The 72,089-nt window shown below is 42.0% G+C and overlaps 1 long non-coding RNA gene across 1 annotated transcript; it reads left to right on the plus strand.

Moving 5' to 3' along the window:
- The first annotated feature begins 28,892 nt into the window (after window positions 1–28,892).
- On the plus strand, window positions 28,893–50,103 carry LOC137384562 (uncharacterized). The gene is made up of 4 exons (XR_010977605.1): window positions 28,893–28,966; window positions 32,020–32,157; window positions 46,985–47,129; window positions 49,916–50,103. It is a non-coding gene; the product is annotated as an uncharacterized lncRNA (long non-coding RNA).
- Window positions 50,104–72,089: the final 21,986 nt, after the last annotated feature.

Consider the following 72,089-nt stretch of genomic DNA (forward strand, 5'->3'; position numbering starts at 1 on the left):
ATCTCTTGTCTATCTGCAAGTGCACTCCTGACTTCCCCGTGGCTTACCACTTAGACTGCCCCTTCCCTCCCACAGAATCACAGAATTATTACAGTGCAGAAAAAGGTCATTCAGCCCGTCTGTCCGCACTGGCTCTCCGAATGAGCAAGTCACCAAATGCCATTCCTCAGCCTTCTCCCCGTAACCCTGCACATTCTTACTTTCAGATAATAGTCTAGTTCCCTTTTGAAGGCCTCGATTGAACCTGATTCCTCCACGCTCTCAGGCAGTGCATTCCAGATCCTAACCACTTGCTGTGTGAAAATTTATTTCCTCATGTTGCTTTTGCTTCTTTTGCCAATCACTTTAAATCTGTGCCCTCTCGTTCTTGATCCTTTCACGAGTGGGAACCGTTTTTCCCTATCCAATCTGTCCAAACACTTCATGATTTTGAATACCTCTTATCAACTCCCCTCTCAGCCTTCTCTTCTCCAAGGAAAACAGTCCCAACTCCAATCTATCTTTATAACTGAAGTTTCTCATCCCTGGAACTATTCTTGTGCATCTTTTCTGTACTCTCCAATGCCTTCACATCTTTCCTAAAGTGTGACGCCCAGAACTGGACGCAATACTCCAGCTGAAGCCAAACTAGCTCAGCATAACCTCCTTGCTCTTGTACGCTATGCCCCTATTAATAAAGCCTAGAATATTGTATGCTTTATTATTCGCTCTCTCACCCCGTTCAGTCACCTTCAATGACTAAATACCACAACCCTCTGCTCCTGCACCCCCTTTAGAGTTGTACCCTTTATGTTATATTGTCTCTCCATGTTCTTTCTACCAAATGAATCGCTTCACATTTCTCAGCACTGAACTTCATCTGCCACTTGTCTGTCCATTCCACCAACTTGTCTTGCTCCTTTTGAAGTTGTACACTATCCTCCTCACAGTTCACAATTGTTCCAAGTTTCATATTATCCGCAAATTTTTAAATTGTGCCATTCCCACGCAGGCTTTTCTGTCTTTTTTTCCCCAAAACATACTTTATTCAGAAAATTTGTTAAAATTACATAACAGTTCAAATTTGACATTACATGAAGTGCAATACAGTTCAGTTTGTTTCAATATGGTAAATCAGGTGCCTCACTATACATGCCATTGCAGGTTATTTTTACAAAGTACATTTACATTTCATGTCGAACATTCTCTGGTGCATACATCCGGATAGGTTTTACAATGTTTCCACCTCCTCAGTATACTATTGCAGGAGGGCCAGACACAGGCTTTTCTGTCTTTGTTTTTCTACACTGCTCCTACCTATGCCAATACAAACTTTAGGAGTGACACACGATCTTTTTCCTTGACACACTGCAAACCTTTTTGACTGTCAAATGTATTTTCATTGTGTGACTAAGATAATCCTTATATATATATATATATATATATATATAAAACGTTGTTTAAAAAAAACTATTCACAAGCTATCATCCTTTAGGTGCTGCTTATGATCAGAGTTAATATACCTGAATCTTGGGGGCTGATTTTGATTTTTAGGTGGCAAATCAGTGGAATGCACCACCCAGCCATACCGACAGTGAAGAGGCTGTCTTAATTTTGAGGCCCCGTCCTCATTTAAGTTTGACAGGTGAGTTGCAGACGCCAAGCTGGGGTCCTTGGGCTGTCGAGTGTCAGCAGAGGCTCGCAGGTAGGCTCTTGTGGGGGGGAGGGGGATTGGGTATTTGGGTCGGTGGTGGCCCACAGAGTCTTTGTGGAGCCAGGAGGAGCACTCCTCCTTTCAGCTGCACAAAAAATAGTACTAAGAAAAAATCCTGCCCATTTCCTGATTGCATTGCCAGTGCAGAGGGGCAAAGCAGGCGCATTGAACGGTCAGCCCATGTGTCCCTTAAAATAGCAATCAGAGTTTTAACTACGCCATTAGGAGCCTGATTTACATGAGAAGCAGGCCTACTACTTGTTTGAGGCAGGCACTTAACCACCCAGCGGTAGGTGCCTGTGACAGTCACAGCAGCCCTTTCAGCAGGGTTAAAGGGGCGCCAAGGCTACCAACCCCATTTTTAGGCTCTTACTGATCCCTTAGTGCAGAATTTCCTCATTGAAAATTGGTTCCTTAACTTTTAACCCCTCTTTGTTGGGTTTTCTCCAAATTTGCTTTTCTCCAAATATCTAGTTCAGCCTTGCCTGAAATGTTAATCTGTCCTTTTATGTACAGATGTTGACAGATTTGGTCTGCGTTGAACAACTTTCTGTTTTTATTTCACAATACCAAGTTGTGTTTTGTTTTTGTATTTGCCAGTTTTCAGTTAAGCCCCAAGATGAAGGTGACTCAACCGAGTGATATTGTCCTTGTGCCCTGTATTAAATGCTCCTCATGAGAAATAATTGTGGACCTTGTGAAAACATCTACAGCCTCAAAAGGAGGCGACATGATGGAGAGAAACCATCTGTGAGGAACGGCAAGTAGAATTAGAGGAAAGGGGTTATTGGAAGAAGAAATAAAACAAGAAATACAAGAACACTTTAGCAGTTTTCTGTTTTGCTATAAAGGAGGTATTTGGAGTTCTGCCAATAAGTGGTAGAATAGTATCTATCTTTACATTGCAACAGTGACTGTTGCAATGAGAAGGCTGAGGAATGGCTTTGAGAGGAGATAGGGGAAGCGTTAAATGAATATTTTTCGTCAATATTTACAGTAGAGAAAGAAAATGTTGTCAAGGAGAATACTGAGATACAGACTACTAGGCTAGATGGGATTGAGGTTCACAAGGAGGAGGTGTTAGCAATTTTGGAAAGTGTGAAAATAGATAAGTCCCCTGGGCCAGATGGGATTTATCCTAGGATTCTCTGGGAAGCCAGGGAGGAGATTGCAGAGCCTTTGTCCTTGATCTTTATGTCGTCATTGTCGACAGGAATAGTGCCGGAAGACTGGAGGATAGCAAATGTTGTCCCCTTGTTCAAGAAGGGGAGTAGAGACAGCCCTGGTAATTATAGACCTGTGAGCCTTACTTCGGTGGTGGGTAAAATGTTGGAAAAGGTTATAAGAGATAGGATTTATAATCATCTTGAAAAGAATAAGTTCATTAGCAATAGTCAGCACGGTTTTGTGAAGGGTAGGTCGTGCCTCACAAACCTTATTGAGTTTTTTGAGAAGGTGACCAAACAGGTGGATGAGGGTAAAGCCGTGGATGTGGTGTATATGGATTTCAGTAAGGCGTTTGATAAGGTTCCTCACGGTAGGCTATTACAGAAAATACGGAAATATGGGATTGAAGGTGATTTAGTGCTTTGGATCAGAAATTGGCTAGCTGAAAGAAGACAGAGGGTGGTGGTTGATGGCAAATGTTCATCCTGGAGTTTAGTTACTAGTGGTGTACCGCAAGGATCTGTTTTGGGGACACTGCTGTTTGTCATTTTTATAAATGACCTGGATGAGGGTGTAGAAGGGTGGGTTAGTAAATTTGCGTATGACACGAAGGTCGGTGGAGTTGTGGATAGTGCCGAAGGATGTTGTAGGTTACAGAGGGACATAGATAGGCTGCAGAGCTGGGCTGAGAGATGGCAAATGGAGTTTAATGCGGAAAAGTGTGAGGTGATTCACTTTGGAAGGAGTAACAGGAATGCAGAGTACTGGGCTAATGGGAAGATTCTTGGTAGTGTAGATGAGCAGAGAGATCTTGGTGTCCAGGTACATAAATCCCTGAAAGTTGCCACCCACGTTAATAGGGCTGTTAAGAAGGCATATGGTATGTTAGCTTTTATTAGTAGGGGGATCGAGTTTCGGAGCCACGAGGTCATGCTGCAGCTGTACAAAACTCTGGTGAGACCGCACCTGGAGTATTGCGTGCAGTTCTGGTCACCGCATTATAGGAAGGGTGTGGAAGCTTTGGAAAGGGTGCAGAGGAGATTTACTAGGATGTTGCCTGGTATGGAGGGAAGGTCTTACGAGGAAAGGCTGAGGGACTTGAGGTTGTTTTCGTTAGAGAGAAGGAGGAGGAGAGATGACTTAATAGAGACATATAAGATAATCAGAGGGTTAGATAGAGAGTCTTTTTCCTCGGATGGTGATGGCAAACATGAGGGGACATAGCTTTAAGTTGAGGGGTGATAGATATAGGACAGATGTCAGAGGTAGTTTCTTTACTCAGAGAGTGGTAGGGGCGTGGAACGCCTTGCCTGCAACAGTAGTAGACTCGCCAACTTTAAGGGCATTTAAGTGGTTATTGGATAGACATATGGATGAAAATGGAATAGTTTAGGTCAGATGGTTTCACAGGTCGGCGCAACATCGAGGGCCGAAGGGCCTGTACTGCGCTGTAGTGTTCTATGTTCTATGTTCTATGAGACCTCCTGAGGTCATGAAAGGCACTAGAAATGCAAGTTCTTCCTTTCTTTTTGACATTAAATGAGTTTTTAAAAAAATATAGAACCTTTGATTGCCTTGCCAGTATTAGAGTCATAGAGTGATACAGCACTGAAACAGGCCCTTCAGCCCACCAAGTCTGTGCCGACCAACAATCACCCATTTATACTAATCCTACATTAATCCCATATTCCCTACCACATCCCCACCATTCTCCTACCACCTACCTACACTAGGGGCAATTTACAATGGCCAATTTACCTCTCAACCTGCAAGTCTTTGGCTGTGGGAGGAAACCGGAGCACCCGGCGGAAACCCACGCGGTCACAGGGAGAACTTGCAAACTCCACACAGGCAGTACCCAGAACCGAACCCAGGTCGCTGGAGCTGTAAGGCTGCGGTGCTAACCACTGCGCCACTGTTGTATTACACTGATCCATTTTCTGGCAATTTTGTTTTATTCGTTTGTGGGCATCACTGGCTGGGCCTGCATTTGTTTCCCATCCCTAATTGCCCTTGAACTGAGTTGCTTGCTAGGCCATTTCAGAGGGCATTTTAAGAGTCAACCACATCGCTGTGGGTCAGGAGTCACATGTAGGCCAGACCAGGTAAGGATGGCAGATTTCCTTCCCTAAAGGACATTAGTGAACCAGATGAGTTTTTACAACAATCGACAATGGTTTCACCATCTGCCGTGGTGGGATTCAAACCCATGTTCCCAGAGCATTAGCCTGGGTTCTGGATTACTAGTCCAGTAACATTACCACTACGCCAATGCCTCCCTTAAAATTGTTCAATGGGACTTCCATTTTATAGTTTCTGGACGCTCTGGGTTGAAAACATTCCACCCTTTCTGACGCACACTCCACCTACAGCAGCAAGACAAGGTTTTAGGCCAGGACAATGATTGTTCCAGTGGGACCTTGCTGAGATGGAGCCTCTGCTTGCCCCAAATAAGGCAAGTGGCATGACAGACGTTGTGGCCAGGGGGAGGGGACACCTAGGCTAGAAGGTTCCCAGGATAATGCTAATAGAGTAACAAATGGATGGCGGTGAATGTGGGGTGAGTTGAAATGGTTTTACTTTGATTCGGTCTTTTCAGAATTTAGCTGGTGCAAAGCAATATTCTTTTCCTGCATGCCTTCAGAATAAATTTAGTTCCTCCCTATAAAATATCCTTAAGTCCAAATGTTTCAGAAAATAAAAATTCAGGTGTCTAAGTTCTGGCCACTGGGCCACATACAGCCCATGAGCCTAGTACCTCAGCCCATGAATGCCAGGCAATTCCGTTTCAATTTGGGTTTATTTTTCTTACTCCTTGGCTTATCCTGTCTGAATTTCATGAAGCTGAAAATTTGGGAAAATGATGTTTCTCATTGATGGATAAATCCTAAATCAGAACACCCAGATCAATTAGTATCATCGGTTTGATCATTTAAAATAATTAATGGAAACTTCCATTTCAACTTTAAATGTGACAGATGAGAGTCCATAGTACACATCTAATGCTCCACCATGAGATTCTTATGACTAAAGGTGCTATTGGCGTAGTATTACAGTATACTCATCATAGGTCCCAAGTTTAATGTGCGCTGAATTAGTTAATCAAGGACAGCGCAGCAGTTGTGGTGCTGCAAGAGGCCCTTGTGTTCCTTTGGCCAGTGAAGGGGAAATCAGTCAAAGTTTCCAATCAATACCTAATGGTCATTGTTGGAAAGTGCAAATATGCCAGCATCAGATGACAACAGCATTCAGTTTGACTGCACTGCTCTCCAGAGTTGAATAGCCATTCAATGCTCAGAGGTCCATTTTAACCTAACCCGCCCAGAGGGAAACTGAAGTCAACAGAGCATAAAATTGGCAGCATGCAAAAAAGGCAGGCGATCTGATCTGCATCAGTTTCCCGATAGGCAGGTGAGGTTAAAATGTCTACGCTAGTACGTGAAGTTTGACCACATGCCTGAGGCATTGAAGGACTTCTATCACTGTGGAAGTGCAGTTCACCAAGACTCACATTGCTGGGTGTTTTTCCTGTCCTGAATCCAGGGACATGGAGACCAAATGAGGTTCTCCAACTGCCACCCCTTCTGGATGAGCTAACTAAAGCACAAATCAGAAAATTGGATGGGAGACCTTCCTGATCTGTGTCACTTAGCCACTCACTTACTAAACTTGCTGAGCCACTGGGGGAGTACATTAGATTTCCAAACAGGAAATCCTGCAGCACAGTATCAATTTAACAGTAACTGCACAGGGCAATGCAGTGTTTTTTTTTTAAAGTTTTGCTTGTCAGATTTCCAACCACAAACAACTGAAATTCAGGCTTTTAATGAGCTTGTTTTGAATTAGTTGTTCTCAGGATGTGGGGGGCACTGACAAGGCAGCATTTATCACCCATCCTAGAAGGTGGGGGTGGGCCTGCACCTTGAACCGCTGCAGTCCATGTGGTGCCACTTCTCCTCCTATTAGTCTTGCATGTTAGCCCACGAGGCATGGCAGGGAACCAAAAAAAGTGAATTACAACAATTTATTTGTTGCTACGTTGTCTCCTGGAAACATGTCCCACATGTATGGTTTTTGCTCACAGCCAGGCTGTTCATTATGGGTTTTTTCTTGTGCTTTATTGGGAGTTAATAAACCCGCACGCTTCCTTAAAAAAAGGCACATATGGGGAGCATTTTCCTCCTGACATTCGAGATCACAGTAGAAATGGTGGGAAAATGAGCCAGTGGAGCCGACTGTTATCTCACTATCCCAACCATGATTTCCCACCAGGGACACTGCTGCTCACTTCTTCCCTGCCCACTGCCTGCAAATGGTGTCAGGGGAGCAAGTCCTGGGAACTTCATGTCTTTCTACCTGTCTGGCTGCTACTTCCCAGAGCTGCCATGGGGGAGGTGGCAATGTGTTGCTAACTGCCCTAAGGTAGCCCTAAAGAGGGAGAAGGACTTACAGCAGCCTCTGGAAACGTTTGAGGCAATATCTGGGGTTTTTGTTATGGGTCTTCGAGCTCACTGTAGGTAGGTCTTGATTTTCATTGGGGCCCAGTATTCTTCTTAAACCTTGTTCGCTGTAGAGACTTTTCTCTCTTGGGGTTCATGTGTCTTCAGTGGATTCAGTTCCATGAGAAACAGATGGGAGCAGACAGGAGAGGAAGTCTGCTTCAGTTCAGGAGCATTCAGCTTTCTGCCGGTTCAAACACTGTCTCTACAATTTAAAACTCCCCAAGTTGCCAGCAGGGTAGTCATGTGACCAACTGGTATAACCACTTCTGGCTTTGTGTATTGTGTGTGTCAGGGAATAGCCTTTTGTCTACAAACACTATCTGTGAATATGCAAAAATGTCTTTCCAGACAGGGACCTGCAACCCGTTGTAACAGGCCTTCTCTTCTTCCCAGCAATAATTCAAAATTTAATGACCATATGGCAAAATTAATGTGCCTCATTCTTGGCAGGTGGAGGCCTGCATGACACCTTTATTCAAAAAGGGAGGGCGACAGTAAGCAGGAAACTACAGGCCAGTTAGCTTAACATCTGTCTTAGGGAAAATGTTAGAAGCTATTATCAAAGACGTTATAGCAGGGCATTTAGAAAAGTTCAAGGTAATCACGCAGAGTCAACATGGTTTTGTGAAAGGGAAATCACGTTTAACCAATTTATTGGAGTTCTTTGAGGGAGCTACATGTGTTGTGGATAAAGGGGAACTGGTGGATGTGTTATACTTAGATTTCCAGAAGGCATTTGATAAGGTGCCACATCAAAGGTTATTGCAGAAAATAAAAGCTCATGGTGTAGTGGGTAACATATTGGCATGGAGAGAAAACTGGCTAGCTACAGGAAACAGAGGGCTGAATTTTACGAATGTGCCACAGTTCACGGCAGCGCGTTCTAAAAATGGTATGCATCCCGTGCGGATGCACCGTCCCTGAACCCCCGCGATATTACGCACAGGGGCTCATTTAAAAGCAGGAGGCGGAGCGGCCGCCCCTGATGACTTAAGGGGGCAGCCGCCGCATCCCGGTAATGGAGTCCGGCAGCACTGCGCAGGTGCCGGCACCATTTTTAAAGGGCTATAAGCCCTTCAGTAGCCTTTTAAAATTTAAAGGACCTGATCTCCGGGATGTAACAATACATTATCATGTCAAATAGAAATCACTTCTTCACCCCCCCCCCCGCCGCCCCCCCCCATGGGTAAATTAAGCATTAATCGCACCCTTCCCACATCATAAACCTTTAATAGTATTCCAAACTTTCCCCCCCATATTTGTTCCCTTTGACCCTCAACCCCTTCCCACCATCCCATTAGCCAGTAAAGCTTGTTTACCCCGCTGCTCCACCCCTCCCGCCCTGAAAATTCTATTGCTCCCCCCTCCCCACCAGGTTCTCGCCCAGAACTCTGTGCGGAGTTCCGAAGGCACACGGAGCACGATCGGCAGCCGTAATATCAGTGTGGGACGGTCGCCACCTGCAGGTAAGTTTATTTGCGTCTCATTTGGTACGGTTTGCATATGGATATGAAGGGCCCGCCACCTGGAGGCGGTGGGTGGGCTGCTCCGAGGTCTGCCCGCCCCTGGTAATATGCGGCGGGCCCTTCTCGTCGTTATGGGTTGAGGTAGGCCTCTCCCCACAGGATTTTACCGTCCCCCATGCCACGACCCGTGGCGTTGAGGGGCTGGTACAATTCAGCCCAGAGAGTAGACATAAATGGGCAATTTTCTGGTTGGCAAGATGTAACGAGTGGTTTGTCACAGTGCTGGGACCACAACTTTTTATAATTTATATAAATGACTTAGATGAAGGGACCATAGGTATGGTTGCTAAATTGGCTGATGACACAAGGATAGGTAGGAAAGTAACTTGTGAAGAGGACATAAGGGGGCTACAAAGGGATATAGATAGGTTAAATAGATAGACCTGGCAAATGGAGTATAATGTGGGAAAGTGTGAAATTGTCCACTTTGGCAGGAATAATAAAAAAGAAGCATATTATCTAAATGGTGAGAGATTGCAGAGGTCTGAGATGCAGAGGGATCTGGGTGTCTTAGTGCATGAATCGCAAAAGGCTAAAATGCAGGTACAGCACGTAATTAGGAAAGCTAATAGAATGTTATCATTTATTGCGAGGGGAATTAAATACAAAAGTAGGGAGGTTATGCTTCAGCCATACAGGGTATTGGTGAGACCACATCTGGAGTACTGTGTATAGTATTGGTTCCCTTATTTAAGGAAGGATGTAAATGCGTTGGAGGCAGTACAGAGAAGGTTTACTAGACTAATACCTGGAATGGGTGGGCTTTTTAACGAGGAAAGATTGGACTGGCTAGGCTTGTATCTGCTGGAATTGAGAAGAGTAAGAGGCGACTTGATTGAAACATATAAGATCCTAAAGGGTCTTGACAGGATGGATGTGGAAAGGATGTTTCCCCTTGTGGGAGAATCTAGAACTAGGGGTCACTCTTTAAAAACAAGGGGTCGCCCATTTAAGACAGAGATGAGGAGAAATTTTTTCTCTGAGGGTCATGAGTCTTTGGAATTCTCTTCCTCAAAAGGCGGTGGAAGCAGAGTCTTTGAATATTTTTAAGGCAGAGGTAGATAGATTCTAAATAAGCAAGGAGATGAAAGGTTATCGGGGGTAGGCGGGAATGTGGAGAAATCAGTTCAGCCGTGTACTTATCGAATGGCGGAGCAGGCTCGATGGGCCGAGTGGCCTGCTCCTAATTCGTATGTTCGTATGTGCAATATATAAATGTGTACTTTTATCTTCCATTTCTAAAATAATTGTGGCATTTGTTTTTTTTTACTTCTTGATTTGATGTTCATAAAGTCAAAGGAAAGATAAGTTGGAATGACCTGAATGAATGATTTTGCCAATCTCAAACTTTCTTTAGCTGTGAAAGTAACACTCGAGTATATTCCAGGCCTCAGAGAACAAATTTATCTGGCAAGCCTCTGAGCCAGTCAAGGACTAAATCCTGGTGCTGACTTGTAAAACTAGGGCAAAATGCAAAGCCTTTATGTTTTCAAGTGAGTCATGAGTGCTGTATTCAGAGCAGGAGTTCCAGTTATAGGGAGAGAAGGGATTACCTCAGGAACAACAAACAGAAGTATACTCAGGCAAAAGTCTGCAGTGATAGTCCCACACTCTCAAAGTCGTCAGTTGTTAATTCTGTGGTTATACTGCAACCTTTAATTTGATATAAAGGAGTCTAAGTTGTGCAAGGGTGTAAAAGTGGCAGAACATTTCCAAAGCCATGTCCCAGTTTGGCTGCTACACATATTGAAGAGAAGTGATGTGAGACTTCTTCAAGAGGCAACTAGCTTTGCATCTATGTTCACGTAGAGTATGACTGCAGTCCAATGTGGGGATATTTGAAAAGTGCCTTTCTAGTCCGTTTGCCAGCTGTGTTTTATACTTTGCAGCTACCTGGCTCAAGCTGATGGTGTGGTTTAACTGTACTCAGACTGAGGTTAGCATGATGTGATTTATGTGCATGGGGCAACGGTTAAAAATTGTTTGGTTGTTTATCATGCTCAAGTAGTGTGAAGAACACTGTATTATTTAGCCACTCATGTCTGGGCTATCTATATTCAGTTTTTGCACCCTTGAAATGGTCAATTGCTGAACATCTGCCTTCAAAAAGTCAGAAAGTTGATTTACAGAAAGGTCTCCTGTGAGTTTCAGCCCCTGACTTGTATAATGCGAGCAAAATAGGTTGTTCAGAGTTTTATGTTTATGTTTAGAGATACAGCACTGAAACAGGCCCTTCGGCCCACCGAGTCTGTGCCGACCATCAACCACCCATTTATACTAATCCTACACTAATCCCATATTCCTACCACATCCCCACCTGTCCCTATATTTCCCTACCACCTACCTATACTAGGGGCAATTTATAATGGCCAATTTACCTACCAACCTGCAAGTCTTTTGGCTTGTGGGAGGAAACCCACGCAGACACAGGGAGAACTTGCAAACTCCACACAGGCAGTACCCAGAATTGAACCCGGGTCGCTGGAGCTGTGAGGCTGCGGTGCTAACCACTGCGCCACTGTGAAGAATAAGTCACATTTATAAACAAGTACAATCTTTTCTCTGAAATTCTGTGGTGAATCATCACTCATATTAATCCTCACATCTGTCCTGTGTTACCTTTGGTTGCTACTATTTTTTGTCCCTGCATTCAGTTTAGTCCTATTTTTCTTTAGGAAAGAATTCCCAACTTCTGAATGGAGCTGACCTTAACCAGAAAAAACTTTGGGTCAAACTTTTTATCTGCATTAATTTTCAGCATAAGTAAATGAACACAAAGTAATATCCCACATGGAGCATCTTTTTTTTAATTCATGTCTATTTTTTCACAAAAATTAGTCATGAAAAGGAGTTTTGGCATGTAGGAGATCTGAGCTAATAATTCTAGTGCCACCCACTGGGATCTGTTAGCAGTAGTGCAGCCATGTATCAATAACTGCAGAGGACATTAGAGCTGTTCCAAGAATAGAAACAGGGAGAAGAGGGAGACCTAACCTTTGCCAAAAACAGTGGGACATGCGTTGTGCCTATTTCTCCTGTGGAACTCCTGTCATCATCACAGTCTTCCTCTCCCTTGGCAGCTGATTCCTGCTGATGGTTTTGCCTGTGCTCTATTTGCATTGTAGAGTTTGCAATTTTGATACTGTCTTTATGCTGTACCATCCATCATGTCTAAAAGTTTCAGCACAAATAAACTTTACTCCTAGTTTTTCATGTGGCGCTTGTGGGCCTGAAATTAAACTTCAATGGAGCGCAAGAAGGATGATAGAGCAACTACAGCCCGTTCAACCCCAACTCCCACACCCCCAGTCAATTTACCTGTCTGATGAAGTCAATGAAAAGAAGATTGGGTGGGGTGCATATAATGGCCGTTCAATCCTCTACCACCTGTTTTGCATCCTCCCCACCGCCACCCCCCCACCCCCAACTGTCTCTCCAGCACCTTGGCAGTGACCTCACTTTATACCTTTGCTTTCATTGTAAGTACAAATTGTACCTGTAATGTGCTGTGCACGCCTCCTGCAGGACAATAGTCAATGTTTAAACATGGACTCTAATGCTGATTGATTATTATATTTAAAGGGACATGGTGCCATCTGGAGAGTTTTGAAGGCAGAGTAAAGCAACTAGAAATAACTCAGTCCTAAAGCTCTAGTTGTGTTGTGTTTGGCGTTAGGGTAAGTTTGTGCAACAGCAGATGTCCTGTCTGCTGCAATATGTTTTCCTTTCACTTAACAAGCAGTTGCCAAGCACTCATGATCAAATGTGCAACAAAGCCTCCAAGTAGGGTCTCCTTACCATGGGAGTACTGACATCCATTGATAGGAACCTTGAGCATACTGATTTTAATACATAACGAAAAGTAGTGGGCTTACCTGTCTTGAGTAATTCTTGAAATAAAACAATCATATTGGAAAGATGACGGCACTGCTTCTTGTTACAGTCTTCTCTGGCTGGTATTATGCCATCCAGTAGACAAAAGAATCTTGGTTATTGTAATGTCCTGTTTACTCTTTGTCACATTTTGGTTGGCAAACTGAAAGTTACTATATTAGGATCAAATGGCATAGACGTTACATTGTTCATAATGTGGCAGATTTCAAACTCTTATGGCAGTTGAGATGAGATGTAAGCTTTTTATTGCAATTGATAAGCATGAATCACCACACAAAAGCATTTATTATCCATCCCTAGAAGCCCTGAGAAGCTGTGTTGTGTTGGCTAGACTCACGATGAAATTTTGACACTTGGTGGTGGGGGCGGGGGTGGGGGGGGGAACAGAGGACAATGCGTTTTAATTTAGAGGTTACCCCGATGTAGGAAAGAAATCTAGTTTCCTCCTGAGAAGAGCAGATTTAAAGTAGACAACTTCAAAACATTTGTCCATTTCAATGGCCTTTTATTGGCCAGCTCCTGAGGGAGTTTCCACTCTGATTTACTCCCCACCTCCCTGAAGACAATGAGGGTGTTGTTCAACTTCGGCAGGGGCAAAGAATGGGTGGAAGCAAATGGGCTGCCCATGTTTCCTGTTAAAGTCAATCAGATGGATGTATGACTGGCGGTTGGTTTGTTACCACTGTTTTGCACCCCCTAATAGTTTAATTTCACCCCCTGCCTGCAGTATGGTTCCACTGACACTGTGCACTCTCTGGTGACAGCTTCCTGCACTGAAGACACTGGAATAGTCTCTCACGTTGTTAAATCCATGTAATTCCACCCATGCTTCAACTTCCATCATAGCCACATTTACAGAAGCTCAGTTAAATTCAGATTAAGGGTGTTTGTGAGCTGGCTCCCAGCATTTAGGCTGCTGAATCCATTTCCCTTACCCCGGCAGCAGACTCTTAGATCCATGAAAAACAAGATCTACAACCCTGTCGCTGGGATAAGAGAGCCAGGTTTAGTACTAAGAATGATTGCCAGGAGGCAGATTATAGACACCTGTCTCCCAGAATCCAGGATAAAACAAGAGCGGCTTAATCATGCTTCATTTTATTGAGACTAATTTAGATATTAGATAGTTCAAGTAAGGCTACGCAGTCTTGGCCTATGAAGTCATCTGAGCCACTGGAATACATTTCAGCCTTATTTCTGCCTTCAGCCATGTGTTATTGTAAATAGGCGTATCCCTACATTACAGCAGTGACTGCAAATGTACTTAATTGGCTATAAAGCACTTTGCGGTACCTTGAGATCATGAAAGGTGTTATATAAATGCAAATCTTTTGTTTTTTTTCTTTATACATCATAAAGCACTCAATAACAACAACGAAGTGCATTTATATAGCAGCTTTAAAGTAGTAAAACATCTAACACTTCAAAGGAGAGTTATCAAACACAACTTGACACTGAGTCACATAAGGAGATCGTAGGACAGATGCTTGGTCAAAGAGGTAAGTTTTAAGGAGTGTTTTAAAGGAGAAAAGAGAGAAAGGGCGGTGGAGAGGTATGGGGAGGGAATTCCAGAACCTAGGCCCAGGCACGGCCATCAATAGTGGAATGATTAAAATCAGGGATGAGCAAGAGACCAGAATCTAAGGAGCACAGATATCTTTTTTTTATTCATTCATAGGATATGAGCGTTGCAGGCCAGGCCAGCATTTATTGCCCATCCCTAATAGCCCTTGAAAAGGTGGTGGTGAGCTGCCTCTTGAACCGCTGCAGTCCATGTAGGGTAGGGACACCCACAGTGCTGTTAGGAAGGGAGTGCCAGGATTTTGACCCAGTGACAGTGAAGGAACAGCGATATAGTTCCAGGTCAGGATGGTGTGTGGCTTGGAGGGAAACTAGAAGGTGGTGATGTTCCCAACCATTTGCTCCCCTTGTCCTTCTAGGTGGTAGAGCTCGTGGGTTTGGAAGATGCTGTCTAAGGAGCCTTGGTGCGTTGCTGCAGTGCGTCTTGTAGATGGTGCACACTTCTGCCACTGTGTATCAGTGGTGCAGGGGGTGAATGTTTGTGGATGGGGTGCCAATCAAGCAGGCTGCTTTGTCCTGGATGGTGTCGAGCTTCTTGAGTGGTTGTAGGGCAGGAAGAGGTTGCAGAGATTGGGAGGGGCCATGGAGGAATTTGAAGGATTAGATTTTTAAAATCAAGGCATTGCTTAACCGGGAGCCAAAGAGCACGAGGGTGACGGGTCAACGAGACGTGGATGAAGGTTCCAGCAGCAGGTGAGCTGAAGCAGAGGCGATGTTATGGAGGTGGAAATAAACTCTTCAAATTTCTGCTGAATTCAATCTATTTCGTTTGCAAATTATTCACAGAATGTCATGAAACTGTAAACTTTTATTGGTAGAAGAAAAAAAAGTTATTTAGAAGAGAAATATAGTTCATTGCTAGGGTATGTTTTGTTTAACTCTAAAATAAAAGCATAAGAAGCATTGGAAATCCGTCTCTGGGCTAGGAAAGAAAGGTTGATGTTTTGAGTGTGCATCCGTTGCCAGAATTGATGAGGGGAACTGCTCTACATGTAGCAGCAGAGCAGTGAAAGGATTAAAGCAGATAAAGAGTGCAGCGTAAAACAAATAACTGCAGGCTGCAGTACGACAAGGCAACAGGAAGAACTCAAATCCTGAACTCATGAACAAGTACAGAAAATAATCAAAAGAGCTAATGGAATGCTGGTCTTTACATCTACAGGACTAGAATACAAGGAGTTAGAAAACATGCTTCACCTGTGCAAAACCCTGATTCAACCACGTGTTAACTGTGGCTCAGTTTGTTGCACTCTTCCCTCTGAATCCGAACTGCTCATGGTTGTAGGTTTAAGTCCCACTCTTGAACTTGAGCACAAAGGTCAAAGCTCAACACTGCAGTGCTTAGGGAGTACTGCACTGTTGGCAGTGCTGTCTTTTGGATGAGACATTAAACTGTCTACCCTCTCAGGTGACCTTAAAAGATCCCATGGCACTCTTTTGAAGAAGAGCAGAGCAGTTATCCTCAGTGCCCTGGCCAATACTTATTCCTCAATCAACATCATCATGTCCTGTGGTCATGAAAGGCGCTATATAAATGCAAGTATTTATTTCTTTTCTTTCACACCTGGAGTACTATGCAGAGTTCTGGGCACCACACCTTAGGAAGGATATGTTGGCCTTGGAAGGACTACAACGCAGATTTACTAGAATGATATCTGGACTCCAAGAGTTAAAATACAAGGAGAAATTATACAAACTAAGGTTGTACTCCCTGGAATTTAGAAGGTTCAGAAGTGTTTTGATTAAAGTTTTCAAGATATTAAGGGGAACAGAGAGTAGATAGAGAGAAACTATTTCTGCTGGTTGGGCAGGCTAGGACTAGGGGGCATAGCCTACAAATTACAGCCAGAACATTCAGGAGTGAAATTAGGAAGCACTTCTACATGCAATGGGTGGTATAAATTTGGAACTCTCCTCCGCAAATGCAATTGATGTGAGATCAATTGTTAATTTGAAAACTGAGATTGATAGATTTTTGTTCTCCAAAGGTATTAAAGGATATGGGGCAAAGGAAGGTATATGGAGTTAGGTTGCAGAATGGCCTACTTCTGTTCCTATGTAACTCCTCACATTCATACAGGTAAAGCCAGCAATCCAGTAACTTCCAGTATTGAGCCAGGCTCATGGATCAGAGCTAAGATTATGGCCCTGTTTCCTTAACTCTCCAAATCCATCTTCCCTTTGAACAGAGCGTGATGCTGGGAATGTGGTATCATTGAATTTAGCATGTAGAGTCAGATTTTCAAATGTCACACTGTAATGAAGGATCTTAATGTTGCACGGGATTGGATCATTCTTCATACTGTAGTCAGGCCAGGCATCTTTTATCTCTTTGTTTAACTGACAACAAATTACTAAAAGAGATGCCTGTGTTTCACATGATATAATGTGCGGGTTCCGGCCTCTCAACTTTGACATGAAAAGTGTGTAAACAAAAGCTTCTAGACGCGGCTCAAAGCTTCTTGTGGTATCTGCATTACTACCACGCTGCTCAACACTGCACTGAGGTATCCTAATGTAAATATTATTACTGTTGGCTGAGAAACATGCTCTGTTCTGCGCTCTTCAAAGCCTTTTTGGGATTTCAGCATGTGCAGATAGTGAAGAAAGATGTGGCATTGTAGCTACTAGTGTTGGTAATCAGTCCCATTGCAACTAAATAACATAAAGTTTGGGGGTTTGTTTTAGTAAAATGAAATACTCCAGTTTTCAAAGCCATCAGACATCAAATCATCATATAACAAATACCCTTCTGTTTGGATTGGTGGGGTTAGCAACTATAGTACTGCAAAGACAAGTGAGTATACAGAGGGTTAATGAAATAAGAGGGGGAATCACAGAGCAGGTTGTAAAGGTAGTCTGTAATAAGTATTCTGTTGTGATGAACTAAGTACATGTTTGAGCCTGAGTGACAGGATGATTTACGTCAGGCTTGGTATTGTACAGCAGGCTCCCACAGTGAGTCTGTACACAGCCAATCCTTACAACCTTCCTCAAAGGAACACCAACCTGCCACTGTCTTAAATTATTCAAATGTCTTCACACAGTTTACAGCACACTAAAGAGCCAGCAACGCGCAAATTGCTCAATTTTCCTTCATTTAGGAGACCGCGGAAGACAAATAGCTAAAAGGGGAGCAGGTTTACAATATTTTATCCCATGTGCCAAAACAAGCCAATGCTCGCCTTCCCAAGCTGGCCTGTTTGGAGAGCTCTGAAGGGAAGTCTCATGCTGAGGCTGCATCCATCATGCCTTGCTTCAAGGCCTGTTACAGAAGACAGGAGCGGTGTGGAAGCCCCAGGTCAAACAGATTGTGAGATTTATAACGGCCTCTCGACAGCCTAATAAAGCAGCTGAGATGTGTTTGCCGGTGCAGGGGGTTTGGGGGTGTTCAGAGCACAGGGGGCTGCACACAAAACCTGTCTGGAAAATAAATTCATTGAGCTAATTCATCGGAGCTAAAGTAGTGAGCCACTCACCTCCAACCTCTATTGTACTATTTACATAGAGCTTTATAATCCAAAGGGAACCAGGACTTGATTCAATTCCATAGTAAAAAGCCAGATGAAGGCAATGTTTAGACTCGAGTAGTCTGGTGAATTTAGATCAGCATACTATTACTTCACCTCAATCCCCAGTCTATTCACACACGTCAAATTGATTAGGATAAAGAAATGTCCATGTTTGTGTAACCTGGGACTAAAGTATTTACCACTTTTTGTTAAACTTTCCCTCTTTATTTCTGTCTCCCGAAATGCACCTCCTGCAATTACACTGGAAGGTTTGACAATGTCTGTGCGCGCTAAGGATAAGGTGTAGCTCAGTTGAAATACAATGATGTAAGGGCAAATTGCTAGAGGAAGAATTGAACTGAGGACCCATTGACATTCGAAGCTGATAATCTGATGGGTTTTTTTTCCAAAATATACTTTATTCATAAAAATCTTTAAAAATTACATTGCCAAACAGTTTCAAACAGCACCAAAAAATACAAACATTGCAAGGGAGATCAGTTTCCTTCAATACTGTCATGAGTTACTTCACAACCCTTCCATTTCACAATTGTCATGCCAATTACAGTTTTACATATACAGCAAATGAAAATATTAACGATACAGTTCGAGGGGTTTCCCATGGATCCAGCCCCTCAGTTCAGCTTGGTGGGGGGACCTTACACTGTGCTCTTTCCCCATTGAGCCTTTGCTGCGGCTGCCCCAAGCTTTAGTGCGTCCCTCAGCACGTAGTCCTGGACCTTGGAATGTGCCAGTCTGCAACATTCGGTGGTGGACAACTCTTTGCGCTGGAAGACCAGCAAGTTTCGGGCAGACCAAAGGGCGTCTTTCACCGAATTGATAGTCCTCCAGCAGCAGTTGATGTTTGTCTCGGTGTGCGTCCCTGGGAACAGCCCGTAGAGCACAGACTCCTGTGTTACAGAGCTTCTTGGGATGAACCTCGACAAAAACCACTGCATCTCTTTCCACACCTGCTTTGCAAAGACACATTCCAGGAAGAGGTGGGCGACCGTCTCTTCCCCACCACAGCCACCGCGGGGGCATTATGCGCAGGGGGCGAGACTTCGGGTGTGCATGAAGGATCTGACGGGGAGGGCCCTTCTCACCACCAGCCAAGCTACGTCTTGGTGCTTGTTTGAAAGTTCTGGTGATGAGGCATTCCGCCAAATGACTTTGACGGTCTGCTCGGGGAACCATCCGACAGGATCCACCGTCTCCTTTTCCCGTAGGGCCTTGAGGGCATTCCGTGCAGACCACTGCCTGATCGACCGGTGGTCAAAGGTGTTTTCCCGCAGAAACTGCTCCACGAAGGATAGGTGGTACGGCACGGCCCAACTGCATGGAGCGTTCCGTGGCAATGTGACCAGGTCCATCCTTCGCAACACCGGGGACAGATAGAACCTCAGCACGTAGTGACGCTTGGATAATCTGATGGGTGTTCACCCACAAAGCATTCCACATAATATCCAGAGTGAACTCGATCTACAGGGCTAAGTACAGTGCTATACTCAACCTACACTTTAATGTTAACGCAAGGAAGGAGAGAGAGGCGAGCAGTGATCCTGGTAGAGGTGGGGAGAGGATGGAAGGAAATACATGTTGGATTGTGAGGCAGAAGTAGACCTCAGCGTTGTGATTTTCCTTCATTCTCCCTCGTGGTTCCATCCAATTTCAGAGGGGTTTGTGGCGGAAGATCCCATCTTTAATATCTCGGTTCCAAGATGAAGAATAACCACTTGAATGAGGTAGAGGAGGTCTTCCAGTGTCCATGGAATTGTAGCCCTGCAAGGAATCATAGGCTTCAGAGGAGAACAAATTTGTAGGGAACAATCAGAAACTACTTTTGTAAAAGGGGACACACATTCTGAAAATAGTGCTGCAGGAGATGGAGTGATAAAGGCGCAAGTACCTCAAGACTCACAGAATGAAAGTTGTGGCATTTTCTGTTGACAAGTGCCGCAAGTTTTCACACCCTTTTACACTAAACTGGCAAATAAAAATAAGCCTCATTTGAAACCCCTGAAGCAAGAAGTCACCTTGCGTAGTCTAAACCTTTTCAAACGTTGCCCTCTAAGCTATTGCGGGAAAACTGCAGGGAAGCGTTTGTATCAGATAGTGCCTGCTTCAGTATGAGTTGTTCCCCAATAAAGAAGTTACACGCAGACAATCGGGAGAACCCCCGTGGGAATCCAACCCCATTGTGGTTTTCAAGGCATAGCCTGCTCCTGTGAGAACTTCCCCTGCCCACAGATTCCACAACTAAGAATGCCCATTTCAATGTCATTTTAGCTCCCGTGAAGTTTTGACTGGGATGAAAAGGCATTGGTTAAGGTGCTGATGACCCCATGACTGATATCTTAAATGTATGTGTGTGAGAGAGAGACAGATAGAAAGAGATTATAATGTTTTCTAATTGGCTAAGCATGATTTCCATGGGGATGACCAATCACAACAGGGCCTCTGGTCATCACCATGGAAATCATATCTAAAACAAACACTTAATGAACCCATGTGATCACTCAGAGTTTCTGTGAGCTTATAATTAAGATCGAGCTCTAATGGGACTGTTATATGAGTCTCAGTTTTGATGTTGGTGAAATTCAGTCTCCCTGAACAGTGTGCTCTCAACAGTACGAACAAGGAGGCACCAGCAACGTGCTGTAAGGCTGATACGAGTGGATTTGGAATATTGGAAACTCTGTATTCAAAGCATGCCTATCTGAACAGCTCTCAAAGATCAACGAGAAAACTACAACATCTTGCCTCGGAGAGCACAGTTTTATGCTCTTTATCGCATCATAAAGAGAGGAAAGCACTTTGAATTAGACATCACATTCCCACTATGTATGTACAAGCATAATTCAGTACATAAACACATGCAAAAGCAGATATGGCTGACAAATAAATTGCCTTCCACTTCCATTATTGCCCAGGCAGTTAGATTTCTCCTTTTATTTACATTAAGTGTTTTTACAGGAGCAGTCCATGCATTCTGTTTTTCTCTGCTGAAGCAGAGGCAAGTGTTTCAAAAATATGGATCAATTTTCCTCAGTTCTCAGGGAGGCTGGGATAATCCACTAGGTGGAAAAAAGAATGGCACTTTGTCCATTAACCGTCACAAACTGAGCAGCACAGAGAACAGCACTCTGCGTTTTGGGGAAGTATTCTGACAGGGCACTGTTCTCTCGCCTCAGGGGCCTGGGTTCAAAGTCCTGCCAGGAGAGGACCGTGAAGATCTGGACTGCCTAAACCTTTTAAGGATCTTACTTTGTATATGCTTAAATCGTCTCAATCCAGTTCAGCACCATGATTCCTATTTCATAGAAATATTAAATATTTTTCTGTTAGATTACAGGGACATGAGTTAAGAAAATGAAACTATCCCACCAATTTGAATGGGGGTTGGGGGAGGGTAGTTTTTCCAGTTTGCTCTCTCGGCATAAAACTGGCATTGCAAATCAGCCACCCATTGCAGAAACTGCCCAATTCTCCTGTCCATTGGTGCCCAGGTGGCTAGGGGCCTGAACTTTACAAAAACACACTCCTGAAGTAAAGCCGCAGCCACTGGGAGCAGTTTCAGGAACAGGGGCACAGATCACCATGATTTTCCATCGTTCGTTGGGAGTGTGCATTGCAATTCCCAGTACAGCAAGCGAGCAAGTGAGGCCCTACGCCAGGGGTGTGAGTTGGTAAAAGACTCCTCGCTGCTTCAAAGTCTCTAAGGCCATCTCACCCCCTTCCCTGTAATTATTAACCACCGCTCTGAAACTCAAGCAGGAATATGCCGTGTGTAGGACATGTCCAAAGGTGCTGCCTATTTCCAAACCAATGTCTGGCTGTGGGATGTTTACTGTAATTCACACTAAGAACTGGAATGTGAGTTTCATTCTCCTGACCATGGGCACAGGACTGAGGAAGGGGTGGGGTATCTGGAAAGCATGTGGCATACCCAACCTAAGAACGCTTGGAGCTCTCACTTGTTGAGCACGTGAGAACACACAAAAATTAAATTATCTGAAACATGAAAAAGTGGGCAGCCAGCTTTCTCCCACTCCCGAAGGGAGCAGGTTGCCTTGGAGCTAAAACGAGAAAGAGGTTCGTATTTAACTGATTCCTGTAAGTGTTACTGACTGTCTGCTTTTGTTGCCCTCTTTTTTTTTCAATTCTCTGGTCAAGGCCCACATGCTCTACAGGAACAGTATTTGATCAAATAGCTCCTGCATCTGTTTAGTTTCAGAAGATATGAGGAAATCTGAAAAAGAAGCACTGTTAAAAGTGGTCAAAGGAGTAAAAATAAGCGGAGAGTCTAAACTCATCCTTCTGCATCAGTTCACTTTGAAAACATCATCTGATTCTTTCTTCTCAAGAAAATAGAAGTTGTGTGATATTTGCTAAAATGTGTCAGGATTTTCATCAGATTTAGTTCCTTGAGGTGAATGCTTAAAAATACTGAAAACTGCAAAGAACCCCCATGTTTTTAGATGTGAAAACCATCCATTATCTGTTCTCCTTCACTGCTGCTGATGAGCTCAGGAACACCCAGTAAAGAATGGTAGCAGTTTACCTACAGCTGACTTTACACCCTTAGCCATAGTTCTAGACATTGGATATTGTGTTCTCCTACATTAATGGATTCTGTTTGTCTGTAATCTCCTCCTTCTATACATTGATGTTCGCCCTGGCTTAGTTGGTGACAGTCCTGCCTCTGAGTCCCACTCCAGGAACCTAAGCACATAATCCAGGCTGACACCTCATACAGTACTGAGGGAGTGCTGTATTGTTGGAGGTGCTGTCTTTCAGTTAAGACATTAAACTGAGGCCCTGTCTGCCCTCTCAGGCAGACATAAAAGATCCCATGGCACTATTTCAAAAAAGAGTAGGGGCGTTCTCCCCGTTGTCTAGTTTGGTCATTATTGCATTGCTGCTGTAGGATCTTGCTGTGCGCAAACTGGCTGCCACATTTCCGGCATTACAACCATGACTACACTTCAAACATACTTCATTGGCTGTAGTGCTTAGGATATTAAATGGCGCTATATAAATGCAGGTCTTTGTTCACTTTTTATTGTACAATAAAGAATACAATACAGAAGTAATGAATATTTTTCCAATTTTTGCACCTTTTCTTCTTCCTCACCTTCCTTGCTCTACTCTCCTTTACTCTCCACACTGACTCCTGCTAGTGCAGAGACATCTAGAGCCAGCCTGTTTGCAGGCCTCTTTTCTGGAGCATAACTCACTGGGTGCCAAAGAGTCTTTCTGTTCTGGTCCTTATTTCTGGCAGCATTATTTCCACTGCAGTTTCTGGGAATCCTGCGGCCCTTATAGTCATCCCTAGATGGTGCACCTGGTTGGAATATACGTCAGGACTCTCCCTGACCTGACCAGGCACTGGAACTGGGTTTTGAGAATCCTGATGGACTGTGCCACAATGGTGCCCAAGATTTCACTGAACCTGCTATCAACCTCTTACCTGAAAGCTGTCACAGTGCTGTGGCTGAGCAGTGAAGGTATCTTGGATTGCTGAAACTGAATGTATCATTCTCTAGATAGCATGATTAATAAGGTGGCTAGCATCACTCACAATCTGGACATTCAGGGAATGCAATCACTATCTGTTGATGAAGGCCTTTTAGAAGGGGCTTTTATAAACATATAGGGACCATCAGTGGTACCCTGCACTTGTGGGAATCCAACCACTTGGATGTTGATGGGTCTCCCTCTCTGCTTCGCTGGACCCACTGAAACTGAATGAACTCACAGCCAATCCTGAACTGGGCATCCTAGACATGCATAATACATTTATAACCTGCTGATTGGCTAATGTAACGAGGGGCCACCTGGAAGCATCCAGATGTGAAAGAGTTAAGTGTTGTTGTCACGTTCATAGGCAAAGAAAAAGCCGTGCCACAATGGAAAGAGGCTTCACATCAGATTGCAACAGCTGGCAGATCTTGATCACACGGTCAGGAGGGAATGCAGCCTTGTCAAATAGGGCCTTCATGGTCTGTAGACTCGGTGGTGAGGATACCTGCAGGTTGGGTATTGACTGTATGTATGTCGCTGTCGTGTCCTGGCTTCCATTCTTTCATTCTTCAACTCATCATTATCCTCTTCCTCCTCAAAGTATAGGAGCAATCCCCAGGGGAATATCCATTATTTCATTATGCAGCGGACCCTTTAAACACACAATACGTTTCATAAAATGAATTTAAATGTTCTGAAACAACAACATCAAAATAGTGGAAGTGGCTCCTAGCTAAAACGGTGTTGCGGAAAGGCACTCGTGTGTGACCTTTCACCTTCAGACAAAAGTCAAAACCCACTCCTTTGTCGTTGTGGAGCACTTGCTAGCGGCCGGGGCAGGTTACTATAGGTAAGCAAGCTCCAGCTATTAGTCGCTCAAAAGTCAAATCGATCCTGCGCAATAGCGTAAAATAGGAAGAGAAATTAAAATCAGGCAGGGGTAAAATGGATGGCCAGTTTAATATTGCCTGCTTTCCCCCACCGCAGAAAACCAATCTCATCCCATTGTGTCATCCAATGTGGAAGAGTATGATTGTAGCAACCATTGCGAAACAGAGTGGAAAGTTACTGGCAATGAATTCTTTTCAAGAATGAATCTGCCAAATTTCAACATAAGGTGTTACGAGAATGAACCTCACAAATATTCAGTCTTGCTGCAACTTCAGGGTGCTTTCTACAGTTTTCCTACAGAGGACACATAATTTAACAATGCAGCTTTACACATGGATTTAGGCCACATCCACTCTCTTCTACGCTTGATCGCAAGCTCCTGTAATATTTACTCATAAAAGGTAGAATGCAGATGGTTAATGGTGATGACATTCTGCAAAATGTAAGTACCCTGCCGATGCATTACATTGTAGGGGTAAATTTATGTAGAAAGCTTAGGTGTGTGATTAAATTGATTGTGATAAGTAACTTGTGGTTAATGTACTTGATTTATTTCTGTGGAAGATTTTATAAAATCTCTCTATGTACACATCATCATTGGCCTGCTCTAAAAAATAAAACCACAGATTTTCCTGCAGTTCCCTGAAGCTAAGGACAGTTCGTGTCCCTCACAACCATGCCTATCAGAGATCTGTCACACAGATAGTAGAAAAGAGCGCAATAATCTGAGCCCTGCCCCTCACAAACATGCTACAGGGTGTTTCTTTCCCTCTAATACATCACACATGCCAACCTTTTCAAGCAGAGTTATGAAAGATTTTTGTGAGATGTCATGGAGCCAGCCAGTGCCTGCCTCGTGGGCAATCTGACTGAAACCTGCCTGAACACTCACAGTCCAGAAAAGTGATTTTTCACACCAGTGCAAATGAAAATATTACACTAGTGTGATAAATCGCACAATAATATAACATAATAATGCAGGCCTTGTCACTTTCTACAGCTCGTATATGTGCTGTTTGGCTATCTTTCCCTGTATTTAATTACCTATGACCTTTTGCCTTTTGGTTTCTTGCTCTGTTTACAATGATCTGCTCATATGGGGTTTTTTTTGTCCATCCCCTGAGGTTGCCATTCTTTTTCTGACCTGGCACAATCGAGGTGTTTAATCGCGATATATATGAGTTGAACTTAACATCTAATAATATTACTTGAAAAATGCAATCTTGAATCCATTGAAATTGTTCAACTTTTCAATTAAGTGAAACTATGGCCCCAAAATTCCTGGTGGTAGAGGGGTGGCGTTGGGAATTTAGGGTATAATATAGTTTAGTTTAGTTTAGAGATACAGCACTGAAACAGGCCCTTCGGCCCACCGAGTCTGTGCCGACCATCAACCACCCATTTATACTAATCCTACACTAATCCCATATTCCTACCACATCCCCACCTGTCCCTATATATTTCCCTACCACCTACCTATACTAGGGGCAATTTCTGCCAGGATATAGCCCCTTTCGCACTGACAATTTAAAATCCGGTGAGTGCTCTCTGAGATCTGCTGCCTGATCATCCCCCACTTCAAGGGGGAATCTCGGAATCAGTTTTTTTACCCCAGGAATTCTGCCCTTTATCCCCTCGAAACAGCTCAGTAGCACTCATGCCAGCACATCATTTTGAGGCCTTCTGAAAGGCCGCTAACCTTTAAAGGTAAGGACTTGCATTTATGCAGTGCTTCAGGAGGTCCCAAATCTCCTGACAGCCAATGAGATGTATTCACTGTTGTAGGGAAATGCAGAAGCAAAATTTGTGCACAGCAAGGTCCCACAAACAGCAATGAGATACACACCCAGATCATCTGTGGTAATGATAGTTAAGGGATAAATATTGGCCAAGATACTGGAGAGAACTCCCCTGTTCTTATTCAAAATAGTGCCATGAAATCTTTTGTTATGTGTAGCCTATGATTGTCTTGATCAACAGCTTGACGGAGTTTAAAGTGTATGGAATGCTTCAGTCTAATCTTTAAATAAGGAATTCCCTCAGAAAAATTATTTTGGAAGTTAACAAATGTGCAAGTTCCAAAAAGGTTAATATTTTGCCTTTCTACCTCTTTCTCCTCCTTCAACACCTAAAACCCACCTCTTTGATCAAGCCTTGGTCACTGCTCCTAATATCTCCGTTGGCTCAGTGTGCATTTTTGTCTTCATTGCCTCTACAAAGCACCGTGAGGTGTTTTTTCTCTGCTCAAGGCACCATATAAATGCATGTTGTTTTTGTTCTATTTAATAAAGTGCAATGAAACTGTACAGTTGTCTGTGCCGGTTCTGAATTTCACTTGGTTTATTTTTAAGGATTCCTTTGAAGGATATAATTCCATTCAGTCTTTGCTGAGTGATCTGATCTCTGCTGGGGTTGGCCATTGGTTGCTGCAACTTGCCTTAATGCCCTGGGGTAGGAAGGAGAAAATTGGCCCGAGTTAGTGTTCCTTATCGCTATTCAATGGCCTCTGCTGAAAAGTGCATGTGTGTGGATGTCAGTTGGAGACAGGAACAGGCTCTATTATGTTGCTCTCAGTTTCCGTGGAGAGTACTCAAGCAGGAGTCTGTGGCTGTGTCACCATAACTTTACCGGGAGTGCAGCGGGATCCTATTTACACACCAAAACGGGGTTTCTGACACACTTCCAGTGAAGTTATGGCAGCAGAATGTCTGTAGCTCCAAGCAAATTCCAAACCAAAGTCTTTAGAACAAACGGCAAAGCAAGATGGGGAAAATTACATATTTCAGCCAACTGCAGAACTCAGCTGACCTGAATATACAAAGGAATATATGCAACTGGGATTATTAATAATTTAAGTCAGGACTGTGTCTAAAATTGGGCAATTCAAAATTCAGACTCAAACATTCCAGCTCAGAATATCACAGGATTTAGAGGGACTGAGTGCTCATTACTCATCAGCCGGTGCATTTTTAATTGAAATGTGTTTTCCTTTTGCTCTCCATTTCTTCCTTCCCTCCAATTTTTTCTCCTGAAGGTGTTGTCTCAGGTTGGAGCATGATTCTGGGCAGCAGGCACCCACCCACTACCTCACCCAAATGGCCACTCTCAGTTAGCCCTGAGAGTGAAAGTTGGAAGGAATTCCAGAGCCTGGGGCCTAGGCGGCTGAAGGCATGGCAACCAAAGGCTTGGAGAAGTGAGGGCGGGAATGCACAAGAGGCCAGAGTCAAGGTGGAATGCAGACTTCTGAGAGGGTTGTAGGTCTGAAGAAGGTTACAGAGATAGGAAGGGGCTAGGCCAGGAAGGAATTTAAACAAGAGGATGAGGATTTTAAATTGGAGGAGTTGGGGGATCAGGAGCCAATGTTGATCAGCAAGGATGTGTCGACAGGACTTAGTGCACTCGGATACCATTGTCTATTAAACCTTTAGAACAGAAGGGAAAATACTGCAGATGCTAAATATCCAAAACAAAAACATTAAATGTTGGAAACACTCAGCAGGTCAGCATAAGCAAGGTAAGAATTCTGTCAGTTCGAGTAACCTTGCTCCTTTCCCTCCCCCTTCTCCACAAAGTTAAAATTGGTTGTAGAAGCTTTGTAGTGTCAGAATTGTGTTTATCCAAGGACACTTGTTGTTAATTTTCCCATTCACTAACAGTGATAATTCACACTTCACTGAATACAAAAGCGATAACACTGTGCACACATGTGAATCATCACTTAACGCTCCATGCTGCATGAAATGTTTCAGAACCATTTGAAAAAGCCATTCCCCAGTCTCTGTAGATGGTGCTAGGCTACCAGTGTTCTTTCACTGATGAGGTACAGTATTGTGAAGGTATTTCTTAAAACTCATTAAAAGAGATGTCAGAATCTTCTCACAATAACCTGAGTATATTTTGATCGATAAGGATGTATTAAGATTTTGTACATTTACTATTGTGAGATATCTAAAATATAATTTTAGGTCCTGGCAGAGGGGCAAGAATGCTTAGATTTTCCCTTTATTCTTTTCAAACTGTGGCTTAATTTTTCAGCTTTTGGCAATGTGATCACAAGATTTATTTTACTGCTGTTTGCACGTAGGCAATCCTGCTCCCTTTAAGACCTTTTTATGTTGAAGCAGATGCTCTCTACACCCTGTTATCGACAGCGTGCTTTAATATAAAGGGATTGACCATCAGTGAACCTGACAACATTGTTGTTCCAGATTTTGGTGAATGTCATGGGCTAAATGGACTGCCTCCATTTTAACTATGGGTATCCTTGGTCTATGCCTTCCAACAGGCTTTGCTCGGAGTGGCAGTGGGAAACAAAATAAATAAGGGACAGCATCACACAGAGGTCACAGGTCTCTGTTTGAAACACGATTCCCCCTCTGTCTCCCAAGACTATTTAAGACAATGTAACATTTTTCAATCTCCACTTCAGTTTTCCTGAGAGCATTTCAAGTTAATGCAACGACGCATTTAACTAAGAAGTAAGATGCACTGATGGTATTTTTGATACTTTCTCATGATATTTTGTAAATGATCACAATCTTATGAACTGATTTAGGGGCCAGCAATCACACTTCATTTCCACTTTGTCACATCCTGTTTCAGGCCCACATTTGTGGGGTGGATAAACTCAAAGTGACAATAGCAGGATGGACTGTATCTGGAAACGATTTGAAGGTATTTCCGAATATTTCAAGCTATCTCAAAACGAATTTAAAATATCACTAAATGAGAATTTGTCTTGCCACCAAAGCATAGAGGCGTTCAGCTGAGTGCGAGTAACAGGCAAGTCAAGCTGTCTGGGGTTGAGGTGCTGTGTAAATAGCTGGAGCTAATCTCGCCCCACGTGGCTTTGACATGCTCACCCGTCTGCATCTTCATAGGGCTCTCTCCAACCAATCACAGGGCCTCAAAACCTTGGCAAGTCCCTATTGGCTGTAAAATCCTTTTGTTCTCTCCTCTTCGAGGTTAACTCCTGCAGTGCTGAAATCTTGGCCAGTTTCCTATTTAACAGCACTCCTGTCCCAATGAATGATGTTAAATTTCTTTCACCAGTTCAAACCCATAATAAAGATTCAAACAAGATGCCCCCAGGACAAAGTTAACCTTTATTTAGGTTTGTCCTGCTATTTTCTTTCTTTCTGCAATCATGAAAACCTTTAATCTGTGTGACAGTGTTCTGTGACTCAGGAATATGAAACAGATGAAGCTCAATAAATGCTAACTTTTTTTTGATTAATCGAGATATTGGTAATAAGAAAATTTTAAGACAGAGATTCTGCTATGTGATGGGGAAAAGGGGTGTAGATGGGAAACAAATAGTCTGTGTCCCTCCAAAATGGTATTTATTTGTATAATGTTTTCAAATGTTATTATTTATTTACAGTATGTACAATAGAGTAAATACACTGTAATATTATTGGCATAATAAACCTTTTTACTAGTCTTGTGTCTGTATATGATTCTGCACTTTATACCACAAAGAGCAATGACATGCCCTGAGTGCAGCCTCCACTCCTCAGACAATGGCCTATTTATTGTTCCGCACTCCCAACCCTCCTTTATTATTGGCCATTTCCCCCTCTGGAACTCTCCCACAGCATCTCCACCTTTCTCCTTCCTTTCTGCCTCCAAATGCCTCCTTAAGACCCTTCTTTTCTGACAATGTTTTTTTGCCTCTTCCTCTACACTTTTCCTTTTAATGTCTTCTTGTATCCGCCGTGCTATAAAACACTCTGAGATGTCACTCGTGGTATAATAAGTGCTATCAAAATGTCAGTTTTTGCCTCATGTTATGTTTGGCATTTAAATGACAGTAAGGACATTGTTATACTATGGAAATCAGTTTAGGAGTAGTACCAGCTGAGAGCAACACAAGACTAACAGACTTGAGTTATACTGCCAACTCTGCATTGCTCTCTACCCAGGTAAAAGGGAGCTCTGTGGACGCGTCACATTGATACCTGAATAAAGGTTAAATGTTACCATTATTAAGAGATGTCTAACCTGGCAGCTCACTTCTAGTATTTAAAGATTAAAAATTGATTTTAAATCTTCCTGAGGCTGCCTTTTTTTAAGTTCACTTTGTTCTGGTGGAAGCTGTTGTAGTGGGTTTGAAGCAAAGTCCAGGGAAATTTAAGTTTAGTTCAGATTACTTAAGCCACACAAGAATTACACTACACAATTGTGTAAGTGTGAAGCTGAAACTGAAACAATGAGGTACAAGCAGCCTGTAAGTTGAAGTGTTTTCAAACAAGCATAGTCAGTAGTATTTGTTGTGGAAAATGACAAATTAATGAAAGAGAGTTATGGCCTAAACCTGGAGCTTGAGATTAGGGTCATCACCCTAAATGGAATCCTTTCAGGATTCGCGATGTCACCTGAAGTCCTGCACTGGGTTACAGGTTGGTGAATTCCATCCCAATTATCTATTATTCCTTTATAATGTACAATATAATGAAGAACCTATCCCATTAGGGAAAAAAAACTTGTAAAACCCTTAACCATTCAAGTGATTGATATCTTACATTTACTTACGCCAGAAAATCTTGTATCTTGCATTTGGTAACATCACAACATCACAGAAGAGATTCATAAATTAAAATAAACCATCCTAGATTTCAGTCTATTCTGAACAGAACGTGGCCACAGTATAACCTGGAAAGAAAAGCAGGTGTGCTAAAGTGAGCAACAAAGAGGTTTGTACAAATTTAGCAGCATTAAAGATTGTAAGTGCAAATGGTTTATTAAGCTCGTGGGCATAATTTTCCGATTGCTATTAACGTGCTAGTTCTCGAGGAGCCATTCCCAGTGCCAGAGAGGAACAGATGCCCAAAGTGTTGGTAAATGGAGCCCCATTTTCCCCCTCCCCCAGTCTGGACGTTTAACTAAATTTATTATAAAACATTACAAAAGACACAAATGCCTTTCAGGATTCTTGTTCCACCTTTCCCAACCCTTTTTATTTTCCTGTGTGTAAAACATAAAGCCTTTACTCTGTTAAAAGGTAATCTTGTTTACAATGGTAAACAGTTGTGTATAATGGCAGCTTTAAAACAGACCATGATTCAACTCCATTTTACTGTCACCATCCATTCCTCCCCCGCAAAACCCTCACCCTGCTGCAAAATGTTAAGAATAATGTTATATTTGCTAAAAACATGAAACAACAAAATTATACCCTTTTTACAGATTCCAACTTATTTGAAAATGTGTTCTGCTGTGACATCAATGAATGTGTACCATGTACATGATGACACTATTTATATAATTATAGATATTGGATATTAACAAGTATTTAAAAATATCTTTTATTGCCTTTCAGGTTCCACTATTGTTTGTCACCACCATCCTCATCACCACACAGAATGGCCAACCATTGAGATGGCAAGGCACTTATAGATGAGGAAGGCAATTCGGCTTATGATAATTCATTCATCCAGAACAACCCTGTATCCTCCAATAACAGTATCTGTCTCTTCCTTACATGATTGCAGGGTTTTCAACTCCACCTCTTTGCCCAGAAGTCCATTCCAAGTGTTGATCACTCTCTGTATGAAGAAGAATCTCCTGATATCCATCCTAAAGTTACATTTTACACGTTTAAGCCTGTGTCCTTTTGTTGTACTCCCCCTGTTTTATTTATAGTAATATTCCAGGTTATTTTATTCCATAATATTTACTGTGTTATATACTTCTATACGATCACCTCTCAAATTTCTATTTTCCAGGCTGAAAAGTCCAAGATTCTCCTACCGTTACTCATATATCAGAGCCCTGACACTCGGAATTGGTGTTCTCTGCATTGCCTCCAACACTTGACTACCCAACTTGTTCCTCAATGACCAGAACTGGACACCGTATGCAAGGTGTGTTCTCACGGGGGGATTGTACAGTTTGATCCTAACTTCCTTGGACTTGTATTTTACTGTTTCCATTCTGTAGTTTAATGTTCTATTGGCCTGCTCAGTATTCATCTGACATCTTAAGCATTGAGTCTACTAAGACTCCTAGGTTTCTTTTAATTTCATTCTTAGTTCTTTCAACAGCATTGCCCATTTTTCCTTCCTATATGCACTATAGGCAACTTTTGCTATATGCTATATGCAAACTTTGTTGGCATTAAATTTCACCTACCATTGTTCAGCCCACTTCCATATTTTGTTTAGTTCACTCTGTAGTTTGTGATCTGCCCCCTCTGATTCCGCTGGCCTTCCCAGTTCACTGGCGCCTGCAAATATCACTGTGGAATCAGCTAGCAGGAATCAAACAGCTGTGGTGCTGAACTACTGCTGACACGCCCCCATGCCTAAGATGGAACATTCAACTTTTGCGAAATGTTCCTTTTATCATATGCAAAAACCAGCAAAGCCATGAAGGCATCAGAGTTTACATTAGTCAAGGTTGGGAGTAGCCTGAACCTCCTGGGGGCTCGCTCCACCAGTGCAACTGCAGTAGAATGAAACCCCTGACTGACCAGCCATTCTCCAAACTGCAGGGACAGTGTCATTTGCATGGCTGGGTGAGGTGCATCACACTTGCAAAGGCACTTGAGTGGCATCAATGTTTCTTTGATGGTGAAGAAATCCTGCAATGACCATGGGGAAATCCTCATTTTTTTAATCTTCTCCTCCCTATGGAGCAAGTGGGCCTCTTGGGGAAGGTAATTGAACCCTTCTGGTTGTGGTGAGGTGGCGTGACCAGGGAGGGTACCGTGTCTGGCAGAATCATTTGTGACAGAACTTAGTAAGCCAGCTTAGGCAGATCTTTTGTAACATCATCTTAAACAGCTACAGATCAGGAAACAAGAAAAGCAAAAATAAAGGAAGAAAAAGATATGCACTTTTACTTGAATATTTTTTGGCGTAAACCTGTAGAATCCCAAAATATTGTTCATTCACATTAATGAAAAGGTTCATATAATTAATTTTTAAATGAGTTCAATTACTCTGAGGTTAAAGGAGGTTAATACAACAAAAGCTCTCACCAGTGTGCTGTCCCTTTTGGTTCCTATGCAGTTAAATCCTGATATGCAAGATCTTGATTGAGTTGTACCGGTGTGAATCCTACAATATCTGTGTTACCCATTTCCTACTGCATTGGGCATCAAATTAATCTGACCTTGGTACTCCTGTCAGCTTGTTAACCCAGTCTGTTCATACAAGGATGATTTTATGAGGTAGGAAAATAAATGGCTATCAAAAATCACTGCTGCCTCCCAGAGCTGGTTTGCCCTCCCATATGTGCATGTATCAGACTCCTAGCTCCTGTTCTGTCTTCAACTAACATGTCCCAGTGTAAATATTTTCCTGTGAAGCTAAAGTGTACACTAATATATATATGGAAATGTTGCAATTGTGTTATTTTGCCAGATAAATCCTGGCTCTTACATTGATTTTTAGTTTGTCCTGGAATATACCAACTTTCAGGATCATCCCAAGTCGATTGGCCTTCACTTGGAATACTGAACCTGCTAAGAAAGGACTGACCCAGCTCACTGAAGGGGAGAGGGTAGTAGTTATCCATTATAAGCAGGAATTCCTGTGGTATCCAAGAGTATTAACTGCATTTCTTTTTAAATCTAATTCTCAGCGCAGTGTTTTTCTTCTTTCTGGCAGCTCCTGTGCAGCAGCAGTCAGGCTACATGACGAGGAAGCGTCTATACAGCAAGCTAGCTATGAGCAGGTAGAATAGTCAGGTCACCAGCGGACATTGCCTTAGATCTGCAGTACAGCTCAATTGAGACCCAGGATTGCAGGGTCCAGCTGTGCAGGTGGCAGCAGAGGTAGCAAACCAGAGCAGTCAGGCCACACTCGTCTCCTTTGCTGCCTGGAGACAGGCTGCACTCATCAGACGTTGGCTCCAGTGTCACACCAGGGCCATGTTTGTGTCATACCCAGTGCCAGTGTCATGCTGGTGTGAACCCGTGCAAAAATTCACTCCAGAATCCCGAACAAGCTTTAGAAGGTACATGCCTGAGATTATCCAGCTCCTACTCCTGGAAACAACATCCGTAAAACACAGACTGTTTAATGAATATTTATTTGATTTGAGCTAGCGAACAAATAAAATGTAAATTGTACCAGTCTCCTGCCAGGCCTCACAGACGCGACTCAATATTAGTCAGCTATTTCTATGATTCATTGCATATTTTGTATTTCCTGTACTGTGTAATAGTCAAAATTATTTTTAAAGGAAAGAATATCACTTTAATTTAGATAATTCAGAAATAATGAAATATTTAATAATTGTGAAAAGGAGATTCTATTCTGATTACTGGATCAAAAGTTTCACCTTTTCAGAATTCTTATTCACAGAAGTTAGTATTATTTACCCCATCATTTTCCCACAGGTCTTTAATTCCACAGAGCCTCCTCCTACGGTTGGAAGAGTAGAATAATTTCCTTCGAGCCACAGATGGGTGGGGAGGGGAAGAACACTCAGCCAACAGTCTTTCCCACAGCCCCCTCCCAGAGGGAGATGCTCGAAACTGGATGTGTATCACCATTCACCTTACTTCAAATTTTTAGATAAACAAATGCATCCAAAATTGAAAAAAAAGATATTACTCCTTATGCAGAATTGCTGCTTCAGGTTTATCATTTAGTCATACTTTACACAGTGCTCATTTCTTTTTTCTAATTTTGTCCCAGTATTTCTTAGATGTAATTTCATGGGCAGTAGTCACTCTCCCGTCCTTCATCCAAGTCACCAATATTCACATCTGAACCTTGATACTGAGCACTGGCAGGCTTTTGGGCTGTGGAGGACATCAGAGATGAAGCTGATCCTGACCGGTAGCCAGACACACATGCGCTTCCAGCAGAGGTCGCTGGATCAGGAGTTGGAACCTTAGCCAATTGTTTCCTTCTGTAATCCAGAAATTGCACACAGAGTGCACCTACTCTACAGTTCTGATGAAAGGTCACAGACCTGAAACGTTAACTCTCTTTCTCTCTCCATAGATGCTGCCAGACCTGCCTTGTATTTCCAGCACTTTTTGTTTTTATTATATAAGAGTGCACCTATTGTTGTCCTGGCTGAGATCAGCTAACTCAGTAGAAACCATGGCCTGAATTTTATTCGCGCAGCGCGCTTTCAACTCGGCGGAAGTGCCGCCAAGGATCCCCTGCGATATAACGCGCGGGTGCTCATTTAAATAGTGGGGTGGAGCAGTTGGCCCCGATGACATGTAGGCATCATTTTTAAAGGGCTTTAAGCCCTTAGCAGAGATTTTAATTTTCAAAGGGACCAGGACTTTAACTTTTAATAAAAACAGTGAATTTTACATCAAAGTGCCACTTCCACCCTCCGCCCCCCAATGATCACACAATAAATTTATTTCCCTTGCCCCTCAAAAACCATTTTTGACAACCCGAACTTTAAATCCCAAACTTTGCACTCTTTGCCCTGACACCCCTTCCCACCATCCCCACAGCCAATGAAAAATATTTTCCCTGCTTCTCCACCCCTCCTGCCCTGAAAATGTTATTTCTCCTCCCCCCCCCCCTCCGCCCCACCCAACAGGTTCCCGCCTCGGAACTCCATACAGAGTTCTGAAGGCATGCAAGCTGCGTTCGGAGTCGGTAAAATCGGCATGGGACATCTGCCACCCGCAGGTAAGTTTATTAAGCTCATTTGAATATGCAGATGAAGGGCCCGCCGCCAGGCGGTGGGGGGCCGCACCGAGGTTCCCCCACCGCCGGTAATATGCGGTGGGTCCTTCTCAACGTCACGGGTTGAGGCAAGCCTCTCCCTGCAAAGTTTTACCAGCCCCCGCGCCGCGACGTGCTGTGGAGGGGCCGGTAAAATTCAGCCCTATGGCTTGAACATGCAACCAGTCTGGTCTGTATGGCTCAGTGATGGATATTTTACATCTAAGCCATTGGGGGTGGGGTGATGGGGACGATACACACTTAATAATAAAAAAAATTAAATATTACAATCAGAACTTCATGAACAGCCTGTGCAATGTTTTTTCTCAACATAATCAAACTTCCCACATACAGTTCCAGACCAAGCATTATATGTTGTATATCATTCTATTTAACCCCTCCTCAAGTGATGTGCAATATTCAGAATTGTGATGTATGATGAAAATATGGGGCGGGGGGGGGGGGGGGGGTGGGGTTTGGGGTGGTACACGAGACGGGCCCCAAAATAACAGAACTTTTTCACCCAAACCTACGTTGAACCAGAACAAAGTATTTTGTATATCACGCATATGCAATTATGCAGGAAAGCATACTGTACTGAATGATTTGTAACATGCCACATTGAAGATAAGCTTGTAAATTTTAAACATTTTTTAAAAGGATAAAACATCAAGTGTCACATTATATCATCATCAAATTCAACTCAGGTAATCAGCTCTGTGTGTATAAATATATATTATAAAATTTGAGTCAAAGTGTTTTCTACTCTCCTGTCAGTGTGCAACACTTATAATTTAAGTGCGTGTTTATTTTATTACTATTTGTTTATTATTATTATAAGTTACCATTATTGAATTTTATTAAAGGCAATTATAATTACAAATATCTAAATAATGTAGAAATCATACAAAGTTTAACAAAAATGTACACTTATGTGAGACAGTCAAAAGAGCTGTGAATATTGTAATACCTGGCTGAAAGAGAGAACCACACACCTCAAAATGGGCATCGCTTATAACATCATCACCTTTGATTTAAGCACCAAATAAACTAGCTCTTTTTACTGCTGAATAAAGAATCAACAACTTGTGTTGGTTTGTAAGATCACAACTATATCTCATATATCATTAATAAATGACCCAGTGTATTATCAGTTTGCTGCACATCTAGCAATAATCTCTCCTACAAGTTTCCTTTTTGTTTCTAATCTTTCAATGTTTTCCCCCTTAAGAAGATCGTTGGCAGTTAAATCTCTGAATATTATCTTTAAAGCTTGCTTTTGGATTAATTCCAGCTGATTGGATACCCCAGATGTTAAGCTGGAATGCCAAGCCTGGCTAGCATATTTCACGGAGAATCTAGTCACTGTTCTTTAAAGGAATAATAAATCATCAGTACTGAGACGAGCGTTTTAATATTTTCCCTTGCTTTATTTTCCATACAATGAATCTACATGTGTGTCCCATTTCATCATTAGACATTATGGATACTGGGTAGGGTAGTCGTGGAGATATTCTCAAATAACAAATTGCTTATTAAATTTGGAATTGCCCTTATTTTTACAAAAGGAAACTTAGTTTTTTAAAATCTTTGCACAATTGATAGTCATGTCATTCATTTCCAGCTTTTCAACAAATACATCAGAACGATCCTGGAATAAACTGTCTGAAAAATGACTGTAATTCTCAAATACTGCACTGCCATCAGTGTAGTTGAACACTTGGGAATGTAATTTCAAATTATTAATAGAAACACATGAGCGTCTAATACAATTTCCTGAGGTGTACATGAATTCGAGCCCAATTTGATTGTATCGAATCATTTTTAATCCTTTAAATCTTCTTTGTTAGGAACATATCTGTTCAATTTACAACAGAATAACAGATATAATCCTTCCACTTATTTAACAGTTTGTAGTGATCAGTTAGATCAGAAACCTTATGATGGATAATAAATGGCCTTGTGATACTTTTTTTTCTATCAGTTACTGAATAACATTTGTACATGTAATTTAGCAGAGAATGGATCTTGGCTGATTTTTTTTATATACATCCAAATTAATAAAAGGTCTGGGTGCTTGTTAAAGACATCTTACACCTCGTCAAAGATAAAACTCTCAAACACCTTGTTAATAATAGGCCTCTGATACTATACAGATCCCTTCGTCTGGTCATTGGTGTATTCATTCTGAGTCGGGATACAACACTGGCAGACTTCCAGACCTCGGGAACCTGCCTGGAAATCACTGAAGTATTAAGTAATAATGGTCATCTGGCTGTGCCAGACTGGGGAATTGAGGATAGACAGGTTGATTGAAGGACACGACCACAGGTTGAGTCCTTCAGTTGTTCTGCTATCTTTAGTCCCTCAGCACAATAGACAGTCCATTCTAACCCATTGATCACAGCTCCAACTACTATTACGCTTTGTTTCTCTGGTACTTTGCAGCTTTCTAATAGTACACAGTTGGCTGGTGGTGGAGAATGTTTTAATGCTACAGATGACATGCTGATTGTTGATGGGGTGATTTTTGTACCACTCAGCTTATGAGGCCTAACTGTACTCAATCAAGGTTGAAATGACACAATTCAACCAGTCAAAATGTTGTATTGTCAGATACACAACACAAAGAGAGCAGCCAAACCTGCAGCACTTTACTTAAGAAATCTGATGTGACCTACAATCAGGTCTGCTGAATTTCCTCACATTATTTCCAGTAAGTATTAACTGTACCCACCCAGTGCAAGCGATTTATTATACGTTATATGGGATTGCCCACTAGCTCAGCAGATTAGAAGTCCTTTAATGCAACCCAGAGAAAGAAACTTACCTCTTCAAACAATGATTACCCATCACCCTCTGGTGCTACGACTTTTATACTATTTCACTAGGATCTGGTACCGGAATGTTTTAAGATTTCATAGTTCCATCTGAGGTTATTATTGTCTATTCATATCACTCCTTCAAGTCTCTCAACAATTTTCTTGCCCAAATACTTTGTATTTTGCTTGTCGAAGGTCGAAAACAGTTATAGGCTTAAAACTTGTCTGTACAGTGGAATGTGAATGTTTTCAGAGGTCTTCAGCTGTCATAGCATTACAAGACTAGCAGGGAATGCAATTGCTACCATGGTCAAGACCATCAGAAAGGCACAATTTGTCAGTAGCTGTGACCCTCCTTACGGACATTAATCTCTGCTGGGACACTTGTATGATTAGGAAGAGGCTGAACCACCACTGCCATGTAACATGAAAGCGCTGTAGGAACAATGAATAACTGATAAACATCCACCATGTTTGTTATCATAAAATTTAAACTACTGCCTCTATAGTTAGGGGACTTATGAGCTGTTTAAAGTAACAAATAAAATTCATAGAAATCCTTTTAAAATAGGCCATAATAATTACACCTTCAGAGGAGTAGCGTAAATATACAATAAATATATGTATCGACAGGAGGAATTAGCACAATGAATCCAGCAATAAAGGGTTACATCTTCCTGGGAATCTGGGTGGTCTTAATCTGACCCAGATTGTTTTGATATTATCGCTCCAAAGTGGCACACACATCTCGACACTATGGGCTGTAGAACAAAAACAAATTTATTTAGAAATCTTGCTCTTTTAGGTTTGGTCATTGAATAAATAATGAAGTGCTAAATTGAACCATATAGGGAAGCACAATTAACTGATTAGAAATGCAAAGGTAAAAATGGTGCATTAATCTGCTACTTAAAATGTGATATTGTGTGCAGACTGGAAAGCAGATGCTTAAAGAGAAAATGACTCAATATTATACACTTAACAGAATGGGTATCTATGGAAACAAGTGGGGTGTGTGGGCTTCAAAAAATGTTTTTATAACAGAATTACACCGAGCCTCAGTAGGTTAAGAAATATTGGATTGTGGTGTATTTATTTGTTTGTATGTGTCTGCAAATGGAAAAAATATCATTTGCAATATTTCAACCTTGCGCTGCTTAATGATTCATTCTGCAAGTGAATATAAATGGAAAAGAAAGGACATGACTTGAAAAAAATCTATTTTACTGCTGTATTATAAAAATAATTGCAAGAACCATCTTCCATATACAGGTGATAATGTGTGAAAGAATGGACTTCTAAATGTGCTGCTGCTATCTTCAGCAAAATAATAGTCAATAGACTGGTAACAGTGTTCAGAACATTCAGCACAAACTGCCGTGTAAAGGTTATGCTTGGAAAAGGAATTCTGTCCATTGCGGGGATGGAAGGGTTGGTGGCAGAGACTGACTTTCTGCAGAAATTCAATGGCTGAATCAGAAAGCCTGTCTGAAATGGAATGAATGGGAAAGATTCGGAATGTGCATTCTATGCTCAATTAGAATTCTATCCTATGTAATATGTTGCAGATATGAGGAGTTGGCTTTAATGACTCATTCTTTATTTTTTAAATCATTCTGTCTCGACCCATTGGAAAACTATCACTCACGTGGTTAGTGGATCTGTGCGCTGTTTCCCATTTAGGCTACTATGCAGAATGAGTCTCATACGGACAGAAACCTTGTTGGACTCTGCATGCTCAAGCTGTTTAAAAGCAAAATATTCTATCCTGGGAGGGGAAGGAGAAACGTTGATGGCATGCTTGACTACATCTTCAGTTGGCTGATCGCAGAGCACCACTGGCAGCAGCTACCGAGAGAAGTCCTTATATGCCCTCCCTGGCAGGGAGCAAAGTGACGTATTTGAGAGAAATATTCATAAAGAGAGCACAGACTGGGCTCAATTGACAGTGACTTCACTTTCAGCAGAGTGCGTGTGGCACGTGGTTCATTAAAGGCCCACCTCAAAATTACAAAATGACTTCAATCTGCTGTTTCCCCCACCTCCCACCCACCCCAAAAAAAGGCTTTTGATTAGCAATTCACCCATCTCAAACCCTTTTTTTATTTGGTCAGCAGAAAGAAGCACAGGAACAGTGTTAGGAGTTACATAACACTGCTATGTTTCATATTAATGATTGCGAAGTTAGATCCCCTTACGTTCTCTCTGCTCCTCCAATACTAGCCTCGTGTGCCTCCTATTTTAATGTCTACACTATTGGCGGCCGTGCTTTCAGTTGCTTAGGCCTTGAGCTCTGGAATTCCCTCCCTAAACCTTTCCGCCTCTCTCCTGCTTTCTGCTCCTTTAAGACACTCCTTAAAACCTACCTCTTTGACGCAGCTTTTGGTTATCTGTCATAATGGGGGTGGGCCGGGCCCCCCCCCGATTATGTGGAGGGGGAGGGCTGTCCAGCCCCGGCAATGGCATCAGCTGCCTGTGCGCAGGCACTGACGCCATTTTTGAAGGGCTTTGAGCTCTACCGTTAAATTTAAATATTTAAAGCTAAAGTGAATGAAAAAAATTTAATACATTTGTTTTGCCCCTCTCCCATCCCCCAAATTCAATTAAATTAATTGCTTGCCCACTCTCCCCCACCTAAACACTTATCTTGTCCATCTGACCTTCCCCAACCCCCAGCAAAGTGCATAAACTTTAACCTATCACCCTTCCCACTATCCTCTACACCAATGATATTACTTTGACCCCGCTCCTCCACCACACTGATAAACTTACCTCCTCCCACCTCCCCACCAGTGTTCCGCCTCGATTCCCCAAACGGGGATCCGAAGGTACGGGAGTGCTGGCCAGCGGCAGGATGATTGCACTGGGACGGAAGGTGGCAACATAAGTATAATTTATGCATTCATTTAAATGTATTTGAATATGTAAATGGAGGTCACATCGCCGAGCAGCAGTGGGGGTGGGGGAGTGCCGCCACGAGGCCTCGCCACCGCCGGCAGTATTGGGCCTTGCCCTCCTGGCATCAGGGTGAGTGGCGGCACTCTCCCGGGGGCATTTTCTCACCCCCCCCCCACCACGTACCCCGATGCCAGGGGTTCTGTAAATGTTCAGCCCACTATGTGCGGCTCAGTGTCAAATTTTGTTTGATGAATGCACCCAGCTGCCAAGAAGAGAGATAGAGTCAATGCTAGTGAACAGAGTTTGTGGCGAGAATAGGTAAAACCTACTGAAAGTGGATCATGTTTGTAACAGTCACAAATATGTTGTAGTTTTATCAGGTTTAATGTTGGACATCGAAGGAAAGAAAAGAACTTGCATTTATACAGCACCTTTCACAACATCAGGAAGTTCCTGAGTGCTTTACAATCAATTAAATACCTTTGAAGTGCAGGCAGTATTGTAAGGTAGGGAAAAGTGAACTTGTACAGAGGAAAATCCCACAAACTGCAATGAAATAATGACTAGATAGTCTGTTTTTGTGGTGTTGATAAACGGGTAAGTGATGGCGCGGACATCTGGCAACCTCCCTGGCTCTTTTCTAAATGATCCACCTGAGAGGAGACCTCAGTTTAAGGTGCAGGAATTGAAAGCCCATCCTGACCTCAGGTGGCATGTCCTGGAAATGAGCTTGTTATTGCCAGCAAAAGTGCGGTGGATGAAAAATAATTTTCAACCACTGTTGGATGCAAACGCCTGTGTCCTGGTACTGCCTGCAGCCAAATGTAGAGGAGATTATAATGAGCATATAATGAACTAATTGGGGTACTCAAAAGACAATTGCTCAGCTCTCAGAAGTGCGTCCATGTGATAATCACTGAAAATATTCTTCTGCTTGTTCTTTAGTCCCTACATTGTACTCTCACCTTGTTTGAAAAGGTCCTTTTGCATGCTTTTAAAATAAAAATCTTGTCTCTCAAGAACATACAAAACCTAGAACTTGTTCCAGAAAACAGTCTGCTTGACTTCAGAGCAAACTGTACAGCAGCAACTTTAATCATTGCATGCAATTCTCCCCTTTCGTTTATATGGCACTAAATTTCAGTTAAGTATAAAAGCTGTTTTGGTTCAGAGCATTTGGGCAGCTGCAGCTTCCCCCCCACCCCATGATCTGGGTGACCTTGCACCCTTTTGTTCTGTAGGCCATACTATTAATCACTCGTTAAAGGCCCACAGACCACATGGAATACCAACAGCGCCTCAATAACCTATTCATTACAGTAAGCCCATGTGTCATCTCATCTCCTGGCCTCTTTACATTAGAGCACGGCCGTTGATGGCGGCCCCCACTTTATATCAGCCACGCTTGTAAATGGCTGCAGACACATTGTGAAGCATATCGAAACATGGATTAATCCAGCACTCTATGAAGGTAGAGTGTGCAGTCTTTTCCCCATCTCTGCGTGGAGCAGGCACCCAGAATTAAGTCAGGCACAATGACTTGCAAAAAACGATGCCAGCAGAAACATACACATTGTGCAGTTGTTGCCCTGTTATCACAGTGTTGCGGAATCTGTCCTCAATATCACAGAACAACTTCCTCTTGATAATTGTCTGCCTTATCACTACTTTGATAGTGCAGATTATAAAGCTGCAACTTTTTGATGTCTGCGGTATTATAACTATTTAGTTTCATTTTTAAAAAGAATGAGATACTGTGGTAGGGTGCAGGATGTGGGTTCATGCCCGTGATTTCCCACGTCTCGACTTACCAGGCTCAGTCATCCTGTTGGCGGTGCCATATGTAGCCAGGTACTTCCCCACAAGGAGGGAGTAAGAACAGGAGAAAGTAGAGTGTCACCTCATATACTTTTATTGGAAGTGGTTGAAGGACAGCAATGCTCAAAAGAGACTCATGACCTCCACTGGCAACTCTCCCCAATTTGCTATTCTTCCTGCTGCTCCTAGTCAAGCTGAGAGATACCAACAATGCCTGTCGTTCAAACGGAGGGAAATCCGACTCTGTGCATTTAGTTTTAATGAAAATGTGGTGCACCAGATCTCCAGAGGCTAGCCGATTGAAATCAAAGTGTGTGGCATGGTGCAAGACTGCAGTGTATCTGCAATCAATGCAGTCGATTAATGGAAAACCATCTTGAAGACTACTCTCATACACCTCAAAGCAACTGGTCAAGAGCAACCATTTACTCTTTCAGTTTGGGTACAGTGCTTTACAAAGCTAGCGACAAAAAGATTTAACAAAAACTATTTATTTACCAAGCTTTGTGACAGTGAAACGCTAAATATGAGTGATTTTCTTTTTTGAGAGCTCGGTTAATACTTCTATCTTAAGAATATTTAACCTGATGAAAAAATGAACAAAGAAAGTCACAGTAACTCGTACAGAAATCTAATGGGGCAGGATTCAGCCATCTATAAATAAAATTCGCTGAGTTGTTGAAAATGAGAACTGGTAGCCCCAGCAGTACAGTGCAGCACAGGTTCTGATTTCAAAACCCACCTTTGTCATTTAAAGTTATGACTGATCCTGATGGGGAAGTATAACAAGTTCTTAGTCAAGTTTTGGTGGATCAGGAACTTTACAGTAGCAGAGCATTCCATCTCAGGGTTGGACGAAACTGCCAGGACCACTCCTGTTTCTCTGCTGTTGGCTAGTCATGGATTGGCGTTAGCAGAAAGTGAGTCTGCTGGGCTTTCCTCCTGCTTGAGATCAACACTGTCCATCTAACAGGCCTGTGGGAACAGGCAAAAACTCAACAAATGAGGGCAAACAAATTTAAATGCCAGTCAAGGCCAGGATTCAAACTCATGGCCTTTGGTTTGGCACACCAGTGTCTATCAATTCTGTCACTAGCTGTCTTACTCGATTACTGTTGATAAATTGCACATACTGCTGCAACATTGAGCTCTTGCATTAGTGATCACCCCATGAATCCTCATACATGATTCTGGTTTAAGACAAGCCAATGAGTGGAGACTAGGGATTTTGCCTGGGGAGGGTGGGAAATCAGACAGCAAGTCATGTGCCACTTTTATCCATCTCCCAGAGTCTGTCTTAAGAGGAGGTGCAGTGACGCAGCCCCCTGGAGCAATAACATGCCGGTTCCACGTCCCTCTCCATATTGCTGTGTTTTTTAAAAATTTCAGCTGCTCCATTGTACGAGGGACTCCGAGTGAAGCCGGTTGCCTTCCCAGCAGGAAGACCAAGGACACAAAATGGAAGGGTGAGTCGTCCACAAGTTGCATTCATGTGCTTTGCAGTACCTGGCTCAGAAGACAATGGCACGTGTCTGGGAATATACCATCCTCCATCCCACCATCTTGCCCCCTCATGTTACGTTGTCCTTGGGATTAGAAAACAGAGCAGGAAATAAACAAACTTCATACCAACATCAAAAAAGAGTGGCATCACAAAAATTCTTGGAACCGGTCTGTCACTTGCCCTTTCTATCGGAGAAATTATACACAGAGAGTTTGTATGGATAGAACTTAAGAATTAATAAATACAATCAGATGTTACTCTGAAGTTCAGCCAGTTAAGGTGATGAATAGCTGAGCTGCAGAGACCTGGAAGGATGAGTCGTAAGGTTAAAGGACTAAGTTTCTTCTCAATGTTTGTGTGATATGTTAGCTGATCTCAGCCAGGCTGGTGGTAAGAATTGGCCTCAGCATCACTGGACTAAGGAGCTGGGAACTCAATATGGTTTGTGCTTAGGGAAGGAAAATTACTGAGGGTTCCCACACTTGATCCATTATTCAGCAAACTCCATTGGAAGTGCACATTCATGGATTTGGATGAAAACAGCATTGGACTGGAAGGTGATGCCTGTTACCAAAGCCTGCTGTTAGAGTCTCTGAGTTCACACATGAAGACTGGCTGATGGAGTGAGGGTGACTGGAAGCCATGGAGCAGTACACCCAGCAAGCAGTGAAAGCCTTCAGGAGAGGAGAAGGAGGGGAGAAAACTGGTGAAAAGAGAAAACAAAAATTGAAAAATTGTTTTTAAAAAGGTGTTGATGATTCCACAATGAGTACCTTGCACAGAATATCAGTCACGGAGTGACTGCTTCCATTTTGCAAAGAAATCCCCACTCCATTCATCATGAAAGAAGAATCTAAAAGTGCAAGTGTAAGTTTAGCTGTCTGTGCCAGAACAGTACATAGGTTCCAGTGCGCGGAAATACAGCATTGCCCCCTGGAGCCAATGTATGTCACTACACTCCAGAGAGTTTGATTTTACCATAAAGCAATTGAAATAAATATTGTTTCACAAGATATAGCAGCCAATCCTGTGCATAATTTGAGATTTACTTTTACCAATTATGAAGGAAATGCTATGTAAGGAAACCATGATCATTAAAATTTATCTCACACATTGTTTTGGGATTTTTAAAATTCTCTCCATATAGACCCCCCAGTCCCTTCTCAGTCCAATTTATTTAATGACACCACCAGTAGCAGGCCAAAAAAAAGCTTGTATTTCAAAGTACACTGTTACACATCTTTGAAAAGTATACTGTGGTAACTAATCATTCTACATTGACAGCTTGGCTAAAGAAAGTTGAGATTTTTTTTTGTTTATGTAGAATGTGATAATTACTGTTTTCTCTTTTAAGTGAATTAAATAAATAACTAGGACCTTAACACTGCTCAGTCTCATTTCACTCAGCACCAATATCAGCCTTCAGGAAGAGAGGTTGTCACTCAAAGCCAATATGGGAGGTGAGAGAGCACTGTTCTACATTAATGAACCTCCCAGTTTCTATGACAGGCAAGTTCACTGTCATCATGCTTCATTACCCTCTTTAAAGCCAACTCAGAATGAAAATGCTCCATTATACAGACTCCTGGAGTATCATTTCTGAACTCAATCCTGTCCTTGCTCAGTGTCCGCAAATGCGCCCAGTAGGGGTCACATGATAATCTACCTAACTTAAATGAGTTAACGCCTCCATTAAAATAGCAGAAGTAATTCAGACAGTAATATTGAAAACAGGAATTTCTAGGCATATGTTTTGACTAATTGTCTGGGAATAATTGTCTGACAGAAAGAATAGTCAATTTATTTGCTGATATCACTCTTTATTTTGATGTTTTGTAATATTTCTGTTGGGCTTATTTGATAGAACTCTCATCTCTGGGCTAGAAAGCTGTAGGTTCTGAGCCACACTATTGGATTTTGCTCATAATGACACTTCTGCACAATTGCTGCCTTTTGGAGGAGATGAGATGTTAAACCAAGGTTCCCTTTGCCTTTACAGGTCAATTTAAAAGATCCTATGGCGATTATTTGAAGAAAAGCAGAGTTCTCCCAGTGGCCGAGTCAACATTCCTTCCCCAGACAACACCGCTAGAGAAACAGATTAGCTGGTTATTCATCTCAATTGCTGTTTGTGGGACCTCGCTGTGAGCAATTTGGCTGTTTTGTTAACCTCCATAGCTGCCATGACTGCAATTCATAAGTTATTTGTTTAATGTGAATCACCTTAGGGTTTTCTTAGGGTGTGTTAAGTTGTTAGAAAAATGCAACTTCTTTATTTCCCACCAAATTTTCCTAATCTCTCTTGGCCACATTACAGGGTAAAATTTGGACCTCATTGCGAATACAGACACAAAACGGGTGCAACGAGAGACAATTTCTGGGGTCAACATCCTGCATTTAAAGGATGCCTGAAAGACATCCAACCCAATATTTGGTTGGGCTATTTTTCAGGCTGCCCTGGCAATTATCGCAGTTAGGTCCCTTACAGATGTAAATGAAAAACCTAATGCCTAATTTTATGCTCCCTCTACCAAATTGGATAGTAATGAGTGAAGCAAAGATCTGCTCTGCTCATGATTCTTCAGCAACCTAAGCAGCATCAATAGGTTAGTGAGTAAAAATAAATATTTTAAATGTGCTATGTAGCAAAGTGGAGCAAGAGTTGTCCTGGACCTGATCACCTCATTCTCTACCGCCCCCGCCACCCCCCCCCACCCCACCACCCCCAATTGCCACTCTACCTTATGCCCTGGGACTTTCCTTCAGGTCACTGCCTGCAAGGCAAGCGGCCCATAATTTATGTTTCCAAATGGGCAAGTTGACAAGTGCTGACAGATCATCCAAATATTCTTGAGCCCAAAGGCCCAATTTCAGGCTGGCCTTGGGTTTTTCAGTTGGGATGTGTGTGGCATCCATTTCAGGCCCATAAATAAACCTCAAACAATTTCTATCCTTACACCTGTAGTCGAGGGGGAGGGTAATGTCCTGGCTTATGCACACGGCACATGCAGTGTTTATTTTTCAATTAATTTTGAATTTGTTTTAAGCTCTTTTTCAGAACAGCAGCACAGTGGTTTGAAAAATGTTTATACAGAGCCCTTCTATAACTAGACATCTTTGAAGCACATTAGAATCACCCAATATTGAGTTATTAAAAAATATGTGTACTTACCTTTGCGCCACTTGCCCACCATGATCTAGTAGCTAAAGGCACTATTCAGTAAGCCACACCTCAGAAAAGCCACACCCCATGGAAACCAGTTGGAGTGGAAATGAGAGGGCAGGAGGCAGATGGGATGGCGGTGACCAAAGTAATTCACGTTTGTAGCTCACCAGCTTTTATAGTAATGGGAGTTCTGAGTTTAGAAGATTCTTAAATAAAGCCCGCCAATGATTAGAAATAAGCTTCGTAGGTTGTAGAGCTAAGTATACACAGAAGTAATCAAATACTCCAGGGAACAATAGTTGAAACATTTGGTTGTGCAGATGTACATGAATATTCCATCTGTGGAAAGTAGCTAAATTTGAACAGTGAAGGTGTCGATGTATGTAGATATTTTGTCATGCATCTACACTGCTTGACTGTGCTTGGGAGGTGGGGTAATATCAATGAAAATAAATAAGCTAAAATTAATTTCTTATTACATATTGTGGACTAATTTGGGTTTTATTTTTTCTGATGTATCTAAATGCTCTAGGTTTTTAGTGGAAAATGGGAGCCAATTCACACAGGGTGTTCTTTTTTCTTCAAAATAAAATATTCCATTGTTTTGTAAAAAGGCAAAATGCTCCAGATACCAGAAATCTGAAATAAAAACAGAACACACAGAAGGCTATTTAGTATCTGTGGGGAGAGCAGATAAGTTAATGTTTTAGGTGAGGACTCTTTCTAAAGTATTGCTTTGTCTGGTTGGATTTTGAATGCAGGCATCAGAGTTAAAAGGACCCTATTGTCTCAATAATATGATTCAGCCAGATCCAATGTGAAAGCACCTAACATACTGCACAACTGATCAATGCCCCTACCTGAGATCTTATCTGATTAGATCACAGCAACACAGAAAGAGGTTTCAAAAAAAATCATGTGACAATAATAAATGCACATTTAAAATTATAGACTAATAATGTTGATGATTTAGCTAGGTACTAGCACATAAATGCTCATTTCGAATCACTTTATGTAAAAGCAGTTTGAGACACTAAAGCTAGTTCAAAGCGAACCCTGAGTTTATTATTACTGAGATCTGTTCATTACACCCTTTAAAGAGGTAAGTCTTGTGTGGTTATGCATCACAGGAGCATCTAGTTCCTTTGTTTACCTTTGATTTGTATTGTCTACGAGGTTCATTGAAAAAAGTACTAATTTAATGTATTTAAAGGGGCTATGTAATGTTAGAGCAGGGATTGGCATGATGAGCCGTAATTCAGATGTGGGGGCCATCCAACGAGTAGGTGGAAATGGATCCAACAACATCTGTCCAAAACCTGTGTTTATCAACAGCCAGAAATATGCATTGAGGTTACCTCTTTGAAACTATTAAAAAAATAGTGGTTGCTGAAAACAATAGCAGACTCCATGACCACTACGATGTTGGATACCCCTAAAGTGTTGTGGTGTCAATTGTAAGGGTATCAGTGACAACATAGCCTCTTTAGAGAATGACTTTAACCTCACTCTAATTTTAAGAGCGTGCAGCTCATGTTGGAACCGATTCTTGTGTTCAAGTACCATGCGTCTGTTTTGAGGTTGCTATGTTCCATTGCGGCTTGTCATCATTGAGAACAAAGTGATCTCCTCAAAGCACAGATCTTAAGATTCAAGGATTGCTAAGAGCAAGGTTTTGACATATGCGTTTTTGTAATGATACTGGGATGATATGTTTTTTTAATAATATACTATAATATCTACCTCTCTACCTTCCAATTATAGAGCAGTACAAGGAGGAACATGTCAGAAACACCACCACAAGGCCAGTAACTGGACAGATCTGTTTCAGTGCGTGCTGGCTAATCAGAGGGGACAGAGTTAAAGACTATCATTAAGGCGTATTATAAATCACATGGTGATAGGCAACAAGAAAAAAAGTCTGGAAAAAATATATTTTTAAACTTAGAGACTTTTATTTTTAAGATGTCAAAATATTTGCTTGAGAAAGCTAAATCGTTATCTTGTTGGGATATTTGTATTTTTGGCAGGTTTCAATAAAAGTGAGTAAATTGGAAATATAGCACTGTGAAGCTGCAGGATTCTTCTGAAGTTGGTGTTGTGTGGAGTTTCACAACACTGTTACCCCAGCTCGAGGCAACAAAGTTAATTAGCTGTTTAATGGTGGGTTATGCAGTGGCTTCAGGGGAATGCATCTGTTCCCTTTTCTTATCTGTCACCTCACCAAATTTTTTTTTTATTATCAAGCTTCCGTCTTAGATCCTTTTTCTGTGCATGGGCAAAAGGTATTGAAGGAGGTACAGCAGGGTCCAGGCTGGTCTTGCTGTTCTCTGTACAGCTCACCTAATTCTGTTCACTTTCTGACAGGTGCTATTACTACTATTGCTCTTGCAAACTGTAAATTCTGCTTGTGTAGCAGCAGGTGTTCAGAAAGTTAAATTCCAAATAAAATATGCCGTCCCTCATCCTCTATTCTATAATTCACTAAGTAAGAGTTGCAGTCACTGGCATAACTCCTGTTCATCTCCTTGATTTTAACATCTTAATATAAACTGATGAATAAATATTACATTGAGCATGTTAATAGTGGCATTAATTATGCTGCTTTTAACATTTAGGTTGAAGAATTTTCCTCCTTAAATTTAGAAATTTATGTCTAAATCGAATTAGAAAAACACGTAAGCCAATATTGGTGTCCACATTATATTCATAAGAGATCACAAAAATGTCAGTTGTGTTTCTCTACAAAGTGAAGTTCAATTCTAATATATTTGTTTCAAAGAATATAGTATCAGGCACTGTCAATGGTTGCTTTAACAGTAGCAATGGATGAGCCAATAAGAAAACTGGGATAAAAGCCTGAACTGAGACAATCAGAAAACTACTGTTTGAAGCTATGAACACAAAACAATTCTCAAAAGATTATCTTTCAGGCATCTGCATCCACAATAATATATTCATTTGATAAAAAGTTTACAGAAAAACCTTTCCAACTCAACTAGATGTCTCTGGTGCACACTGGAATCACCTTGGTATTCAGGATTTTAAAACATATTAGACTTGTCTTTGTGCTCCTTCCCCATTGCCATAATCTGAGATTATTCAAACACACTGCTGTTTGTTGTTGATTTACAGTGGCTGTCTATTACAATATCTCAGCAATTCTCCCAAATTATGATTTGCAAGTCATAAATTGGTCTTGCTCATATTCATATAATCTGTTTCAACTCCAAAAATGGCACAGTTTTAGTGGGTCATTTTTTAGAGAATGAGCTAAAACACTAAAGCTTTTTATAAGCAACTTTAATTAATGGAGAAAAGTAACACCCAGGGAGACAGCAAAGAAATAGTTTGTAACTGGACAGTGATAAATCCGTCCATTGTCACAATATCTCCCTCTCAGTAAAAGACTAGTGACAGCAGTGCTGACGGACAATACCCAGTAGCAATAATTGCACAACTTTATTTGAGGACCCTCTCAGTAAGGCTTGTGCAGGTCCTGACAAAGTGACACAGCAGAAACTAAGATGGTGCAGTGTGCAAAAGATGAAAGAATTATCATCTGAACTTCAGTAATGACTCTTTTCTCTTTAATGTGAGGAGTGGAACATCGTGGAAAACATTTGTATAATACTATCCAGATTGGCTGTGGTACAACTCACTCCAGATAGTGACATACCAGCACAGAATGGTCCCAAATGGTTTAATGTGTACATGTACCATGTGATGTGACACTGAGTTATACAGACAAGGAAGGCCTCAGCTTCGTAGTTGCTGAGCTAGACAATCTCAACCAAGTGGAGGAATCAGAGGCAGCCCAAAATTAACTTCAGTGCCAGGCAGCATTGCCACTCCCAGTAACTGCCCATTGACTCCTTACAGTGAGACAATTGTAACATGCCCAGGTGGGGGCAGGATTAGGCTCAGCTCTAATTGTCAGCGCACGGCAACACTGGCTGTGCAGGCTCACACAAGAAACTTGGCCATGTGCTGCTCTCCATTGAACTCTATCCTAGAATAATCAGCCACCATCTAGACAGCAATCTTAAGGGAGTGGGAATGTATGAATAAAAGAAAGACATGCATTTGTACAGCACTTTTCATAACCTCAGGATGCCCAAAGCACTTTGCAGCTAATTAAGTACTTTTATAGTCACTGTTGCAATGTAAGAAATGTGGCACAAAGCAAGGTCCAACAAAAAGCAATGAGATAATGACACAATAACTTTGGTGGTGTTGGTTGAGGGGTAAACGTTGGTAAGGAGAAAATTCCCCTGTTGTTAATTAAAATGGTCATAGGGTCTTTTATGTGCACCTGCAAGAGCAAACAGGACCTTGGTTTAATGTTTCATCTGAAAGACAGTACCTCCAACAGTGCAGCACACCCAGTGTCAGCCTAGATTTTGTGCTAAAGTTCCTGGAGTCGGACTTGGAACTCACAACCTTCTGACACAGGCAAGAGTGTGACCAACTGAGTCACAGCTAACGCCGAGAAAAAAAGTTGGAGGGGGATAAATAGATGGATAGCTTTGGAGTTGCATTATATCATCAAATTCATCTGCTCTGTTGTCAAAATGCATTAATTGATTGACAGTCCTAGAGAGGTGATTGTTTGAGGGTGTGAGTGAATAAAAATTACAGAGAATGCTATAGAAACCTTGTGAGGCCTGCTGTTAAATTGATGAATTGATAACGTTAAATATTGGTGCTATCGTAACATCATAAATCTTTCTCTTTTTAACCTGCTGGGCTGTCATTCCTTTGATACAAAACCCAGCGTAAGTCAGTTCTAAAATTAAAGATTTAGGACCTGAAATTGTGCGAGAGTTCTCCCAATCTCTCACGCTCTCGTTGAGAAATGCCACTGAGAGACTGGCAAAACCCACATGGAACCTTAGGGTCTTGTTCTGCTTTGTCAGAATGCTCTGAAATTTGAACCGGGCTTTTGTTTCAGGAAAGAACCAGGAAATCCATCCGTGTATTATGTTATGGCTGCTAGCAATTTCAAAATAGGAACTGGATAATGTTATAAATAAAGAGCCTGTTAGAAATGTAGGATCCTCATGAAAAGATAGAATGCAAATTTGAATCTGAGAAAAATATTTACAAAATATCTGCAAAAGTGTATAACCTGTTTGTTGAGGAGAAATTCATGAAGAGGCCATCAAACACTGACTTTTATTTTACAAGTTGGAAGACTGTATAAATGTCAGAGAAACAACTTTTAGAAGTATATATAGTCAAATCCAAATATAATGCTTCCTCCAATAACTTCCCTGTATCACAAACTGTAGAACAGAACAAGAACAGAAAATGCTGGAAATACTCAGCACGTCAAGGCAGCATCTGTGCAGAGAGAAACAGAGTTAATGTTTCAGGTCCCTTTGACCTTTCATCAGAACCCCTTGGATTTGCTTCTACAATAGCTCTTTTCACAACATTGTCATTTCCTTTCATACTGATTAGTTAAAGGGATATCATCAACATTCTGGGGAGTTTCAAATAGGCTTAGTTCCCATAGCAACTGGAAGGGGTTTATTCTGAAAAAATCCCTTTTGGCCCAGCATGCTTTTATGAAAATTTTGAAGTGGGGGAGGGTTAATCTTTCAAAATACTTCCACAACAAAAATATTTGATTTCCTTTTTTTAAAAAATTGTTCCTGGGATGTGGGTGTCATTGGCTAGGCCAGCATTTATTGCCCATCCCTAATTGCCCTTGAGAAGGTGATGGTGAACTGCCTTCTTGAACCACCACAGTCCGTGAGGTGTAGGTGTAGGGAGGGAGTACCCGGATTTTGACTCAGTGACAGTGAAGGAACGGCGATACAGTTCCAAGTCAGGATGGTGTGTGGCTTGGAGGGGAACTTGCAGGTGATGGTGTTCCCCTGCATCTGTTGCCCTTGTCCTTCTGGGTGGTAGAGGTCACTGGTTGGGAGGTCCTACCTTTGATTGTGGGTCCTGCAGACACCAGCAGGTCCTCCTCTGATATACTTCAGCTGATTGATATCCAAACATTCCTGCTGGGAAAGGGCATGTGCATGGACAACAGTGCCCAACAGAATTAGACATAGCCGTGATGGCCCAACAGTAGAACAACCTGCTGACACTCACTGTCTAGCCTCAGTTTTGAAAAGTGATCTCTTGGGTGAGGCTCTGGTACCTGTGAAACTGCATCCGAGAAAGAAATGAGCACCTTCAGGAGATGAGGAGGTGAAAATTGGATAAAACAGTGATAAATACCGGGCAAGCCTAAGTGTGACCATTAGCATTTCCTGTATGCTGGAAACAGAAAAACCTGTAGAATAATGTTGCAGTTTGCAAAATCAACAGCACTGGGAAAACCAAAAGTCATGTATTCTCAGTGCCCAAGAAATACTGAAGTAGCGCCGAAGGGGTTAACTGCATCTGTTCTGTTGCAGCAGAAATGACAGCTCCCGGCAGTGCTGCCTGCCTCCTGTGAATGGAAGACCACAAATATGGAAGCCCTAACCTTGGGGTCATGCACACAGAGCCACAACAGCTTGTTCGACATTTCTGTTTACAGATATCTCATCCCCTGCCCAGCAGCCCTCTATCAGACCTTCCTCTGCCATTGGCTATCAGCTAATCCCTTTCACAAATCAGGGAGGGCATCAGCTTTGCAGCTTCCAATGAAAGAAGGGCCTGGCTCAGAGGGATTAGATCAGTGGGTGCGAACAATTTCAAATAGGTTTAACAAGAGATTACCAGCGTGGAATTCAACCTTGCTCAATCAGTAGGCTTTCTTATAAATGATGATTGCTCCTCCTCGTATGGGAGTAAGTAAAAGGTTTGGATTTGACACATCCTTTGAAGGCAGGAGATTCATTTTCTGTTTAAAAGAATTCAATATTTTTTTCTTTTTTTTGTGTTTGAATAAGTGCCTGTACACTGGGCTTAGTATTATTTTAATTTCTTCTCGTCAAAAGATTCTTTATCAGACTTAATTCCTTCAATCTTGTTTTTAATGAGGCCTGTATGGACTCATTAATGCAACAATCCACTCTGTGTGGGTGTATTTTTCTCTTTTAATCGCACAGGAAAAAAGCGATAATATCTTATCGAGGAGAACTGTGGGGCAGCCCAGTGAAGAGAGAGAAAAAATTCTTCAGCAATGGTAAATAGAATACTTAAAATGTACTGTAAATTTACCCCAGGGATTGTATTAATCCAAAAACAATCAGTTCACATTCCCTGCCCACAGAAAAGAGAATGCAGTCCGCTCTACATGCAGAAAATCTTCGATTTGATCCCTGGGCCATGCTGGTTTCAGTGGAGACCTGGCTGGGAGAAGTTGAGTATGTCTGAGTTAGACTGGAAGGGGTGAAAAACAGCCAGTATTCCTGCCCCTGATCACTGCAGCAAATGTGCATTTGTGGACACCAAACAAGAGATAAATTAGAATTTGGATTTGACGGCTTCCACAGTCTCATAACCTGTTTGACGCTTAAAGATAGATTTTATAATATTGTGGAGCTTCGCACATTGGGATCACTTCAGGTGTGAAGGTCAGCGAGCTTTGCTCGACTCTCCATCTGTTCATCTTGGTGGATGAAAAGATCCAGCAGGGCCCATTAACCTCAGTGCCTGAACTCCCAATATATCCTCCCAGTGTGCAAAGCTCTACACTGGAAGCATAAATACAGAAAAACTACCCTATATGTTCAAAGTCATGGTAATTTGGCGAAGGTATGAAAAGGCTGAAAACATTTGTCGTATTTTTATAACAATAGGAATTGAGAAAACTGAAAGTATTTGTGAAATGTGTTTTTAAAAGCTGTTTTTAAAGGTACTGTTTCTATATTTAAGCAGCTTTAAGAGTACTCTAAAATATAGGAATACATTCTTAATAAAACTTTTCAAAACATTTTCACAAATATCAAATACTTTCAATTTTCTAAACTCCAATTGTTATAAAAATATAACAAATATTTCAGCCAGGGAACTGTATCCCAGCACAAGTTGCTACTTTCAAGAGGGGAGCATGGAAGTGAAGAAAATCAGAGGAAAACATTGGTGGGGAAAAGATTAGGTCGACAACTGCAAGTTCATTGTAGGAGGATGATTTTACCTCTGTTTAAAAGGAGGGTTTTATAAACAAATATATTAAGGAGGAGGAATACAAATCCGAGTGTGTTACATTTTTAAGTAGCAGTACACCAATCAAATGGTGTATTTAATAGTATAGAGCAGGGTTGTCCAACCATTTCACATCGGGGGCCACATTACAATTTTTGTCTTACGTGGGGGGACGGTGAGACAATTTCGGAAAGATAAAGGTATTCAAGATTTATCTATTAAAACAACAACAAATGTGTATTTTTGTGAAGAAGCTTTAAATTAGAAGATTAATTTATTGATTTACTTTCTCATCACTATGTTGGACACTGATTTAGTAAGATACCTGGCATTTTTTGCTTGCACAGTAGTCATTGTTTGCCCACACACTTGTTGTGGTGATGCAGAGTATTCCAGAGAGATTTCCATCTGTCTGCAGTGATCTTGAGCACTCTCTCCCTCTCTCTCTCTCTGACTCTGTCTCTCCCTGTGTTCCCCCCTCTCTGTGTTGTTCCTCCCCTCTCTTTCTCCCTGTATTTCCCCCATGTCATCCTCTCTCTCTGTCCCCTTCTCTCTCTGCCCCTCTCTCTCTGACCCTGTCTCTCTCCCCCTCCCTCTCTGTCCCACTCTTTCTGTCCCTCCCTCTCTCTGCCCTCTCTCTCTCTGACTGTCTCTCTCTCTCTTTCTCTGACTCTCGCTCCCTGTGTTCCCCCCGTGTCATCCTCTCTCTCTGTCCCCTCTCTCTCTCCCCCCTTCTTTCTCTGACCCACTCTCTCTGTCACTCTCTGTCCCTCTCTCTCTGTGCCCCCTCCTCTTTCTCTACCTCTCTGTCCCCTCCCCTCTCTCTATCTGTTCCCCTCTCTCTCTCTTCCCCCTCTCTCTCTCTCTGCCCCCCCTCTCTCTGTCTCTGTTACACCCTCACTTTCTCTCTCTCAGCCCCCCTCCCCCTCTGTCTCAGCTCCCAGTCTCTCTCTCTGCCCCCTCTCTCTCTCTATCTATCTGACATCTATCTGCAGGGAGTGGGAGCACTCAGCACAGCAGCTTTGTGGCTGGTCTTTTTTTTTAATCACGCTGAGTTTCACAGCTGACAGGTGCTGAGAGCAGGAACAACAGTTTCCCATCTTCGGGCAGATTCGGGGTTTTCCAGTGGCCTTTTCAAAAAAAAGTTGGAAAACCCTGAATCTGTCCGAAGTTGGGAAACCACTGATACCGTTCTCATGCAGCAGCTGTCAGCTGTGAAACTGACAGTGTGATGTTTTAAAATACCGGTCTCAAAGAAGAAGCCACTGGGAAATTTCTCATCTCTGAAATACATCCGCGGGCTGAATGGAAACCTTCAGCAAGCCGGATCCTGGCCCGCGGGCCATATGTTGGACAACCCTAGTATAGAAGCTGCTATGCTGCTGTGAGAGTCCAGTGCTTGGAGAGTCACTATTTGTATTGCAGGGTAGGATACACAGCCCTGCAGTACAGTAAATTCAATCTGTAACTTTGTTTCTGTCTGCTGCACCTACCTCAATGCCCAAGGAAAGCCCTTACAGGCCGATGAGCAACAAACTGGATCAATTATCTTTTAAAATAATGCGTTGACAGCATACGTCCAACACTGGAAAGGCCCTGAGAAGGTAGTGGTAGGCCTTTTCCTGGAGCCACTGTTGTCCTAGTTGTGCTCATGCTCTCAAACTGATGTTAAGTAGGGACTTAACGTGACATATGCCCAAGTCAGGATGGGATGTGACTTGGAGGCAAACTTGGAGGTGATGTTATTCCTATGACATTTCTACTCTTGGCCTTCTCAATGGTGTAGAGGTCACAAGGGCTAGAGGTGCTGTCAAGGTAATCTTGGTGAGTACAAAAGCAAAATACTGCAGATGTTGGAAATCTGAAACATAAACAGAAAGTGCTGGAAATACTCAGCTGGTCAGGCAGCATCTGTGGAGAGGAAAACAGAGTTAACATTTCAAGTCTGTGTGACCTTTCAAGTCGTTGCAGAACATCGTATACGTCATACGTACTGTAGCCACGCTCTGCTTGTCGTGGACTGGTGCCCATCAAGTCCAGTAGCAGGGGCACCCATCAAGTAACTGTCATGTTCTAGACAAAAAGAGGGTGGAAAGGCCTGGAGAGATCAGGAAGTGAGCCACTTGTGGCAGAGTACCCAGCCACCACCCCCTGTTTTTATAGCTACAGTGTTGAGTTAAGCCAAAGATGTTCCTGAGGAAGATTCAGCAATGCCAGTAGAGGGAGGCAGTGGAGCTTTTTCTTGTTGGAGATGGCCATCGATTGGCACTTATGTAATATGAATGTTACCAGCCTAAACCTGGATTTTGTCCCAAAACCCTGCAGTAGACTGCCATGGGCTGCTTCATCAGTTGAGAAGTTGTGAACAGAGCTGAACAACGTGGAATTATCAGCAAATAGTCCCACTAGACCTTACGATGGAGGGAATATTTCTGATGATGCAACTGAAGATGCTTGGGCCTGGGATCTTGCCATACAGCAATGTCTTGAGACTGTCATGATTGGCCTCTGACAAATCACAACCATCTTTCTTTATTGTCTGGTGCGACTCTAATCACTGGAGGAGGAGGTGGTGGGGGTGGGGTTTCCCTTTAACTCCCCCACCCAGTCCTCAAGTTTGCAAAGTTTTGATTGCGAGTATACCAAGAGATGTTTGGTCCGCCAACAGACAAGCCGTTTCCTCCTGTAATAATATTTATACCAGTGGCAATGCTGGTAAGTCACCTTTTAGGTGGATCTCAGATCATTCAAAGAAGCTGTCTCATTTCTGGTACAACTGACAAATTCTGTTTCTAATGGCAGGATTGCAAGAAAATGCAGCATTAAATGACTATACACTTGCATTTAAAATCAGTTACTGCCTCTACCAAATAGTGGAGAGAGGAATTTCAGACAAATATGTGAAGAGTTTCATGCAGGTGTCCCATAGCATTATTTCATGGCCTAATTGATGAACAATGGTATCTTGGATATTTACCCATTACCATGGCAACATAGAATGGTCTGGTATGTTATTATTAGCTTAGCAACAAGAAATTGTCCATTATGACATCAAACATCTAGCAACAGGTCTCACTGGTCCAGCCTGTTCTCTCCTTTATCTTAAAATTAAATCAAATGTGAAGGAGAACATTTAAAGAGCACTGAAGGTAGTCTTTGATTGCAAAAAGTGAAAGTTTGTAACATTTCATATAATAGCCCAACATTTTTTTGTAAGTTCTTACTACTGAATAATGTATACATAAGTGTGAGTGAGGAAACTTTTCAACATTTACTTCTCTAATCTATTGAAAATAGAGACTCTGGCAGGTTCAATTCTCGCAGCTTTGTGTAATCAAACTTTGACACTTCTTTGTGAATTTTAATCTTAACTGAGGCAACAGGGTGTTACAGGTTGATGGTCTCACCATCTTGGGCAAATGAACAATTTTCTGAGGAGAAAATTAAGTATTGTTTATTAAACATGGTTAAAGTGCCAACTGCACAACTAATTAAGTATATGTTAGTCTAGTCTCTCTGCCACATATAGACTGCTACTGGCCTCGATGCCCTGGGAAAGGGAACAGAAAAATCAGCCAGAGTCCTTGTTCCTGATTGTTACTCAATACTGGAAGTGTTCATGTGTGGATATTAAGTGATAAAAGGATCACACTCACCCATGATGCCTCTCATGACAGAACCGTGCAGACACTCAAAAAATAGCCTGTGGTAAGAATGAAGACCAGATTTGGAGTATTGTGTTCAGTTTCGGAACCCTCAGCACAGGAAAGATGCAGATGAGTTGAATAAGGTGCAGAGAAGACTACTAGAATGTTTAGGAGACTAGAAAATAAAACATATGAGAACTGGGATTCTTCTCATTGCAGAGGAGGAGATTGGTGGGGGACAAGATTGAAGTTTTCAGATTAATAAATCTCTAGGATATGGATCAGTCAGGGCTTATTTGATCTGGAACAGGGCAGCAGATTGAGGGGCACAAGCATGAGATGGAAAGAGGTATATTCATCCATTATTCAAAATTCAAATATTATTTCACAAAGAGGGTGGATGTTTTTTGTCATACATAGCAGGGGAGGTTGTCAGGGCAAGTAGCTTAGATCACTCCAAGATAAACTTGGACAAGTATCTTGCAAAGAAATGCACCATCAGATATAATTACTCGGACAGTAGGAAGATGGACTGGGTAGACCGATGATGTCTTCCATCCTTGAGATTTTCTATATTTCTGTATCTAATGCTCATTTAACCACAACACAAAAGCATCAGTGCTTTTATAGAGGAGATGGAGAGCAATTTTCTGAGGAGGAAATTAAGTATTGTTTATTAAACATGATTAAAGTGCCAACTGCACAACTAATGAAGTATATGGTAGTCTAGTCTCTCTGCCACATATAGACTGTGATTGGTCAGTTCCTGGGACAGCTGGTAGATGGGTTATTCCACAAGAATGAACAATTCACATGCATTCTTTTGGCCAATTACAGAGCAGCATAGAACATGGCTATAGAAACATCAAGCAAGACTGGAGATTTTTTTCCACAGAATAGTAGATGTTTGGAACAAACTCCCAACAAATGTCTTTAGTGCTGTCAATGAACTCATTTAAATCAAAAGTTGGACAATTATCAAGATTAAATGTTCTAAGGCTTTATATAGGTGTGCATGTTCTTATTGGAAAACAAGAGATTTCAGGTGATCAAATTGGTGATTTTGTTTTTCAGGATTCTGTACTCTGCGCTGCTAAATACATAGAGCTATAGAGTTATCTACAGCATAGAAGGAGGCCATTTGGCCTGTCGAGTCCATGCTGACTCTCCACGGAGTAATCCAGTCAGTCTCACTCCCCTGCTCGATCCAAGTAGCCCTGCAAGTTTATTTCCTTCAAGCGCTCATCCAATTTCCTTTTGAAATCATTCATTGTCTTCGCTTCCACCACCCTTGTGTGCAGCGAGTTCCAGGTTATTACCAATCTCTGCTTAAAAAAGTTTTTTCTCACATTCCCCCTGCAACTCTTGCCCAAAACCTTCAATCTGTGTCCCCCAGCCCATCAGTCGGAAATGTCACATGTAACTAGTCAGGACTGATTCGTATGGGTTGATGTCCGGACTCTCCAAGATCCCTTGGGGTGCAGGAAGAAATGGGGCTAAGGTCTCACCTGTGATTGGGCCAGGTATCTCCCTCAGGACAATAAATGATTGTGATTCGAGCCTCTGAGAAGGAAATTTGTGCATGATCCACTGAAGAAGGGAGCTCAATGAGTCAAAAGGGCTTTCCCCCACATTGCTCCTAAACTGGTGGCAGAAACGGTAAATAAAAGTAAAACTGAAATTATTTGAATTGAGATCATTGCAAGGAGCAGAAGCCACATATTTTAAGCATGCTTTTAATGAATTCATGAATGATAGGCATTTAGAAACATGAGCATTCAACTCTCAACAAATTAAGTAGGAATGGTCATGTGTGGTCAATTAACTGTCATTTCTATTGATTTGCTGGCCCCTAGTGACTGAATGTTCAAATTACATCTCTGACAGTTTGCAAGTTTAGAGGATCTTGGGGCTGATTCCCTATCTCTCACACTCTTTGACACAAAATCTGTGTCATAGGTAAAAATGAGCTCCTCCTGAATCCTTATATTTAATTTACAAGATGCCATTTATACAATCAATGTGACTGCCATACTATTTATCGGTTTCAGATTTATCGGTTTTTAGTTAAGTGTGTAAAATGAAGGAACATTGGTTCGTACATTACAATATAGTCAATGCTTTTGCCTAACACTACAGGGAGCAGATGGGCACTAATAGTCACTATGATTGTGGGAGGCTAATGGCACAATATGAACATCCCAGTCGTGGTGCATTTGTGCAGAAGAATATTTTATCCCTCACATTGACATTTTAATGAAGAAACTGGAACCAATTCCAGATCGATTAAGATTTGAATAGTTAGTTATTAGTCTGAAAATCTGGCCCAATTTGGATCATTTCTGGTTTTGAAATGAAATATATAAGAATCCCACCCTTCCAATAAACCAACAAGGACACATTACACCATCAAGATCAGGGCCATGTTGTCTCTGATCAGCAGCAGAAAGTGGGGGTTAGCATTCTCAGTACTATCAAAGAATAGACTCAGGACTGATTGATCAATCAATTCTCTAATTTCACATAAAATGTTTTCTTTTGCTCTCAAGGGCAGATTAACTCAAAGCTAATTCTATACAACAGATTTCCAGCTGGCACTGGTCAAGCAGACCCTAACCTCTTGTGATCCAGAGGCAAAGTGCACTGGAGGATCAACATGTGTTGCAGCGACAGACTGAGGGGATACAGAGTTGATTTTTCTAATATTTCCCACATTGCTGTAAAAAGGTGCCCATGTCGGATGTCTCACAAATGGGAATGGTGAAAGATAAGGACTGGAGCAAGACGGAATGGTCAACCCTATTGAAGAATGCAGAGAGACAGAAAAGAACGAGGCATGATAAGGCACCACTTTTGCAGTTACGAAGGATATAATTGGCGATTTTGACCATAGGAAGTGCTATTGGCAGGATGGAAACCAGATTGAAAAGGTTTCAATGGTGAGTGATGAACACAGAAACTGAATGCTGCTGACTTGTTCCAGGAGCTTCCAGAAGAAAGGGAGATTAGAGAAAGTGTGACCTGTGCAATTCATCGATTGGTCAGTGATTTCATAGTCTTTGTCAGTTATTAAAAATTCAAAGACTCTGCTACTATATAGATTCTAGATCAGGGCTACCAGGTCCAGTATTGTTAAAGTGTAAATTACAGGAAATACATTGATGGGTGCATCTGATTACAATATGTGTATCCATATCTAGGTAGGTGTATTTTACACTTATACACACTACTGAGTCAGCGGCGCTTGAGATGGCTTGGCCATGTGAGCCGCATGGAAGATGGCAGGATCCCCAAAGACACATTGTACAGCGAGCTCGCCACTGGTATCAGACCCACCGGCCGTCCAGGTCTTCACTTTAAAGACGTCTGCAAACGCGACATGAAATCCTGTGACATTGATCACAAGTCGTGGGAGTCAGTTGCCAGCGTTTGCCAGAGCTGGCGGGCAGCCATAAAGGCGGGGCTAAAGTGTGGCAAGTCGAAGTTGGCAGGAAAAAAGACAGAGGCACAAGGGGAGAGCCAACTGTGAAACAGCCCCGACAAACAAATTTTTCTGCAGCACCTGTGGAAGAGCCTGTCACTCTAGAATTGGCCTTTATAGCCACTCCAGGCGCTGCTTCACACACCACTGACCACCTCCAGGCGCTTACCCATTGTCTCTCGAGATAAGGAGGCCAAAGAAAGAAAGAAAGTATTTTATGCTGACAGATGCTGCCTATGGAAAATTGAGGGATATGGATGTAAGAGGGGATGTACCACAGTTCATACCTGAGTAATAGTGCCACAATAGCTTTCTCACTGGGAATTCCTCAATATCTGTTTCTTCAGGGAGAGAAGAGGACGAACACCGGGAAGCCAGACAGATCAGGCTGTACCTGAGACAATTGGCACACACTCATTAGACTCCCATACCAGAATATACAGGCCAAGGTGCACCTATGTTCATTTGTCTGAGAAGCAGTGCCTGCAGAGTTATGCTGCATACAATGAGGGCATCATCATAGCCATAGTATTGCCAGTGGCTATTAAAGGCACAAACATACTCAACATTTTGCATTGGATCCTTCCACCTGCCAGTGGAGATGTTGCAAATATCAATAACCAGCAGTATATAGATATGTGAGTGGAGTTATTATTTCCTTGTACATCACACAAATCTTCTTCTCCCATGGACAACAAACAGTAGCATGAAAAGTTCCTTCACTGTTGCTGAATCAAAATCCTGGAACTCCCTTCCGAACAGCACTGTGGGAGTACCTGCACCAGATGGACTGCCGCAGTTCAAGAAGGCAGTTTACCACCACCTTCTCAAGGACAATTATGGATGGGCAACAAATACTGGCCTTGCTAGTGATGCCCACATCCCGTGAAAGAATAAAAAAAGTCTCTGCAATTTTACAGAGTGCCAGGATTCCCAAATGTGCAGGACTGGAAGATGTGAGAACAAACAATGTGCCCATTCATACCTTTTTGAAAAGAAGAAGCATGTGTCCTAACTATAAAGGAGCTAAAGTCAAACATAGCAAAGAGGTTTTGGTTATGTGGATACTGGTTGTACCCAAATGGCTTCTACGTACACCATTAGACAATGCTTTAACTTACACGAATCACAGAATATTCCATTCTCTCAACGCGTGGCTCATCTGTTAGCAGCAGCAGTGCATAAAACAAATAAATGCTCACTTTTCAGGTAGCTGTCATGATAACTTCATTAGTTCCACCAATATTTCACGCTGCAAAGCAAGTTTTAGGGTGGCTTGGAGGATCTTGGTTATCCTCTGCAGCTTTATAATGTCCCAGGACAACATAGATCTAAAGAGATGGTGCTTCCACTACTTTTATCATTGAGCACATCATTTGCTTACCTAAGCAGCTCTTCATGTATGAGAGCCATACTGCAATACAGCCCAGTAAGAGCTTCTAGGAATGTTGTTTGCTGCATATTGTGCAATATCTCCCTGCAAAGAGATTACAATCATGGAGGCCACGAGGTACCGTCACCAAGAGGAATGGTAGCAACATAAAGAACCAGCAGAAGAGAATCATTTACCAGCAGCGACAGAAATTCATGCAGCTTTCATACAGGACACTTTCTCTTCACCTCAACACATGCTCACTGCATTAATATCTGCATTTTCAGCTACAGTGTCTTCCCTTTTCAACACAACTCACAAAACAGCTATTCATTGCCACCTGCTGAAATCAACTCCCGACAGAGTCTTCCTGCATGAACAATAGTGGCAACTATATCATTCATCTCCATTGAGTGTGCGCCTGCGTTTTGCTGCATACTTCACCCTTGCTAATAGTATGTCCCCTTGACCCTGACCTGTGGCTTTGTCTGGGTGATACTCCAATGGCAGGAGTACTGCTACAGTTAAAAGGAGCTTCTTGGGATTGAGGTGGATCCAGTCTCTCTGCAGCTGCACCCGAAGGTGGAATCTTGCAGGCCGAAGTACTTCCCCCATTGTGTGGACAGTCTCGACTTGTTTGTTTTCTGGCACTTTATCTGGCATTTGAGGGGCTTGTGGGAGGATCCAGATGTATTTGTAGCCTAAATGTCAGCACCTTTATCCTTGCCCAGTCTAGTCATGACCACCAACCAGCATGACAGCAGACCTAATAGCACCAGGAATTCTGGTGGGGTCAGTGCTCAACATCGGTTGGGAGGTCGTGAACCACACTGCCCTACTTTTGGTTGCACACATGACCAATCAGAACATCTAGGCTGGTTGGTCAAAATCATAAAAATTAAATTGTGGATCTACAATTATGGAAGCCAACCTTACCTGCCCTGGAGGTTGTTTGGATTTTTGCAATTATAGTCACCCTCTCTTCCAGAATCATTTTCAATAATTGGAAGGAACTCAGACGCTCTCATTAGTGCCTGTGATTTATATCAAGATATCAAGTCTGATCTTCTCTGCTCTCCATTGTTCATGTCAATCCGAGTGCACAAATTATTAAAAAGATTTGATAAACTATGTTCAACTGAGATTTAGTGTGCACTGTATGCTGATATTTCTGAGGGACACCACTCTCTCAAATTGTTCTAGTAGAATTGGGGAGCTCTCTGAAATGCTGGTCATAGTGATGTCAGGCAGGATGCGATATTAATGAGGTGATGTAAATAGCTACAGTGAGCTGCCAACTGTAAGCATCTGTAATTTCATTGTTTCATTGAAAGTAGACAGTTGACAGAGACTGGTGCCAGTATAGAGAACTGTACTTCAGGACCACTGGTTACATCTGATCAATGAAATCATGAATTAACAACACACTTGTTGTTCACTTAGATTGATCTTTATTACCCGCTGTAGCCCAAGAGCAAAGATCCTCATCTCAAACTCTGGTGATGTGATGGCTTCCTTGGTTGAATAGTCTGCCAACACTCACTGTCTGGGCTCAGGAACAAAGAATGGCACTTCCATGAGCACTGACCAAGAGACAGTTGTGGGGGGCGAGGGGGTGGGGGTGGTTGATATTTTTGGCTTAACCAGTGAACCAATGGACCAGATTGTCTGCCCTTTATAAAACTCAACTGAGTTCCATCTTCATTGAAAACCTGGCAGGTTCTATAGCAGGTAGGGGATCTGCTTCACCAGTTTAGTGTCCAAGCAGTGATGGTGAAAATTACCCACAGTGCCTTCAGGAGAAAAGCTGAAACACTTTTAAAAGTATACAGATGTGAGAGTACTTTAACCAACTCATGAATATGGGTTAGCCACAAACAACAGCAAGTTGGTTTAGGCTTGTACACAACAAAGGGTGACTATAACATTACAGCAATGATGCTAAAGAACTGAGTTGCTCAAGAGGAAAATAAAAACTGCAAACATCGTTCTTTATTAAACAAAACAACAGTACACAAACACATTCCAACAGTATGCACAGAAAATGTTAACATATGTCCAACTTCAATTGTAACAGAATCTACCTATGTAGCATATGACCATAATCACCAGGGGCATTGTCTGAATTCTGAAAACTGCCAGTTCTAGTGGAGGCACAACAATAATCTCCAGGGGCATCATCTTCATTGTGAAAAATGACAGCTCCAGAATGCTGACAACACCACGACTATCAGGAGAAGCTTGCAGCTTGGCTTTTACAGCCGTAATTGAAAATAGGATGACAAAGATGAAACAAAGCTTGTCAAAAACGTACAATTCTCACATAACTACAGCTGAAGGAGTAGAATTGTTCTTACATTAACATTTTGGTTCTTGTGTTTTGGTGTATATTTTATCACTAAAAGCCAGCAACTGATTAACAAACCAACCTTGTACACAGTTTCAACCTTTTATATATAACACATATTGGATTCTATTTGCTTGAACTGTCTGCACTTTCAGTTAATATAATACTACATTTATGGATTCTCTGGGGGACTTTCTCATGGCAGTATAACTACTTAAAATGGTACATTGCTTGAAGTATACATAGCAGGCCCCGTTGGATACTGTGTTTATCCATTAAACAAGCCCATAAAACACAAGTTATGAAGTCCTAGTTGTGTTATGACATCTCAGGTAGGTCAGTATTGTATCAAACAAAAATTGTATATACAATAGTCGGTTTATGTTTTTTAAAAATCATTTTGTTTGTTCCATAGGGTGTTTGGTAGAGGACAACCAAGTGACAAGACTACCTAAAGTACTGCATATATCATTGCATCGGTTACATCAAGGGCATCATGATGCAATATTGGGAAGCAGATCATGGCCGGGCTAATTGGATAGGGACTACATTAAATTTGGATTATAAAGGGGAACCAAAAGATGAAAAATAAACTTTGGAACTAAATGGAGCTAAAGATTATATTTTCCAGGACAGGGGTTCATCTGTTTTTAAGTGTTGCAATGATGCGTCAGTTGGTTATTCTCTTCTTTGGTCATTTTTTTTTGTTTTGTTTATTGTTACTGGAGCTATCTATGGAATGTGTATTAACTTTCTGGGATTGTTTTCGTTTCATTAGTTTTGGATGTGTTATGAGGAGGGATTAGGAATGTTTGTGTTTTCATTTGGGAAATGATTTGTGATAAAGAGACAGCAGTGTATATTAGGCACAGTAGCAGTGGGAGGAGGTGATGTGTATGAACAGCTCACAAGGATCAGTTAGAGGGTCTGACAGTCATGTAGCTTTGAACCACTTTGGCATGAATGAATCACCATGCAAATTGTATACAACAGGTGTAAAGGCATGAACTGCACTGCAATAATTGTTAGATTTTTACACAGGAGGACTGAGTCAATTCTGACCAGCTTTTCCTTCAGGGAGCTGTGCATACCTTTTCTTCTGTGGCTCAGTGGGTAACATTCTTTTATCTGAGTCAAAAGGTTGTGGGTTCAAGTCCTACTCCAAACATTTGAGCACAAAATCTAGTCAAACACTCCAGAGGGAATGTGACACTGTTGGTGGTGCTGTCTTTCGGATGAGACCTTAAACTGAGGGCCTGTTTGCCCCTCTCTGGTAGACATAAAAATCCCAGGGCGCCATTCAAAGAAGAGCAGGGCATTCTCCCCAGTGTCCTGTCCAATACTTACCCTCAGTCAGCATCATGAATAAATCTGGTCATTATCTCATTACTGCTTGTGGGACCTTGCTGTGCACAAGTTGGCTGCTGTGTTTCCTACATTGCATTGTTGACTACATTTAAAAAAAAGTACTTAATTGGCTGCAAAGTGATTTGGCATGTCCTGAGGTCACAAGAGCTGTTATATAAATGCAAATCTTGCTTTTCTTTCTCCTGGCATAAAAGGGGTTCCTATTACAAGGAAATTCACTGCATATTATTCATTCTTGATGGAAACAGATATGTGTTATTTTTGTTAGCTCCCTTCCTCTTTTCAAAACCTATGGTAAAATCCTTCCCTTTTCCCCAGCCTTCACTTCCACTCCCTTCCCTCTTCCCCTTTTACTCTCCTGCTCGGACAGTGTCTGCCTTTCCATACAGCATGCTGCTGTTTTAGTGCTGAATGCCTGTGTGGTTTCTCCTGATTGTCCACTCTTTGCACCATTTTCCTACAGCTCCTGCAGATCCTCTGCCAAAACTATGGTAGATGGGCAGGAGGCCCATCCTCTCCCCTCCGACAGAAACTCAACCCCTTATTTTGTATGTGAGGAGTGTTGAATAAATGTAAACTTTTGTAACTTTGTATTTTTGATGTTGCTTGCATTTATATTTTTAAAAGACTATTGACCGTCCTGTCATTACCTTATAGGAAACAATTTCAATTAAAAAAAACACACATATAAGTGAGACGTAAATAATAAACTCAATAAAGAATTCTGGAAAAACTTCTTTAGCCAGAGTGAGGTTAGAATGTGGAACTTAATACCGCATGGAGTAGTTGAAGTGAGTAGTTTAGAGCCTTTGAAGGGAAGCTAGTTAAACACAAGAAGGAGAAAGGAATGGAAGGATATGCAAATTGGGTGAGATGACGAGGGGTGGGGAGAAGCTCATGTGGGGCATAAATGCTAGCAAAGACCAACTGGGCCGAATGGCCTGTTTCTGTGCTGTAAATTCTATGTAATATATAATGTAAAAGTAAAGATCATCTTAGCCATCGAACAATCTCCCACTTCCCTTTAAGCAGGTTCCAGATCATTCCACCACGATACACCTGATACGTTCTATCCACAGATACTGTATGTTTCCAGTATTTTCTGTTTTAGTTTCAAATTTCCAGCATTTGCAGTCCTAGGCCACCTGACCATCTTATTCAGTAGTTAGATTATCAGCCAGTTTAAATCACTTGGTGATGCTTCAGCACAAATAATGAGCAATAAACTACCACACTTATCTTACTGTTTCAGAAAATGATTACTTAGAACCATTTCAAGCAGATATAATAAACCAAAGAGGCCACAAATATTAATAGCCATTTGCAATATATACGAACTCCAAAATAAAGTCAGTTAAAAATAACGATCCGAACTTAAGCCAAAAATATTCAAGTCGTAAAACTGCCTTCAGTTTATTATTACTGCAGACATTTCAAGTTTGTAAATATCAAACAAATGGTTTCTTTGGCAAATGAAATAAAATGACTTTATTCAGCTAGACATATGCAATTTTCCATATTGCTATCGCACTATATTAAGTTTAAGATTAGTTAAGTATATGGTGAAAAAGATGTAAAATTCACATTATTATACACTCTTAATATCCTAATGTGCCACCATACCACAACGTAATTTGTAATCCCATTGTTACACACAGATAAGTGAGACGTAAATATGTCCAGGTTGTTCAACCTTGCCCGTCTTAGAGCGAAGACCAAAGTACGGAATGTCCTCATCAGGGAACTCCTCTTTGCTGACGATGCTGTATTAACATCCCACAAAGAAAAGTGTCTGCAGAGACTCATCGACAGGATTGCGGTTGCTCACAGCGAATTTGGCCGAACCATCAGCCTCAAGAAAACGAACATCATGGGACAGGATGTCAGAAATGCTCCATCCATCAATATCGGCGACCACACTCTGGAAGTGGTTCAAGAGTTCACCTACCTAGGCTCAACTATCACCTGTCTCTTGATGCAGAAATCAACAAGCGCATGGGAAAGGCGTCCGCTGCTATGTCCAGACTGGCCAAGAGGGTGTGGGAAAATGGCACATTGACATGGAACACAAAAGTCCAAGTGTTTCAAGCCTGTGTCCTCAGTACCTTGCTCTACGGCAGCGAGGCCTGGACAACATATGTCAGCCAAGAGCGACATCTCAACTCATTCCAGCTTCGCTGCCTCCGGAGAATCCTTGGCATCAGGTGGCAGGACCGTATCTCCAACACAGAAGTCCTTGAGGCGGCCAACATCCCCAGCATATACACCCTACTGAGCCAGCGGCGCTTGAGGTAGCTTGGCCATGTGAGCCGCATGGAAGATGGCAGGATCCCCAAAGACACATTGTACAGCGAGCTCGTCACTGGTATCTGACCCACCGGCCGTCCATGTCTCCGCTTTAAAGACGTCTGCAAACGCGACATGAAGGCCTGTGACACTGACCACAAGTCGTGGGAGTCAGTTGCCAGTGATCGCCAGAGCTAGCGGACAGCCATAAAGGTGGGGCTAAAGAGTGGTGAGTCAAAGAGACTTAGCAGTTGGCAGGAAAAAAGACAGAAATGCAAGGAGAGAGCCAACTGTGTAGCAGCCCCAACAACCAATTTTATCTGCAGCGCCTGTGGAAGAGTCTGTCACTCTAGAATTGGTCTTTATAGCCACTCCAGGCGCTGCTTCACAAACCACTGACCACCTCTAGGCGCTTACCCATTGTCTCTCGAGATAAGGAGGCCAAAGAAGAAGACTGGCAGGAAGGGACAGGCAGTGGCAATAGCATCCCATCACATCTGTCATTGCACAAGGTGACCAGAATGGTTAAACGTATAGTGCATTATCATAACCATTCTACAATATAAAATAAAAAAATGTTTTGGAACATTGGAAAGAAGTAAGCCATTCAACCCCTCCAATCTGCCTTGGTTCCATAACCTTTAATATCATTGTTTAAAAATCTATCAATTTCAGTTTTTCAGCCTCAACAGCTTTTTGGGGAGTTCCAGATTTGCCCTAACCTTTGTGTGAAGAAGTGTAAACAACACCGCCAGGAGAGCAGTAACTTTTAAAAATAATTCAAAGGTTGACATACCGATAATATGTTGTAGAGATGAAAAGGAAGGTTTCTGAGTGATATTTTGATGAGTGACTGGTAAAAGGGTCAAAATGGCTATCTGGAGAAAGGGGTGGTGCTGTAGCATCCAACTAAATTTGAGAAAATGGACGGTTGCCCAAGGGTGAAATGAAAAGTAAACAAATTTAGAGTTAGTTAAATATGTTAAGTACTCAAGGGAAGTGGGTAACTATCAATCAGTGACTTTTTTATCCCAGCGTTTCTTTCAGAAATTTGTATGGACGATTGTGTTTTCTGCCTGTATATTATTTTATTTCCATGTTGCCTTCTGCTCTGGATCTGATTACTGCATGAATTTAATTCAGTGAGTTTGTACTGCAGTGAATTTGATGACCAGTTACTTACAGATTGCACACATCTGGCTCAGTCATCTTTATGAGGTACAAGGGATAGGTATCTGTTCAATGGTTTGAAAGATGACCTTTGAACTTATTTATGAATTAGGGTGTTGGATCCCAATTATAATTACTTTTACCACCAGGTGGTGCTCTAAAATTATGAC

Source organism: Heterodontus francisci, chromosome 26 (assembly GCF_036365525.1).
Source record: "Heterodontus francisci isolate sHetFra1 chromosome 26, sHetFra1.hap1, whole genome shotgun sequence".
Taxonomy (NCBI): Eukaryota; Metazoa; Chordata; class Chondrichthyes; order Heterodontiformes; family Heterodontidae; genus Heterodontus; species Heterodontus francisci.